The 72089-nt window shown below is 41.2% G+C and overlaps 2 protein-coding genes across 2 annotated transcripts; both read right to left on the reverse strand.

Annotated features, from left to right (window-relative positions):
• Nucleotides 1-10716: 10716 nt before the first annotated feature.
• Nucleotides 10717-46315, reverse strand: LOC140127611 (baculoviral IAP repeat-containing protein 1-like). The gene is made up of 11 exons (XM_072148919.1): nt 45749-46315; nt 43450-43549; nt 36952-37033; nt 28342-28393; nt 23648-25762; nt 22499-22576; nt 21522-21692; nt 19550-19711; nt 16978-17064; nt 15140-15304; nt 10717-11102 (listed from the first exon to the last, which is right to left on the reverse strand). Exons 1-11 carry the CDS (start codon nt 46290-46292, stop codon nt 10738-10740), a joined length of 3921 nt encoding a protein of 1306 aa, XP_072005020.1. The 5' UTR covers nt 46293-46315; the 3' UTR covers nt 10717-10737.
• A 13584-nt stretch (nt 46316-59899) lies between these two features.
• Nucleotides 59900-62923, reverse strand: LOC140128226 (baculoviral IAP repeat-containing protein 1-like). The gene is made up of 2 exons (XM_072150165.1): nt 62453-62923; nt 59900-60301 (listed from the first exon to the last, which is right to left on the reverse strand). The coding sequence occupies exons 1-2, from the start codon at nt 62613-62615 to the stop codon at nt 59937-59939; spliced, it is 528 nt and encodes a 175-aa protein (XP_072006266.1). The 5' UTR covers nt 62616-62923; the 3' UTR covers nt 59900-59936.
• Between the last annotated feature and the right edge of the window lie 9166 nt (nt 62924-72089).

A 72089-nucleotide genomic window follows, 5' to 3' on the forward strand; every position in this document is an offset into this window, starting at 1 on the left:
TATTGTAGTAGATAAATATGAAATATAATAGAGATTTCCAGATGCAGAACTACATCCAGTTTTCCTACCCATAACCCCAGCCCTGCCTAGATCTCTGAACCAGCTGTTAAAGCAGCAGCCAGTTCAGTGAAAAGCAAAGCCAAACCTGCTTTTTGCGATTTGGGCGGCCATGCGACTGCCTAAATCAGGGGTCCCCAAACTTTTTACATAGGGGGCCGTTCACTGTCCCTCTCAGACCGTTGGAGGGCCGGACTAAAGTTTAAAAATAAATAGCGGTACATGTGACCGCATCCATAATACACTGATACCCCCCTCAATTAATTATTTAATAAACTGCACCCCCTTGTGAACTATTTTATATATTGGCCAAATTAATGAATTAATTGGGCCAATTAATTATTAAATATACTGGGACCCCTCTCCATTAATTATTGAATATGCCTCGCCCCATTAATTACTAGACTGCCCCTCATAATTAATTATTTCCTATACCCCCACCATTAATTATTTCCTATGCTGCCCCCACCATTATTTCCTATGCTGCCCCCACCATTAGTTATTTCCTATGCTGCCCCTCACCATTAATTATTTCCTATGCTGCCCCCACCATTAATTATTTCCTATGCTGCCCCCACCATTAATTATTTCCTATGCTGCCCCTCATAATTAATTATTTCCTATGCTGCCCCTCATAATTAAATATTTCCTAAACTGCCCCTCATAATTAATTATTTCCTATGCTGCCCCTCCACCATTAATTATTTCCTATGCTGCCCCCCACCATTAATTATTCCCTATGCTGCCCCCCACCATTAATTATTTCCTATGCTGCCCCTCATAATTAATTATTTCCTATGCTGCCCCATATAATTAATTATTTCCTATGCTGCCCCATATAATTAATTATTTCCTATGCTGCCCCTCATAATTAATTATTTCCTATGCTGCCCCCTACCATTAATTATTTCCTGTGCTGCCCCCACCATTAATTATTTCCTAAACTGCCCCTCATAATTAATTATTTCCTATGCTGCCCCCTACCATTAATTATTTCCTGTGCTGCCCCCACCATTAATTATTTCCTATCCTGCCCCTCATAATTAATTATTTCCTATGCTGCCCCTCATAATTAATTATTTCCTAAACTGCCCCTCATAATTAATTATTTTCTATGCTGCCCCTCCACCATTAATTATTTTCTATGCTGCCCCTCACCATTAATTATTTCCTATGCTGCCCCCCCACCATTAATTATTTCCTATGCTGCCCCTCATAATTAATTATTTCCTATGCTGCCCCATATAATTAATTATTTCCTATGCTGCCCCATATAATTAATTATTTCCTATGCTGCCCCATATAATTAATTATTTCCTATGCTGCCCCTCATAATTAATTATTTCCTATGCTGCCCCTCACCATTAATTATTTCCTGTGCTGCCCCTCACCATTAATTATTTCCTATGTTGCCCCCCCCACCATTAATTATTTCCCATGCTGCCCCTCATACCGTAATTAATTATTTCCTATGCTGCCCCTCATAATTAATTATTTCCTATGCTGCCCCCTACCATTAATTATTTCCTGTGCTGCCCCTCACCATTAATTATTTCCTATGTTGCCCCCCCACCATTATTTCCCATGCTGCCCCTCATAATTAATTATTTCCTATGCTGCCCCATATAATTAATTATTTCCTATGCTGCCCCATATAATTAATTATTTCCTATGCTGCCCCATATAATTAATTATTTCATATGCTGCCCCATACAATTAATTATTTTCTATGCTGCCCCTCATAATAATTTATTATTTCCTATTCTACCCCTCATAATTAATTATTTCCTATTCTACCCCTCATAATTAATTATTTCCTATTCTGCCCCTCATAATTAATTATTTCCTATGCTGTCCCATATAATTAATTATTCCCTATACTGCCCCTCATAACTAACTATTGGCCCCCGCCCACCACAATCTTTTTACTGCCCTTTTTTAATAAAAAAATAAAAACCCTGCACTAACCTAAGTCTCCCGCAGCGCGTCTTCTTTCTTCTTGCCGCGTCCGGGCAGGAAATGGTGCGCGGACGCGTGATGACGTCATCGCGCGGCCCCGCAGCCTAGTTCATGGAGCAACGTGCGCCGGGGTTGTCTTCCGGCCACATCGCTCCAGTAATAGTGCTCGAGCGGCCGTTTTGCGGAACCCCGCGGGCCGTAGTTTGGGGAACCCTGGCCTAAATCATCCACATTTGGTGGGGGCCAAAATTATAAGCACACATATACATTAATAGAAAACACAGGCAGTCCCCTACTTAAGAACACCTGACTTACATACGACCCATAGTTACAAACGGACCTCTGGTAAAAGGTAATTTGATGTACTTTAATCCTAGGCTACAATAAACAGCTATAACAGTTATCACAGGTGTCTGTAATGAAGCTTTATTATTAATCCTGGTTCTTATGACAATCCAACATTTTTAAAATCCAATTGTCACAGAGACCAAAAAAATTCTGCCTGGGATTACAATTAGAAAATATACAGTTCCGACTTACATACAAATTCATCTTAAGAACAAACCTACAGAACCTATCTTGTACGTAACCAGGGGACTGCCTGTAGCATAAAAAAACTTACATCTTTATTCACTTCCATTCTTTCGAAACACTTGAAACTTTCTGAAAGGTCAAAAACAGGGAGACTCTTACTAGGCAGTGCCAGAAAAGTATATTTTGAATAAACCAAGGTGTTTTTTTGCATTTTTGCACTTTCTTTTTGCATTTCCTGAAAAACTGGATTTCTGGTTCATTTTAAAGTAGAAGTTTTGCTCTTGGAATGACAGACATGAGGTGGAAAAACATAAAGAATTCCTTGTGACACTATTCATATTTGTATACTCCATGCTGAGCCTTCTATTAACTCTTTGCTTTATTGTAAGCTTCTATTGTTTTTTTTATATACTCTTCAGATATATCTGATTCTGCATAGAAAATTGTAAAGATAAAATTTTACCCACTTTTGTTAAAATGCTGAAAATAATTGCATAGAGCCACATACATTTATTATTATTTATACATAAATATGTATATACCGTACCATAGCTAAATATAGTAACACAGCTATAACCAATGTGGCTTTGGCAGGTTCATCCATACCTGAAACTTTACTGCTCTGTGAGAAATCTTTTTACCGGCCTTTTATTCAGTTTCTCCTCCTTTGGCCTCATGCACACAATTGCAAATGATTCTATTATTATTATTATTATTCTATTTATTATTTTATAAACTGCTGTGAGAAAATGAAAAGCTGAACTCTGATTGGTCGCCACAAGCAACTAGAACAGTTCTGCTCTCAAACACTTGGCAAGCTCACTGCCCCATCGCTTTCTATTGGGCATGTTTGTGGTGCGTGTGCCGTGCCTCATCTCACCGTGAACTGCACCGTGATGGGCAGTCTCTTTCAATTGATATGGGTGAAGTGAGTGGTGCTTGAGGCTGCACACTTAATGGCCCAGATTTATCATAAGTAGTGCAAACTGCACCCCCCTGGAAGTGTGATCCATCCTTTTTTTGGGGAAGCTTTTGATATTTGGAGTGCAACACAATTCTGTCAAGCTGCTGTAATAAATGTGTCGCACAGGCCAAATCGGCCCCCGGAACACCCCTTTAGGTGCAGATTTTTGTGGTGCGACGGACACAGTGCAGGTGGCGCAAACACTTCATAAGTACATGTGCAAGCAGTTTGCATGTTCTTATAAGTGAAAAGTCAGACAGAAATGTGGCCCACTGTGTGTCATTTTGAGATTATCTAACGTACCTCTTCGATGTTATTGGTTTATAGACATGCCCCCTACAGCATCTTTCCATTCTATGGGAAAGGTCATAGTAGAACTTTTGTTCTACACTAACCTCTGATTGCTGTACAGTTGTTACTTTGGTTGTGTAGCTAGATGGCATCTAAATAAGGTTTATACTGGCAACTTTACATGGCATCATATATGTACCTCTCTACCTTGGGGCATATGCTGTGGCTACCTATCTACTGGGGGCATTTACTATAACTACCTATCTAATGGGGGGCATTTACTATAACTGCTACTGGGGGGCATGAGGTATGGTTAACTATATTCTTGGGGGCATATTCTGTGGTGGCTACCTATCTATTGGGGCATATGCTTTGGTTACATATATATTCTGGGGGGCATGTGCTCCATTGACAATGTACCTACTGGGAGGGTTTGCAGAGACTACATACAGTAAATACCATAAATGCATTATAAATGCACTTTGCGCTTTATGTTATATGAATACACCCTTAATTAATGAGTTAGGGTGTGCAGTACATATAATACTTTAGGGGTGCTGTACTTGCTATAATACATTCTACAATCTTGTCAGTAAGGGACCCAAAAATCCCTATTGGCAGCTATGCGGGCAGAGCAATCTAATACTTTGGCTGCAGGTAATTACAAGCATTCTGCCACTGTTTGTCCACATATACTGATATTGCATACCTCATCTTGACGGTCTGGTGGCCTCTCAATAAGGAAGGAGATACAAATCGGGGGGTGTGGACGTCGGGCAACCTGACTGATTCGTTCCAACCGCGGAATTTAAAAAACCAAATTGTGTCGCAAGATCAGCACTCACATGCACCGGGAAGAAGAAGGTGAGCTCCGGCGGACCTCAGCAGGGAAGCGACACATGCAGGAAATTGGAAGCACGATCTTAGTGAATCACAGCAGACCCGAATCCTCGTCGGACATTGCGGATCGGCGGCGTCAACGGGACGGGTAAGTAAATGTGCCCCAGTACTTTTGTTCACATGTTTGATTGTTTTCTTGTTTCTTTGAATTTAAATATGTATTTCTGATTTTGCACCTCCATTGATATCTTGTTTTGACTGTGGACTGACTGATATCTCTTTGTGCGCAACATTATTTACCTGTCCACTCCATCTACCAGCACCTGCCAGGCAAAATCAAGTTTTTTCTTCCACTTGGAGGGTCAATTTATTAGTTAACAGATCACAGTCTGCAGGGACATGCAGGGAAGTTTGGTATCCCATAGGTAGTAGAACACCTAATGCCAAGTCTGGTTGTGGATGTGCCTTTTGCTGGACTGGTTCTGTAACCATAACAGCTGGTTACTGTAAAGAACTATAAAGCAGTGTGTTTAATGGAAGTACAAGTGCATATTTATCAAAAGTTTCTACAAGTAAGACAGTGTAAAGGTAGATGGTCAGTCCTATACTGCATCAACTGTATCAAAATGTCTGGTCTTACTTTGCAGGTCCCATGAATTGGCTAGGGTATGAGTGAAAAGTGTGCCAAAATGTTGTTGTATTTTTTAGAACTCGCTAAATTTCTCTGAATGGGATCAAGGTTCTGGTTTGTGTGCATGGAAACCACAACCAGGGCTGCTTCAGTTCCATCAGTGGGTGCTGTTTAATTCTAAGTCTTCTCACAGTTTCTTTGCTATTGCTACTGCTATTCCTAGTTTTTTTTTATATAGGCCACAACCTCAACTATTCTCTTTGATTTTGTGCTTTACTTGCTATCTTATAGTGACTAGGATTGTCAACCTTCCTTTTGGGTAATTTGTTTTGTCTGTCTTTTTATGTGTCTATACTTTGGCACAGAGAGGGAACAACATCCAGTTATTGGCCACTGTTTAGGATGGACCCAGTAAGCAGGCAGGGACAGTCTGAGGGGCTCAGACTTAGGGGCTCTTTGTCCTTGTCAGAGTCTTTCCCTTACAGCATTTTCCTTATTTGAGATGTATGCTCCTTTCCCCATCAAACCCTTTGATTAGATAATACACCTTTTGTCTAACTGTTTGTTAAAGTTAAAGTATTGGTAAAAATTCAGACAGGTTTCTGTCATTAACAGATTGATCAAATTTAGTATCAATCAGTGAACAGTAAATGTGGTGCAGTTTCAGATTATCTAGTCTAACTTTGCACCTCCTATCAGTTCTCTGTTTGGCTAAGGCCATTCCCCTTTGCTGTATCACTCACAAAAGCAAATATAAACCTCCTAAAACCCTTTGATAAATGTGGTGCATTGCATTTAAACTGTTTTTGGGGGAAATTAAAGAAGAATTCTGTTTTAAACATGTTAATCTGCTGCATTGAATTCAGCTACACATATTTTGTAATGATAGATATGGGTATTTGTAAATAGAGAGAGCTGTTTTGATTTTTTTTTTTTTACTATATTTGGGTAAACACCAAATAATTATATACAGATTAATGGTACATTTAGACAGCCGTCTGTGGGGAGATATGCGATATGCGGTTGCATATACATCCCCATAGATGGCAATGGTGGCCCAGCTGCGGTATGGTACATGTGTGGCACCAATCCTCTATTTTACCACGTGTGTGCGGGCCGTGTGCCGCTTTTCTCTATAGAGGGGGGAGGGGTCACCTCTTCCTCCTCTCCAGTTCACAGCGGTATGCCCGCCGGGTTGCATCCGCACAGGCATACGGCTGTGTGTATGTACCCTAACACATTGGGGCACATTTACTTCCTGGTCCCTGCGCGATCCCCGAGGTGCGTTATCCGCAGGAATCCACATCTGCCGCAATTCCGGAAGATCGTGCGCCCAAGTTCCTGCATCTGTCGCTTCCCCGCCGAGATCCGTCGGAGTTCACCTTCTTCTTCCTGGTGATTGTAAGTGCGTGTCTTGCGACCCAATTTGAAATGTTAAATCCCGCACGTAGTCCGAATCCATCGGATCGTCCAACGGCCTGCGCCCTGATGCGGCGTGGATTGGAAAACGTCAGAATATCCAACCAAAGTGCGGATGCAGGACTCTTAGTAAATGAGCCCCATTGTTGTACTGATTGTCAGAAGTGCTGACAAAAATTGTTCCTTTAAGAAAACTGCTATACATGAGAGATTGTGACCAATGAGTCTAAAAGAAATGGAGTCACAAGAAATTTAACATGAAATTCAGAGTTTGGAGTAATGACATTCCAGAAGATGATCACATGACTGCCTTTAAATTAAAAATCTTACCTTTTGTTCCATAAATACCAGGATCTGTAAATGCACCATAGATTATTCACAAGAAATTCTTGATGGAATTCAGAGTTTGGCTGGTTATGCTGATGTATGTCATGGCATGACTACAGTATATGAATGAATGTACTGTATATACTTGAGTATAAGCCAACAAGAGTATAAGCCAAGTACCTCATTTTAAGACAAAAAACTTGGGAAACGTATTTACTCGAGTATAAGCCTAGGGTGAGAAATGCAGCTGCTACTCTCTAATAAAATATCCAGTAGTCTTCCCTCATGAAGGTCCAGCAGAGTGCCCCCATTAATATAATGTCCAGCAGAGTGCCCCCATACATGTAATATAAAGCAGAGTGCCTTATTAACGGAATGTACACTAGCAGAGTACCCCCATAGATGTAATGTACAGGAGAGTGCCCCCATTAATGTAATGTCCAGAAAAGTACCCCCCTTTAAATATAATGTCCAGCAGAGAGCCCCTATTAAAAATAGTGCCCCTTTAAAAAATGAAGTAAGTACTCACCCTCCGGCGCTGACCCCCATTGTCCTCCTCTCTCCACAGCACCTCTTCGGGGTTCCGGCCGTGCAGGCAGATGAACTTCTATGCGATTTGCTGGCACACAAACTATGATGTCAGACACTGCCACGTCATAGTTTCTGTGCTGGCAGATCGCATGCAAGTGCATCTACCGGCTTGACCAGGAACTGGATCACGTGCGCTGAGGGGTGAGCGCCGGAGGGTGAGGACTCATTTTCTTATATATTCCGAGTGGGGCTTTTTGTGCTGAAAAACTGGGCATATAATTAAGTATATGCAGCAGATTTTTTTTTTGTTCAACAATAAATGTGACAAAAGGCAGTACAAGATAGGTTCCATAGGTTTGTTCTTAAGTTGAGTTTGTATGTAGGTCGAAACCATATACTTTATAATTGTAACCCCAGCTAAATCATTTTTGCTCTCTGTGACTCTGTGAATTGGATTTTAAAAATGTTGGATTGTCATAAGAATCAGGATTAACAATAAAGCCTCATTACAGACACATTTGATAACTGTTATAGCTGTTTATTGTAGCCTAGGACTAAAGTACAGTAAATTACCATTTACCAGAGGACCGTTTGTAACTAGGGGTCATCTGTACGTCGGGTGTTCTTAAGTAGGGGACCGCCTCTATTCGAAAAAAAAGACATCCCCTGAAAATAAGACCTAGTGCATCTGTCTTATTTTCAGGGAAACATTGTACATCTGTGTATTGGGAACTTAAATATGTATAGTTGGTAAGATATACACCAAGACCACGGACAGGCACTGCCAATATAGAATCATGTTTAGAGAGTGTCCACGCATCCCAAATACAGCAAGTGTTAAACCAAAAAGAAGAATGGATGCGTACTAGGACAAAGGTTATGCAAAATACTTTATTTAGTCAAGACAAGAAAGACAGGACATAAAGAAGTATAAAATCACTTAAAAAACACACAATGAATGTGTGTTGAACTCTCCTGGGTCAGAATGTGGCCCAGTCCTACCCGGCTAACAAAGTCCACGACAGTGTACACAATATGACAATCCAAAATGTGAAGGAGGGCAAAAAAACAATATAAATGTCAAGTGAATTGCTAATGAACTGCCCCACTCATACAATACCCTAAATGTTATCCTCAGAGGACCAGTGGAACCAGGTCATATGTCTGGACGAGAAGCCGGGGAGGGAGAGAACCCTCCCTCCCTCCCCGGCTTCTCGTCCAGACATATTGGGGGTCATTTACTAAGGGCCCGATTCGCGTTTTCCCGACGTGTTACCCGAATATTTCCGATTTGCGCCGCTTGTACATGAATTGCCCCGGTTTTTTGGCGCACGCGATCGGATTGTGGCGCATCGGGGCCGGCATGCGCGCGACAGAAATGGGGGGGGCGTGGCCGAACGAAAACCCGACGTATTCGGAAAAACCGCCGCATTTAAAAACCGAAAATGTGTCGCTTGGGGAGCGCTCACCTTCACCTTCTATGGGATGGTGCATTCCGGGGCGTTAAGATTATTTTCGGCGCAGCAGCGCCACCTGGTGGACGGCGGAGGAACTACCATCTTAAATCCCAGCCGGACCCGAATCCTGTGCAGAGAACGCGCCGCTGGATCGCGAATGGGCCGAGTAAGTAAATGTGCCCCATTGTGTACACTGTCGTGGACTTTGTTAGCCGGGTAGGACTGGGCCACATTCTGACCCAGGAGAGTTCAACACACATTCATTGTGTGTTTTTTAAGTGATTTTATACTTCTTTATGTCCTGTCTTTCTTGTCTTGACTAAATAAAGTATTTTGCATAACCTTTGTCCTAGTACGCATCCATTCTTCTTTTTGGTTTAACACTAGTTGGTAAGATATATAATGGCTGTAATGAAGGGGATGATAATGGCAAGGAAGGTTGTTTTATACAACTGGAAAAATCAACAGCCACCTACCCTTCAGGAGTAGGGCGCAAGACTGAATCTTTTATTGATAGCGGAATATCAAGAGACAAGTATCAGTAGGGAAACAAGTCAGGTTTATAGGGATGATACAAGCCTTCGGCAGAATTTTTTTTTTAAAAAAAACCTCCATTCCTGGGGAGATGTGAGGGGAATTGTATAATAATTATATGGAAATGTTTTAGAAATATATTACACATATATACATATTTATATACATAAACAAAAAACATAGCAGCATTACAAAAAACCCTTATTGTAAACCAAGCACACTTTCATACTGGTGCTTGACCCCTCTGGTAGGAGCTTCTCTTCTTTTAGCTTCTTATGCCCTAGTTTTTAGAAAAAAAGCCTTTAAAAGTATGCAAATGAACCTAAGGGGCTCCAGGCTCCATAGGTGTTAGAACCTGGAGCCGCTAAAGATAATTTGCATAATTTTAAAACAAAGGACATAAGAATAGTGGATCCCTGCCAGAGGGGGCACAAACCAGTATCTCATGGTTAATGGTTTATGATCCTTGATCCTGGTGGTAGATAATGATAATAATAATTTCTTTATTTATACAGCGCACACAGATTACGCAGCACTGCACAGAGCTTTAAGGGCAAATATCACTGGATGTTCTCTGATGGATAGCCCTGCATATTACACCATTATATCATATAGAGGTCTACTTAACCTAGGTCAGCATTACATTGTTAGCGATAGCCCGATTGGATACATTGTATACAGGGATAAAGATGGCGGGTAGTAGCATCTGCCGCATATACGCATGAGGCACTCCAACGTAATGCATGGCTCTTCTCATTACAATTTACTATGGTGATATACATTCCCTCAGCCCTGATCATGTGTTTGTAGTTCCGGCCTCCGCAGTAGTCAGCTCGAGTCGTAGGATGGTTCTGTGCAGTTTTTGTTTAATGACTGCTATAGTCAGACTTTATGTATCGATCTGCAGGGGGTGAGTCACAAGGTCTAAGTCTCTACACTTTGTATATTATCCACTGTGCTATTATTTATATTGATGCATGTAATTCATATCCAAATTTGACGTGTTATACCCTCTCTTTGGTAACCTGCTGTGTGCTGGTGTACATATAGTAATTCTGATTTATATGGATGAAAATTACAATATATTGCTAATATTTTCCAATAAAGAAGATTTAAAAAACAAACGAAAAAAATTATGTTAGTGACATTAGACTGGCACATACACGATATATTGTATCTAATTCTTTAGGCTGTTAATCTTCAATGATTGGGGGAGTGGGCAAAATCTGTCTCCATTCAACACACAAATTTTTGGATTGAGGGTGCTTGACTTTCATAGCGTTGAATACATCCAAATCAACTTCATCAAACAGCCATCCTGTCATCACTATCTTCACTAAACTGGGAAGTCTGGACACAAATCTGACAAAGGATATCATGGTGGTAGGGTGACACTTTATATCTTCAGCATTTCCTCGAGGGATTTTTAGATAGCTTAACTCTGGCATGTGTTTTGCCTCATCAAAAAATTTGGTCCAGCCAGATTCAGTGACATTGACATGAAAATCCAGGTGAAGTTTTTGAAGTTTTTTGAGGTTTCCAGATGTTGCTTCCCCAGCTGTGAAATACAAACACATTTTGTGGACATTCATAACCAAGGTTAAGGAGTGTTGCATACTAATGTTACAGTAGTTCCCTTTTTGTTTCATTACAGCCAATTGGTAAGATCAAAAAAGTTGTTGTTTTTTTTAAGTATATTCTGTACCCCATCTTAACAGAAAAAAAACAGAAATGTAGATATTTTTGCAAATTCATTAAACAAGAAAAACAGAAATATCACATGGTCATAAGTATTCAGCCCCTGTGCTCAGTATTGAATAAAAACGCCCTTTGGTCTGGTACAGCCATGAGTCTTCTTGCAACAAGTTTTTCACACCTGGATTTGGGGATCCTCTGCCTCTTCCCTGCAGATCCTTTGCCAGTTCCATCAGGTTGGATGGTGAACGTTGGTGGAAGCCATTTTCAAGTCTCTCCAGAGATGTTCAATAGGGTTTAGGTCTGGGCTCTGGCTGGGCCAGTCAGGAATGGTCACAGAGTTGTTCTGAAGCCTCTGCTTTGTTATTTTAGCTGTGTGCTTAGGGTCATTGTCTCGTTGGAAGTTGAACCTTCGACCTAGTGTGACCGCAGTTATTTTTCATTCAGTTGCAACCAGTCGTCCTGTCCCTGCCCCCATAGAATGATGCTGCCCCCACCATGTGTCACTGCTGGGTTTGTATTTCAGGCTGGGTTGGTAGGAATGAACAGAGTCCTCATGTGGAGCTCTGTTCTGGGCCTAGTCTCCTGACTTGGGCAAGGTGTCAGGCAACTTGCCTGAGACACCTCTGCTTCCTGGACTGGAACACTGTAGCTCTAACTGAGCTGCACACTGGACTATATTCTGAAATACTCCAAACATGTGCTCCCACCCACAAGAGGCTTTATAACCTCCCCTTATGAGGTAGCAAGCACTTGTCCAACCAGCTTACTCCTTTGTTACAGCAAGTACAAAGCATTTAATTGGACAGTAGGGATAACACTTAGCCTCCGAGGCAGAATCTAATAGCTGCAATTACCAAGTTTCCCATGCTAGAGACGTCCTAGTGAAGTGATCAGTCTCACCAGGCAGCTACTGACATGGAGAAGGATAAGTTCGCAACACCTATTAAACCTTTGCATTGGCAGGGGTGTTGCAATTGCTTGTTAGGGATAGGTTCAGAGCCCACACATATGATGACATAATAAACTGGCAAAGGCTTCTGAAGTTACTTTGTCGTTATTCAAGGTGGGCTTATATCTGTATCGCAGCCCCTAAATGTGTGTTTTAACCCCTTCACACTCTGTGCCGCAGAGCTATGAAAGATGTATGAAGAGGGCTCACAGGCTGAGAGATAGGCTTTGCTGCATATTGCATAAACCATTCAAAGAAATTAGATGACACTAGGTGCAGTTTGCCCATGGAGTGTTCAGAGGACGATAGATTCATGAAATGTGCCATAGGTTTGTCAACAGATGATACCGATCTTCTCTGAAAATAGTGCATGCAACAATTTTGCCACTGATTTTACTTGCAGACAGAAGCCCTTTAGCAACATCTGTTCTGAGCTATTCCGAAAGAACTGGAAATTTTAACTCTTTTACTGACCCGTTTACTGACCCATTAGTTCACCACAACACTGTCAGCACCGCAACGGCACCCCTAGTGTAATATCCCCTATACATGTCTGTCTAGTCTGTCTGTGTGTTATTGTGACTGGTATATTTTTTGTACCGTAATTGCTTCCCCATATGTAATGTAATGTGTCATGTAGCCTGTATTGTGCTGTATCGCAACGTCCTGTAACTATGTTTTTATGCAACCAAGGAACTAGCAACATGTAAGAACGAGCCTCTCAAAGTATTTATGTATTTGTATTGTTAAACCTGTGTCTAACTGTGTAACAATTGCCGGAACACGATGTACAAAATAATTTTTCCCTAGGGCAGTGATGACGAACCTTTCAGAGCCCAAACTTCAACCAAACGCCACTAACTTCAACCAAACGCCACTTATTTATTGCAAAGTGCCAGCACAGCAACTTAAGCAGTAATTTATTTCTCCTTGTTCTTTGACAACTTTCAATCGTTCAGCCTCCTAAAGACACCAACACAGTTGAAAGGAGGAGGGCAAGGAGTCCTGTCTGGTGAGCTTCATGCTGGGGTGAAGGCCTGGGTGCCCACAGAGAGGGCTCTGAGTGCCGCCTCTGGCACCAGTACCATAGGTTCGCCACCACTGCCCTAGGGGATAAATAAAGTTGTATTGTATTGTATTGTTTCCTCTCTAGACCTTACCCCTACTTTTGAAAAACAAAGACAATAGAGCCCTTAACAAGTTGTTCCTCAAATTCATATGGCAAAGTAAAAGGCCTTGAATTTCTGTGCAGCGCTTAATATCTCAAAAGACACTAGGTGGGCTGAATTTCCATGATGTGAAAAGATATAATCTAGCGTGCCTGATGAGGCATGAAATAGATTTTCTCCAATACACGTCTGGAACAGACCTTCTTCTCCCCAATTTAGTAGCAATCCTACACACAAAATTTGTGGTTAACGGTTAAGCGGTCACTAACCCGGCAAGATATGGTGGCCATGTGAAAAATACTTAGTAAGGGTCCATGCACACTAACGTATGGGGGACGTATATACGACACATTAGTGTGCATATGTCCTAAACAAAATAAGCTCTCCTTCAAGATCTTGAAAGCATCTTCCACTGTGTTAACATCCTGACTTCCCAGCAGGAAGAACAAGTCGTTGCAGCCAGAACTAAGGTTCTCATACTGGGAAAGATGTCTAGCAACAAACAAGGTATCCAAACAGCTAATACAGGGTCTACTAAAGGTCTGAAAGCACATAATAAGTGAAAAATGACGTAAACCTTCTTTAAACTCCTTGACACAGCTATTTATTTAACATACCAGCGTCAGACTCAGATAGAATAATGTAGTGTCCTAAATTTCACCTGCCATTAGTTGATCTGTACCATGCCATTTGGACTTGCCCGTTGGTACAAAAATACTGGCAGAATATCCAAGCTATGTTGTCACAGTCCTTTAACATCGTAGTCCCTCTGCAACCATTAGCTATACTGTTTCACTCTGTCGCACTGATCTCACCTGAGACAGAGGGGGAAACCAATTTGCCGCCCATAGGTCATATGCTTTTGCTAATAGCCAAGAAGCATCCGGAATCACTGGCTAGAGAGCATTTTGCCCACTATCCATGAGGTTTTGGCCCAAGCTAAAACATATCTGGAAAACGACAGCCTGGGAGCTGGACATAGCAGAAATGTAGCCACAAAAGCCAAAAATCGAAAAAATTTGAAAATGCCGTCTCACACAACTATGAGACACTCAATTGCAGACATACATGTCAAGATTTTGCAATATGGTCTGGTGCCAATCTGAAAATCTGAGGGTAACTTTGGGGAGACTATGGGGTACATTTACTTACCCGGTCCGGAGGAGATCGTGCAACGATTTCCTTAATGTGTCGCTTCCCATTTCAAGTCTGCCGGAGTTCACCTTCTTCTTCCCGGTGTAAGTCAGTGCATGGCTTGCGACAATTTTTAAGTTAAATCCTGCGGTTTGTCCGAATCAGTCAGATCGTCCGACGACCTGCCCCTCCGATTTGTGTCGTATGAAAGCCAGCTCGATTGTGCCATAATCCGATCACATGCGACACAATCGCCTGCTAAATGTCCCAGCGACGTGTTTTCGGGTTTTCCCCGAAAGCGTCGCAAAACCCGACGGAAATGCGGCCACAATACCCTCACAATAGCCCCCATATGTCGGAACCTAGTAGATATGGCAAGAATATTCCTATTCTCGCGTCATTGACCAGTATGCCTTTGTTTGCACCTTCCATTAACACAATAGATGTATTTTTCCTGCCAATAGTTGTTTTTGGTTATGATACTTACATCTCTATACCATTCCTGATTTAGTCAAAATTTGAGGTTGTAATTCTATTGGGTGGGAATACCGCCCTCATTCGGGTTAAAGGAAGAAAATTTTAGAAACTTACGTGGGCCTATTCAAGAAAGTACAGTATTAAGAAACCTTCAAGTCAGAGACTTACCTAATAATGCAATACTCTCATCATCCAATATTTGCATCATGCTGAGGAACTGCAGATTTGGAAGATTTTGTAGCTGTTTTATAATGAGTTTGGCAGCGGGAGCCATCCCAAATCCATATGGAAGCCACAATTTCTCCAAGTGACAGAGAGAGCCCAGTGCTACAGCTGTCAGAGAATATGGGTGTTATGCGTGGTAACAGTAAAATAAAACATGGCATTTCTTCTTGTAGATGGAACCATATATACACATATACACATATACACATATACACATATACACATATACACATATATATACATATATACATATATATATATATATATATATATATATATATATATATATATATATATGAACAGAAGTAAGCTTCCAGAATATAGTACCAGGATACAGTACCAGAACCAAGCTTACAAGTAAATGCTATATTTGAATACAGAGTTACAAAATACAACATACATAGATCATAGGTATTCAAAACAAGGATACTACATCAATTTGTTACCAGAACCATCATAAACATGTCAATAGAACTAGGTTGAATAACAAAATATATTATTAAAACCAAACTTACCGTTTAGAGGTGCAGTGGTGTCAAGAGTGGAAGGCGCACAACAAGACCGGGTAATGGTTCCAAAGGGTTTTCTTTTTATTTAAATCATAGAAGGTACATGGAAGAAACACAACGCGTTTCGGGGATCTGTGGTCCCCTTTTTCAAGTGGATAAGGGATCGAGCGCTGGAGAAGCGTGAGGATCGCTCCAGTGCATGTGGCAAATATCTGGTAAATATTACCAGAACCAAGCTTACTACATAGATACATCCCTTCCAGCATTGATCATTTATGGTTAGTATTATGAGTGCAGTACAGACAGTCCTGACTTAAAGAGCATCCATCATCCGGTGGTAGATGCTGATACTCACCTAAGCCTGCCATCCCCATCACCAATAACCTTGTTTTTTAATCTTTTATAAGTGCCAGATTTCTTAGGAATAAGACTTTATAGACTCTGCCTACAAAATGCTAGCTGCTCCAGCCCTCCCTCTGCTATTCTCACGCTATGCGCATAGCACGAGAATGCAACGTCACCGGCTCTGTTAGCATTGTGGGGGTGAAGCCAGTCAGCCGAGGGGCATCAATAAATTACTTATCAGTGAAGCCATGAGGAGCTCAGTAGAGTGCCTAAAGAGTTTATAAAACGCTATTTCTATGAAATCCAGCACGTCTAAAAAATGAAAAAAGGCTATTGGCGATGAGGAAGGCATGGGGAGGTGAGTATAAACATCTACCATCAGGTAATCTAATGGTAGATGTCCGTTAAGTTCACCCGACTTACAGACAACCAACTAGTTAGAAACAGACTTCTTTGCACAAGTCTGACCTCTGGTGAAGCTCTTTGGATGCTGGTAATTTACTGAAATTTATCAGAGGCGTCTGTATTGAAGCTTTATAGTGAATCCTTGTTCTCAAGGTTACCCAAGATTTGAAAAATACTATTGTCATATAGATGGGAAAAAAGTTTGCAGAGAGTTTGCACCTTTTCCAACTTACATATTTAACTTATATTTATCTTTTAACAGAGACTATCTTGGATGTAGCCCAGGGACTACATGTATTTGTTTTGGGGGAGGATCCTGTGTTGACAATCTGTTTTACCAGGTATCTGAATGAAATTTGCTGATGGGGACTATTAATACTGTGTCTCTATCACCCCTTATCTATCTACATGTACAAGAATGATCAAGAGGAAGATATATAAGTATTTGTTCCAATTACGTCAATATGACATTCCATGTAAAAACTCTACTGTAACAATAAAGAAGTATTCTGCACACTTTACCAAATATCTCTGAAACATCTCTGGTGTGTATTGTTTGCAGCATCAAGTTTAGAATTTTCAGACTTGTAAAATTTTTCATTGCAGAAGCTGAAAGGAAATAGGTCAGTAATCAGTAATTGAAAATTCACATTATTATTCATATAATTCTGTGTTACATAAGTTTACAGGGTTTGCCCTACATTTATCCACTATCCACAGGATTAAACGAAACCTACCACGGCCGATCTACCTATTAAGGTAAATCCGGTGGCAGGTTCCTCTAATGTAGAATAGTATAGCCCTTTTTCTTTCGTGGCCCATAACTTTTATACATTTTAATTCCCCCAATACAGGCGGTCCCCTACTTAAGAATACCTGACTTACATACAACCCCTACAAACGGACCTCTGGATGTTGGTAAGTTACTGTACTTTAGCCTTAGGCTACAATAAACAGCTATAACAGTTATAACTGGTGTCTGTAATTAAGATTTATTGTTAATCCTGGTTCTTATGACAATGCAACATTTTTAAAATCCAATTGTCAAAGAGACCAAAAATAATTTGGCTGGGGGTTGATAAAGTATACAGTTCCGACCTTAAGAACAAACCTACAGACCCTATCTTGTATGTAACCTGGGGACTGCCTGTATTCAAATTTCCTTTGCGCAGAACCCAGCTTCGTAGATAAGTGCACACAGCTCCCAGGAGTTGTGCGCTGAAGTTGCATTGGTAGGCGGAAGGCAGGATGTTACTGGGAGCAGTGGCAAGGAGCAGTTGCGCCGTGTAGCCTCAGCTCTGGCTACACCACACCACAATAGCCTCTTTAGGAAATTTGAATATTGGGGGAATTAAAATTTATAAAACTTATAATGGCACCATTTATTGTTCAATGCAAATTACTGGAAAGCAGGAAATAAGTTCTAAACTAAGTGAAATTAAAAAAAAACACAGCTGTGCCATTTTCTTAAAGGGATTGGGCACTTTACCATTATTGATAAGTAAAGTGAAGCCTCCTGTATTTTTGCTCATCAGCCCAGAGATTCCTGTCCATGAAATAGCTGCAGATGGAGGGTCATGTGATCTCTATCTGTCCATGAGCAATCGCCCTGCCAGGACTTTAGTCTTATATTCATAAATACTATGATAAGGTTCTCGCACAGCGATTGTTCATGGACAGTTAGAGATCACATGACCCTCCATCTGTGGCCATTTTATTGACAGGAATCTCTGGCTGATGAGGTAAAAAAAACCCAGGAGGCTTCACTTTACATATCAAGAAAGCAGAGCAGAACTTTTAAAAGATGTATATTGGTAAATTATCTAATGGCCAACCTCTTTAATATGTGTTTTTACTGTGAAATCAAAGGTACATTTCTACTTTCATTAGGCCAGTATAATCAAAGACAACCCAAACTGATATAGTTTTAATTATGTTTTAATACCTTGTTTAAAAAATATGTTTTAAAATCTTTTTATTGCTATATTCTGACACCCTCTTATAACATTTTTATACTTTATATTGTATGGAGCTGGATAAAGTGTTTTTTGCAGGACCAGCTTCCATTGTCATTGATACAATTATGAGAACTGTACAACCGTTTAATAATTTTTTATTAACATTTGTTTGGGTGGTTAAATAGCATTGGTTATTTGGCAATTCCTTCTCAAATTATTTTGTTTATTTTTGCATATTAGTAAAAGGGGACGTGTTGAGTTTTGGCACCTTGATCGAACTGATCACTCCTATTGCAATACAAAGGGAGCTCAGGACAAAGGATCAGATGGATTAACATTGGCGTTTTGGAGCTTGGAAGGTGACCCATGCCAGTCCAGACGCTCTACTGTTAGTGTAGATGGGTGTAAGACGAGGCTTAAGTCTGAGCCAGAAGACGATGTAAGGCGTTTTTGGCTGCGAGATGAGGAACTGCTCAAGACAGATAGAGCCATTACAGTGACCCAAAGATGAAACTGGGGAATTTAAAATCCATACCTTAGTACAAGGGTGGCGAACCTATGGCACGCGTGCCAGACAGGGCACGCAGAGCCCTTTCTGCTGGCAGGCACGCCATCATCCTCCACCATGTGCAGTGGAGTGCACTTGCGACCGGGCCCTTGAGAGAGAGAGGCACGCAGGTCCTCAGTTTAGAAGAACAGCATCTGCCCATTGCGCTCAGATACAGAGCAGACAGGTCACACTGCACGGGGTAGATGCAGCTCTTCTAAACTGAGGACCTGCGGGCCCCTCTGATGCAGCACACAGCTGGGTGCAGGACATTTAGAGCCGCTGCTCTAAATGTTTATAAGAAGTTCCCAGTGCAGCGCTGGGAGCAGGAAGCAGCACCTCCCCCTCCTACTATGTGTAAGAGATACATTTATGAGTAGTGATTTCTTTAGAGAATGGAGGTGTAAGCTACCAACAGTGAGCAGCCAGTAAACTACAGTCCAGTCTTATGGTGCTCCCCATAAAGGACTTTTACATGGAAGGGGCTGAGGTTGTAACAGGAGAGCCGTTTCTCATTATATGTGTGTTTCTTATTGGATGACAGTAAGCAGAGCTCTTGAAACCACAGGGAATTTTTTTTTGTTCTTACCAAGAGCAGCCATTTTATCTTCCTGAAGAGAGGATCCCAAGAAGCTCAGTTCTTTCAGCTTCTTACATAGAGAGAGTGAAGTGATCAGACCACTGAAATCTTCATAATGATGTAATGATAAGTGCAGGATCTCCAGATCAGCAAAGCTTTTAATGATTGGTACTGTGAATAAAAAGAAAATATATAGCAGTTGATATCCATACACCTAGAATGACATACACCCAGTGTATGTGTATCTTTACATAAATATTTCCATGGACAAGAAAGGCATGAAAGTTAGATGGGTGCACCAACAGGCACAGCCACATCTTAGATGTACATGCATGCGCATTTGCATAAAAATAACTTTTTTTCCCCCAGGTGGAGGGGAAGTGCTTGGAAAACTCAGGGCATTCTACACTTTTGTTTATTACTATAATTATTATTAAAAATTGTTATTTATAGAGCAGCTTTAATGTGATGTTGCTTTACATTTGGAAAAAAATTCCGATGGTCTAAGGGACCAAGACACCACTCACCTACTGAATCATCAAAAGTACATGCATCTTAAAGATGCAGATATATTTTGATCTGGAAAGCGGTGGTGCATAGTTACACCTGTGCATGCCATCTCCTATGATGCAGGCACAATCATGCACCACACAGCCAGCATCCATACACAGGAGAGTGGAGAGCTGCAAAATACCGAAGAGGCTATCTTTTACTACTGGTTACTGAACTGTGACTGCTGGCTACTGGTGGCATTACTGTGACTGCTGGCTACGAGGGGGATCATTGTGACTGCTGGCTACTGGGGCAGCCCAGTGACTGCTTGCTACTGGGGGCATCCCAGTGACTGCTGAATATTCGTGGTATCACAATGACTGCTATCTACTGGGGGCATAATTAAGACTGTTGGCTACTGGGGACATTGCTGTGACTACTTGCAAATGACGACATCATTGTGATTACTGTCTACTGGGTGTATTATGCCTGTGACTACTGGGGGGTATCACTGTTACTGCAAGGTAGCGGAGACAGCCGCTGTGACTACTGGGGGGATCACTGTGACTACAAGCTACGAGGGGGGTCATTGTGACTACTATTATGAGCAATAACAGTAGCAAAATTACTGGTACGTAGTAGAAACAAAACTAACTTTGAACTAATTTTGATATATGAGAAACTGTATAGAAGTGTTGCAGCATTAAGAAGGTTTAGAACCAGTGTGCTGCAATTTCTAACATATCCTGAGACAGTGGGATCATCAGAAACACGTGGACTATTGACTTGGAGGCAATAAAATTTTCACAAGGTTTCTCAGGTTCTTTTTTTTTACTTTTTTTGCACAATCTCTCTGAACCTTAGTGTATAGAAACTGTGTTACTTCAGAAAGCCTGTTATATCAGTCTAAGGGATATTAAGGGATCTTAGCAATCATGAAAGATTGCTTGTTACATCTTCTATTTCAGTTAGCCAATAAAAGGTACTACAATCTCAAGAAGTTTATTTTATTTGAGCTTTTAAAATCTGCATCAAATACATGCCTCTCTAGGTAGTTTATGTGTGCAACTGATTTTGTTGTAGATACCTAAGGGCAGTGGTGGCGAACCTATGGCACGGGTGCCAGAGGTGGCACTCAGAGCCCTCTCTATGGGCACCCACGCCATCATCCCAGTGTAAAGCTCACCAAGCACGACTCAAGGCCTCTTGCACTCCCAAACAGCCCAGCAACCTGGAAGGAAGCTACAATGATAATCCGAACTTCTCCTTCTTTCTACTGTTTTGGTGTCCTCAGGTGCCTATATGATTTAAACTTGTGACAGAGGAGGGAGTAATAAGTTACTGCCTAAATTGTCATATAGGCACTTTGTGGGTTCTGGCTATAGTTTGGGCACTCGGTGTCTAGAAGGTTTGCCATCACTGCCTTCGGGGTTGCTCCTGTATATGTTGCAGATTTTGTGTTGTTTTAATCCATATTCAAGGTTCTTACCAAGTTTGTTTGAACTGATGCCAAGACCTTTAAAACCAAAGACAATTTTTTTCATTCGGTTCAGTTTTCCAAATTCATCAGGCAGGTGGTTGAGTACCTCAAGGTTTTTCTGCAGATCTATTGTCACCTCAGTTAAGTGGGGAAAGTTGTGTATGCCACGAATCAGATGTTCTAAAACAAAAATATTATAAAATGGTTGACGTAATTGGAGGGGCCCAAGTAAATGTGGATCCTGGTTGTTTTAATGAAAATTATTTATTTGTATTTTTATCCTAATAACTTGTAATGAATGAAAAAATATAAATCCGCACAGAATAAACCAAACTATGTGGTATATTAAACCGAGTATTTGTTATGTGTTATAGAAAACCTGTCATTAGGATTTCACATTTTCATCTAATGACAGGCTCCCATAGTCCGTTGAATGCTAATTCCTTATCTGCTTTTATAATTAACTTTACTGGTTCCACTCATTGTTATACAGGGCTTCCTGCCAACAAACAGGATCGAGTCATGGAGTCATCATCATTATCTGCACACTGCTCTCCCAACTCTGCTTCCCCTCCTTCATTTCCCCTCCCCTGAAAACATGAGTTAAACCTGGGCTGCAAGCAAATCTCTGTTATGGTCATGTCTGCAGAAGGGAGGGAGGGGGAGGAAGTAGAGCCGTTACAGCAGTGTGCAGATAATAATGATGATTCCATGACTCAAGTTTGCTTGAGCCAGGTAAACTTTTACCAACTTTTAGTTGAGTGGAAGGAGTAATGTTTATTATAGCAGCAGCTTGTGAGTTAGTATTAAACAGACTAATGGAACCTGTCATTAGGTGAAAATGTTAAATACTGATGACAGGTTTGCTTTACGTATGAATATTTTTCTAAATTAGAATGAACAGGCATAAGGTTAATAGATCCTAATCCTACATGTATGCATAAAGTAATCACATACAATTTAATAAACACTCTTTCTGTAATTACCTGGGTAGTTTTCATTATAGTTACGTCCAAACTCTGAGGATAGAGAATAGATCTTGATCATCGCATCTCGTATCTCTTCTGTCAAATAGAAATTACACATCAATTATATCCAGAAAAAGCTTGAATTCAAAAAGGACCTTAATCCCATCACATCTCCTACATACACATCCTAACTGCAAACGCCCCATGCAGGTAGCACTGGCATAGACGTCATGACACTGGCATACTTAAAACGACTATAACTTTTGAACCGTACAATGACTGGGCGCCATAGGTTTTGTGGGGACCAATATCCGGCTGCAAATTGGGCATCTTCTGATGTGAAATTGAGCCGCGCATCTGTGATATTTCTGGTCCTTTTTTGCTCCTACTCACAATTTTAAATTACAGGCGGTCCCCGACTTAAAGCATAACCGTCATTTGAAATAATTCATTATATTGTATGTGGGAGGATGTAATGTACATTTTTCTAATACACTTTATTAACAAATTTTGCTATGTTTGTAAAACAAATCAAGCTACTCCCTGCCATAGAGATGCGTATTCCATCTTATACAGTGTGTGTCTATGGAGGTTGCATGAGATCACATCTAATCTCCCTGTGTTTGTTTAAACAATTCTGGTAGTGAGGATTAACCCCTTTACTTTTACCTTGGTGTTTGAAAATTATGCTCAAAGCATACTACAGCCAGAAAGCAGAAGGGGTTAACACTCACAGCTGTGGAGAAAACAGGAGAGAAGAGAGAGATCTGTTACTTTACAAACTAAGAAGAATTTGGTAAGGAAGGATATTAGAAAAATGTTCACAACTGCCCCCTCCACACAATATCAAAATCATCTGCAATGACGGTTACTCTTTAAGAACACCTGATTTACAGACGACCCCTAGTTACAAACGGAACTCTGGATGTTGGTAATGTAATGTACTTTAGCCCTAGGATACAATAAACAGCTATAATAGTTATTAAAGGTGTCTGTAATTAAGTTTTATTGTTAATCATGGTTCTTATGACAACCCAACAAACCTACAAATTTGATTTGCTCCTATGAAAAGGGTTGGCATGAAGCAAGTGCATGAAGCATGAAACTATCCTATGCATACAGCTAAATGGCCCCCAAAGAAGTTAATGCAAAAAAATGGTTTTTTACCAATTAGGATGTTTATACCATAGTTACATCGGATCTCCAGGGATTCTAGAGAAGACATCTTGAGAATCAAGTCTTGTTCCTCTGCTGTCAAATGGGAATCAGAAATATATAATCTCCTGAAAGAATGTAAGTGCTGCTGAATAGCTGGTGCAAGGTGATTCACAAAATCCGAACAGTCATTCAATTCCAGCTCAATTCTATTAGATATTGAGAAAAGAATATTGAAGCTTTCACAATCTACGTGAGAGAAATTATCACAATTTAGTTCATTGACTTGAATTTTGAAAACGTGAGCTTTATGTTGCCCTATCGACTTAAATGGTTCAATAACTGAGTCCAATAATACAATATGGTTGGAGAACAACGAGGTGACTTCATAGCAACTAGATTTGCATGTTTCATTACTTTGTTCTATATCGTCCTGTGAATCATAACCATGTGCATAATCCCTTTCTACTATAGGAACACATGTATTAATTACGTCGGTTTTTAAATAAACTGTTGGCTTTCGATATATTTCTCCATTTATTTTAAACTTGATGCTGTTCAATAAACTGAGGCATTCTGGATATTGTTTTATAAAAGCGAGCATGTTTTCTGCAGAATTGTTGGTGGTCAGACTAACACCAAACTCAAATGATTTCCCTGTAAGAAACTGCATTATATTAGGAGCACAGTCTGGTAGACATTGACTTTCAATGGCTGATCCAATGGCAAGGCTTGTCAACACATTCATAAAAAACCTGTCACTGTCCAGTGGGGTATATAATTCTGTAAAAGTTAGGCCTAGTTCATCATTTTTTAGTTCTGTGTGCTCAAGCAACTGTCCTGTCCTTTCTAGATGACAATCCATAGCTTCAGGGTTTCCATAAAGACTAAACAAATATGAGACAATTCTGAGAGTTGCTCTTGTAGAAATCCTGGTTGCACATTTCAGGAAATACCAGTAAGGTCCAATAATTTTGAGAAAAGTATTAACATGGTGAAGGTAATGGAAACCTCTGTCCAGATCTTCAGGTTTTTCAGACTCTAATAATTCACTGAGTCTTTTTCCAGCAAGAAACTCCTGGAATAAAGGATTATGGAACATGTATATTGGATGGAACCTCTGTGCTGTAAGTTTACTCAGAAGTCCATATCTGACGGCTTTGTCCCCATCCACACCGGCTGCTCTTAGGTCATTCTTAGAAAATTTAAATTGTGACTCAAACAATCCCTGTAGGGCAAGTTCTCCACAAGAAGATATGTGATAATTCACTGCTTGGGTCTCATTAGGAAACTTTGATATGTTGTATTTCACATATTCCTTAAACACATGGATGTCACCAGTTGTATTGTCATCGGGATATTGAATCCAACAGGAACACTGAGCCAGAATCATCAGAGGAGTCGTCAGTAGGGCTTTATATTCTTTAGAGGAATTTATAAATGCATCCATCTGTTTACTGTCACGTGCAAAAAAGATTTTGACTATGTAAGTTGAACTATATAAAGGGAATTTCTGGATGCTCATTATGGTCCTTGCGTATTGTCGTAGCTTCCTCCCCTTATCAGTGCTCACGGTGACTGCCAGATTCAGTCTATTCCAAGGATTCTTCAGGATTAGCTCTTCTACTGGTTTTGGAGTTGAGTCCTGAACACCATAGTCATCCAGGAGGAAGAGGACTTTATCCTTTAGTTTCCCTGTGATTTCCCCCAGACTCTCTTCTGTCAGAGATGTTGAGGGTCCGATCAGTTGTTGGCAGATGATGTCACTGAGAGTTTGATGGCTCTCGGCAGAAGCAAGAGAAATATAAAACACAAGACTGAACCTGCTGAGTATAGGACAGGATCCTGAGGCCCACAGAATGGCAATCTTTCTGAGAAGAGCGGTCTTCCCACTATTTGCTTCCCCTTCTATCATGGTGATGTCATTCAGCTCAGACAAGATATCCGGTAATATCAGATGCCGCACTGCTTGATATTTTCTGTCCTTCAACATCACACAGATATCTGCAAACTGAGAGTCCAGATCTACAGAAATGGTATCCCCAAAAGGAGAAACATGCTGGAAACTGCGATCATGGTACCTTTCTATGAGATGTCTATTCAAAGAATCCAGACACATTGCATGCTCTGAAAATAAAAACAATAAGAGGAAATAATAAAATAAATCATTTCTAGAGGTGAAACAAACTTACAAACTTTTCATTGCTAGTAAAAGAAAAAAATAAGATGATGGGAGCCATTACATTTATTAGTCAAATTGATTATATCTTCATGGATTGTCTCAAATCTGTGCTTTAAATAAATATGTATATGTAAAGCTTTTAATTAATCGCTACTATTCTCTCTGTGATGAACTGTTGAAACACTCTCCTGATGAGTCCAACTAAGTGCTGGGGGAAAGGCATTGAGAGATTTTGAATCAGAGATAAGATATGCAAAATATGAGACATGCTTGGGCATTAGCATCATTATGTAGGTACGTAATGTCACCATCTCCCGCCACCCTCCCTTCCTCGCTCACGAAAGCTAGTGACATCACCAAGCCCTCGGCAGAACTAGCGCACGCACATTTCAGACTCGCATCGTGCAGTGGCCAGCTTGCAAGACTGCTTGAGTGCTGCTCGTCTGTTCAATTTATTGGATTCCTGGGGTCGTGAGCCGGATCCCCATGATGCTGCACCAATGTGGATCTTAATCCTTTACTTCACTTTGCCGCTCTTCACTTTCACTATTGTGTATATATATATATATACACATACCACGTGTGTATATATATATATAACATCGGTGTCAGGGGTATGTGTGTGTGTATATATATATAATATAACATGCAAGCCTGTGATGCGCATGCGCTAGTGCTCCCAAGGACTTGGTGACGTCACTAGCTCTCAGGAGCGAGGAAGGGAGGTTGAGGGGAGGCGGGGAAGTCATGCTACGTGCTTGCATAATAATGCTAATGCACAAGCAAGGTGTGTCTGTGCGACACACAGAAGTGCAGAGTGAGTAATTAGCATAATATAAGTAATTAGCATAATATAAGACTCGATTTTATTTTTTAACGGCCAGTTTATGTGCTTAATGAAGAAATGTTCCTGCATCATCTCAGCTACACCTACTGTATGTGCAGGTATGTGTGGGCAGAATGTCCATTTCCAAATGTTAGGTTTCCTTTAAGTGTAGTTGGGAGCTATTAATCCAGCCTCATAGTGAACCCATAGGCTGGAGTGACTGTGTCTATTCTTTGGACATCTTTGTCATGATTAAGATGTTTTTATAAAAATACGTAGGCTAGAGATAGTCTTTCGCACTTGTTCTTTCTGTATTTGCCTTTTTGCAATGATGCATGCGTTTTAAAATGAAGAATAAAGCTTGAAGATTAGCATTTGTATCTATTGTTGGAGCTGAAGTTTACCTTTCATTTTCCTAGGACATCCTAGTCCTCCGCATGCGCTCTAGTCTCCTGAACACTGAGCAAACATAGTTGTCGTGCTTTATTACATAACATACATGACATTGAGTGCTGCACTGTGTTCAGATGACTTGGTGTTTGAGTCTCATATTGAGGGTTTATTGTCATTAACATTGACAGTCACTGACACTGAGTTGTCCCTCCTTTTAATAGATGCTCATAAAAATGACATTTTCTCCGTTATTGTCAGTGATTTGTTAGCTTTTCTATAACAGAATTTAATACCAATTTTTTTTCAGTGAATGGTATTTGCTACTATTTCTCTGGTTATTTTTCCGCACTTCATCCTTACTGAAAATACTAATACAAAGTCATAGAAAATGTATTTGCATAAAAATCATGTAAAAGTATTTAGATAGATAACACTTAAAGGAAACCTACCATTTGATGCATTATGAAGCAAACTTGGTTAATCCCTGAGTTGAATGGTTTTGCTGAAAAAACTATTATAACATTCAGGACCTTTGGAAAGCTGGGTCAGGCTGGCTGCCTTACATAAACACATTACACACAGAGCTTGGCATTAGACATGGAGGTTAGTCAGGACATGACTAATCAACCTGAGCTGGATCTCTCATGCACAGCAACTGGGGAATGGTGCAGCAATTGATTATTCTACCTTCAGGCACACCCGAGGGATTACATCATCCTCTCCTGCAGTGAAAAACTAATGTGCTAGGAGATGAACCAGCCATAGAAGCCACAGAGCTTCATTATCATAATTTTATAATTGTTTTATCAGCAAAACCACTCAGCACAAGGATTAACCAAGATATGCTTCTGCATCAGTGTAACTACAGCATTCTTAAGGTATGTTTGCTTCATAATGCATCAAATCAAATGGTAGGTTTCCTTTAAAAGGTTTTATATTGTTAACCAGCATGTACATAATAAAAAACTAAAATAGTCTTCCAAAGCAAACCCCTATGCTTATGGTGTATTTATAATATATGGATTTCATAAAGAGTTTTTAGCTTTACAGTATATAGTGGTCTAGCTTCTGCCTTCGCCTGTAGATATTGACATGTATTTATCCTTTGGAGCTCCAGACTGGCTCCATTTCATTTATTATTATTTGTCAATACCTATTTGTTTCTAGTTACTAAAGAAGGATCCAGTATTTCATAACTACTTAATGCAAAACACTGTACAGGTTCATTTATCATTTACGTTAACAAATTAAATAGTTTTCTGAAAGAATATAGCCTAAAATTACTTAAATACTCCAAAAAGTTACCTGTTGATAATCCAAGCTCACTGTTCTGAATATTTCTGAATATAAATGAACCCTACAAATAAAAAAAGTACCAGTGAACAGTAAGGATTGCACAGGTGAAAAAGGTTAATGATTTCAGTATTATTTGGTTATTATAGAACAGCAAATTGGTGACCACAGTGTTTAGACATAAAACAAATAGGAAAACTTGGGGAAGAGGAAGGGGTTTCAGACTGGTGTTTTAAACGCCAGTCTTAAAATTCCCTCCGGCATATTAAGAGGCTCCAGCCTATTAGTAAATGCGGATGCAATCTCAGGCAGCTCCTGGTCTGTCCTGCTGCAGGTTTCAACTACAGTCTCTGATGGTTTTCTGGTCGAGACTACAGCCAGTCCCCGGGTTACGTACAAGATAGGTTCAGTAGATTTGATCTTAAGTTGAATTTGGATGTAAGTCGGAACTGTATATTTTATATTTGTAACACCACTATAAAAATATTTTGGTTTCTGTGACAATTGAATTTTAAAAATGTTGGATTGTCATAAGAACCAGGATTAACAATAAAGCAAATTTAGTGGTTCCCCTCACCGGTCCCGTTCTCCTCCCCATCACGTCACGACCAAAGTGAAACAGGCATAATAAATCTCACCCATTGTTTCTTGACTACCCAAATATTTTCCTTATTCCTTCCTGTAAAACATATTTGTATATTTTAAATTTCACACAAATATGTTACACTATACTGGCTCATGGGTACATGAGGGGCTCTACATTCTGTAGGGGGGGGGGCACGATATAAAATAGGCAGCAATGTGATGGTGCCACAATATGAGGAGGGCAACAATGTGATGGGGAAGCTAGGGGAGGCACGGAATACTTTTAAAACAAGGTCCTGCCTAATACTGGACCCAAAGGCTGTGTTCATATGATACGCGTGAATTGCATTTTTAAACACATTTCAAGTGCATCTGAAATAATTCCTCCCTGAACACTGATTTTTTTTTTTTAGATATACATGCTTGCATCTGATAAGTAGCAATGAGTGGGCACCTTTAGGCCTCCCAGTCTGACACCTTAGGACTCTTCTGCTTAGTACTTGTATTTCTCTTACTTCTGTACTTCTCTTCTGTAACTTTACATTTTCTGTCCTATACATGTTCCCACTGATGAGTGTTTACACATAAGAACCAGCAGCACTTTAAACTGTGACTTTTTTAGTGACACATTGATATAGTATAAGTAAAATGTGCTGCAGTTTTTTTTATCAATGAAACTACCCAATTTTTAATGGAATATTAATTCCTCTCCCAACAAAGAAAAAAAAATAGTGAAAATATAAAATTATTATTCATTAGGGGCCATAATGAAACTTAATTTATAATATTCACATAAAAAACGGAACAATTCATATTTACTTACAGTAAAATGAGATCCCCCATCATGAATAATAGTCTAAATTGTCCACCCATCATAAATTCTTGTCCCCTTCATACAAAATAATAATAATTACCCCCCCCCCTCCCCCACCCATGATAAATTTAAGTGCTTCCTTAGAAAAATAATATAGGGATGCTAAATAATTGTGGCCCAACATAATAATAAATGAATTACATACAACATTTTTCAAACTATGAGATGCACCTTACTAAACGACACACCACATATTAGGTCATCCAAAAAAGTAAAAATATATTTGACACCATTTTTAAAAAAAAACCTTTCGGTCAACAGTCCATACACTCACACCCAGCTCTGCTACATCTACACCCCAACACCCAGCTTAGCTACTTCTATACACTCACACCAAGCTAAGCTACAGATTTACACTCACACACAGCACATCGACCGCGTTTTATACCCAGTCCCTTGCTCCTTTTTTTGTCTTCTCTAGCCTCATCCCTGCCAGCATGAAAGGGTTACAGGACCTTGCAGTGATGCGGGAAGCATGTGATCATGCTTCTGACATCACTCCAGGTCCTGTAGTATTTCTCATGGCAGGAAAATAGGGAGAGGAGAGCAGTGCAGAGGCTCCGGTCTTTCAAACATATGGTGAAATGCTTTGTTAGCCCTTCAACGGACCTCGTTAGGGTCTTGAAGTGTTGGATCCTCCAAGAAGCCCCATTTCCCAAAACATCACAACACACACTTTTTCTTATTCTTACTTCTGCTTGCATTTATATTCAATGATTTTCAGTAACACAACGGGCAGATTTACTTACCCGGTCCGTTCGCGATCCAGCGGCGCGTTCTCTGCGCTGGATTCGGGTCCGGACGGGATTTATGATGGTAGTTCCTCCGCCGTCCACCAGGTGGCGCTGCTGCGCTGAAGTCCGCTGGAATGCCTCGAAATACACCGGCCTATCCTGGATGAAGGTGAGTGAAATTTTCGCGACACAATGGGGCAGATTTACTTACCCGGTCCATTCGCGATCCAGCGGCGCGTTCTCTGCGCTGGATTCGGTCCGGACGGGATTTATTAAGGGAGTTCCTCCGCCGTCCACCAGGTGGCGCTGCTGCGCTGAAGACCTTCAGAACGCACTTCAATACACCGAGGCCGGCTGAGTGAAGGTAAGCGCAAGCTCCACGACACAATTTCCTTTTTTAACCCCTTAAGGACGCAGGGTATTTTCGCTAATTTCTCGCTCTCCATCTTCAAAAATCCATAACTTTTTCATTTTTCCGTGTACAGAGCTGTCTGAGGGCTTATTTTGTGCGTAACAAATTTTACTTTCCCATGATGTTATTTATTATTCCATGCCATGTAGTGGGAAGCCGCAAAAAAATTCCAAATGTGGAAAAATTGAAAAAAAATGCATGTGCGTCATGTTCTTGTGGGCTCAGTTTTTACGACTTTCACTCTGCGCTCCAAATAACACCTCTACTTTATTCTTTGGTTCGGTGCGATCGCGGTGATACCAAATTTATATAGGTTTTATTGCGTTTTAATACATTTTCAAAAATTAAACGAATGTGTACAAAAAAGAAAAAAATTTTTTTGCCATCTTCTGACGCGAATAACTTTTTCATACTTTGGCGCATGGAGCTGTGTGAGGTGTCATTTTTTGCGAAATGAGCCAACGTTCTCATTGCTACTGTTTTGAGGACTGTGCGACATTTTGATCATTTTTAATTACATTTTTTATGTCATCTAAAAAGGTGTAAAAGTCTCGTTTTGGACATTTGGGCGCCATTTGCCGTTCCGGAGGTCACCGCCGCCAATAACCGTTTTTATATTTTGATAGATTGGGCATTTTGGGACGCGGCGATACCTAATGTGTCTGTGATTTTTACTATTTATTATATTTTATATCAGTTCTAGGGAAAGGGGGGTGATTTGAACTTTTAATATTTTATTATTTTTTTACATTTTTTAAACTTTTTTTTTTCTTTTTTTTCCCACTATTTCTTAGACCCTCTAGGGTACATTAACCCTAGATGGTCTGATCGCTCCTGCCATATACTGCAATACTGCTGTATCGCAGTATATGGCATTTCTGCACACTATACATTACAATGAGCCACAGGCTCATTGTAATGCATATGCAGAAGCCATGTATCCTCGGGTCAAACGAAGACCCGAGGCTACCATGGCAACCGATCGCCGCCCCCCGATGACGTTCGGGGGAGCGGCGATCGGAGGTAAGATGGCGGCGCCCATGCGCCGCCAAATTTAAAGTGCCGCCGGCGACTTTGCCGGCGGCAAAGAAAAGGTTAACACCCGCGATCGGTGCAAGCACCGACCGCGGGTGATAGCGATGGGTCTTTGCTGCGATATGCAGCAAAGCCCATCTCTGTATCAAGAAGGCTCAGCCCGTGAGCCTTCTTCATACAACCTTCACAGCTCCGTGGCGGATATATCCGTCACGGAGCGTGAAGGGGTTAAATGCGGCGGTTTTTCCAAATACGTCGGGTTTTCGTTCGGCCACGCCCCCCGATTTCCGTCGCGCACATGCCAGCGCCGATGCGCCACAATCCGATCGCGTGCGCCAAAAACCCGGGGCAATACAGGGGAAATTGGCGCAAATCGGAAATATTCGGGTAACACGTCGGGAAAACGCGAATCAGGCCCTTAGTAAATGACCCCCAATGTTTTTTTTAAATGCTGCGGTTTTTCCGAATCCGTCGGGTTTTCTTTCGGCCACTTTTGCGCCAAAATCCCGGGGCAATTCAGGTACAATTGGCGCAAATCGGAAATATTCGGGTAACACAGGTCGGGAAAACGCGAATCGGGCCCTTAGTAAATGACCCCCAACATGTTTTTGTATTACCTTGATCTTTCTTGAGTAAGGAATTACTTAAGAAGGGAATTCTAGAAAGGACATTTCATAACCTACCTGAGGGGGGGCTAGGAGTTTGATAAGATGAAAACATGGTGACAAAGTCCCTTTAACCCCTTCACGCTCCGTGGCGGATATATCCGCCACGGAGCGCAGTGACTTAGCGCTCAGTGGCGGATATATCCGCCACGGCACTTATGCCGGCTCGGCTCTGGATCAGAGCCGAACCAGCATCGGGAAACACGGGGTGCCGGCTGTAACTAATAGCCGGCACCCCAGTGTAACACCCGCGATCGGAGTTGTCTCCGATCGCGGGTGCTTAACCCGTTAAATGCATCTAACAAGCATCTGGGGGGTCTTTCCCCCACGATCGGCCCCCCCGAACCGTTTTCGGGGGGGGGGCGATCGTTGCTATAGCAACTCTGGGGTCCGATCTGGACCCCAGAGTTACTTGCAAGAATTGCCAGTAAGATGGCGTCTGTGACGTCATCTTACTGGCACAGTGCCAGCCTATGCAAGTGTATAGGCTGACACTGATAATACTCTGCAATACATCAGTATTGCAGAATATTATCATGAAGAAGCAATCAGATGATTGCTTGGTCATTTCCCATGGTATAAAAGTGAAAAAGTAAAAAAAAAAAAGTTATTCAATAAAAAAATAAAGTCATAAATCACTAAAAATGACCCAAACCCCCAAAACATATAAAGAGACATATAACTCAAAAAAAAGTCTAAATCATAACACAAACCCCACATATATAGTATCACCGCGTCCGTAACAACCCGTAGAATAAAAGTAAATCATTATTGAACCCCCACGATAAACGCCGTAAAAAAAACTGTTATAAACCCTCCAAAAATTATGATTTTTACCTTTTCAATCCCACAAAAAATGCTATAAAATGCGATCAAAAAACCATATGTACTCAGACATGATACTGGTGCAAAGTACAACATGTCCCGCAAAAAATAAGCCATCAACCAGCTCCGTAGCCAAAAAAGTAACAATGTTATGCCACTTGGAAGACGGCAATGCAAAAATGATAGATTTTTCCCCACATTAGGGTTTTGTTTGACAAATTTAGTAAAACGTAAGAAAATATATTCAAGTCTGGTATCCCCGTAATCGTATCAACCCATAGAATAAAGATAACAGGATTATTAGTCTGTACGGTGAACACCAAAAAAAAAAAAGTAAAAAATCCAGTACAGAATTGATGCTTTTCTACTCCTGCCCTCAAAAAAAGTTCCTAAATTTTCAACAATAGGTGATACCAACCCCAAAATGGTAACAATGGAAAAAGCATCTCATCCCGCAAAAAAAATGCCGCCACATGGCCCCAATAACGCAAAAGCAAAAATTTTATAGCCTTCAAAAGGGGCCAATGAGGAAACTAAAATCCTGGCAGCTGCAGCGCCCTCCTTCCCTTCTGCACCTCGCTGTGCGCCCATAAAACAAGTAACGGCCACATGTGGGGGGTCTCTGTACTCAGGAGAAATTGCAGAACAAATTGTATGGTGGGTTTTCTCTTTTTATATTTTGGAAATGTGTAAATTTTAGTGCTAAATGAACGTATAAGGGAACAATATGACCATTCTAAATTTCACCTCCATTTTGATTCAATTACTATGAAGATCTCAAGGGGTTAACAATCTTCGTAAAAGCTGTTTCTGATAGCTTGAGGGGTGCAGATTTGAAAATGGGTAGATTATATAGGGGGGTTTGATGCTAAATATGTAAAATTTCATTCAAAACTGTATTTATCCCCAAAATAGTCAATTCTGAAAATCCGGAAAAGCGATATTCTATTTGTAAGCCGCGTGACCTCAAAATAAATTATCCAGACATTTCAGAAATTATGAAAATGTAAAGTAGACAAATGGGAAATGTTATTCAGCAAGTTATATAGGTGGTAAATCTATCTGCCTGAAAACGCAATGATTTTGAATTTCGAAAAGGGCAAATTTTTCAAAAAATTTATCAGATTTTCTTTTTTTTGTAAATAAACGCAAAACTTATCAGCCAAAATTTACCACTAAAATGAAGTACAACATGTGGGGAAAAAACAATCTCAGAATCGTTTTGATAAGTAACAGTGTTGAAAAGTTATAACCATATAAAGCGAAGCAAGTCAGAATCCAAAAAATCGGGCTGAGCCTTAAGCTACAAAATGGCTGCGTCCTTAAGGGGTTAAATGCCACCTCAGAAAATGTAGTTATACATCACAGTCAAGACCACAGATACTCCTGAATCTAGTCTTAAATTGGTTTGCTGAAATCCTAACTAAGCAGTAACTAACTGCTAACTCCAACCACCCAGGTGACAAGCACATACTGACTGCACATACTGGACTCACTGGATGAACTTCCTCTGTTACCCTTCCCTCCGTGCCGTTCCTTAGTGACTTGCTCCATTTATTGCCGGTTTATTGCCGGTATTAGATATACCCACTGCTTTCCCCTCCCTTTGTTTTCCCTCTGATTATCTCTCTCCTCTGCCCTCCACTCCTCTAAATTATTTGATTATCCCATTTGTCTTCATCTTTACATTGATGTGAGCTAATTTAAAGGGAACTTGTCAGCAGAAATCGAATTGACCTAATAAACCACTACCATTATGTAGTCAAGCAGCTGAAAACCTTCCTGATCATGTCTCTTTCATGGTCCAGTGTGGTGGCATCATCCAAAAAATCTACTTTGAAGTGAGATGTAAACTGGTTGTATAAAGTCAAGCTCTCTCTTCCCTGTAAGCCCCTTTCAATGTAATTGATGGTCCAGCATCCAGAGACATCACTAACCAGATCTCCTGAAGTCCGATGCATGATGTCAATCACAGAGAAGGAGCCGTTCAGAGCTCCCCACCTTGACTCCAGTGTTAAATTTTCCTCTTCCTTGACTTTATACAACCAATTTACATCTTACTTCAAAGTAGATTTTCTGGATAATGCCACCACCCTGGACCATGAAAGAAACTCTGCTTGACAATATTCTGTTAGGCCCGTTCCCCACTTGCAAGTGTGATGTGACGGCCCGAACGCTGCAAAACGGGACTGAACTGACATGCTGAGTTTAGTTTGCAATGTTCGGACCGGGAGATCCCGGCAGCACGCGTTGCGAGTGTGATGCGAGTTCATTGCATCACACTCGCAAGTGGGGAAAGGGCCTTAGTGGTTTATTAGTCCAATTGCTGATGACAGATTCCCTATAACACTGTTTTGTGGAACAGTGCTTTTGATTTCCTACTATTTACTTTTATAAGTGTGATAAAAGAAAGAATGATAAAAAACACCACAGTCTAGTTAAAACAATTGTCACTTGTGTTGTGAATTATTGATGTGTGGTGTATTATTATACACCACGAGTTGCAGACTGAACTAGATGGAGAAGAATGGGTATTCAGTATCACATAGAACACAAAATAATTATTTTATCTCATTCTCAATAATTGAAAAATAACTCCCATTGGGGCTCATTTACTTACCCGGTCCAGTCGCGATCTAGAGGCGCGTTCTCTGCCGTGGATTCGGTTCTGCCGGGATTCACTAGGGTCGTGCACCCGATATCCAGCAGGTGTCGCTGCTGCGCGAGGTCCGCCGGAGTTCACCTTCTTCGTCCCGGTGCATGTAAGTGCTGATCTTGCAACAAAGTTTTTTTTTAAATGCCGTGGTTTTTCCAAATCCATCAGGTTTTCTGACGGCTACGCCCCCTGTTTTCCGTTGCATGCAAGACAAACGCGGCACCGATGCGACACAATCTGATCGCCCGCGCCAAAAACCTGGGGTAATTAAGGGACAAACGGAGCAAAACGGTAATATTCGGGAAACCCGGCAATTCGGCCCCTTAGTAAATGAGCCCCATTGTGTCAATTATATGTTTACTAATGTTCTATTACATTGGGGGTCATTTACTAAGGGCCCGATTCGCGTTTTCCCAACGTGTTACCCAAATATTTCCGATTTGCGCCGATTTTTCCTGAATTGCCCCGGGATTTTGGCGCCCGCGATCGGATTGTGGCGCATCGGCGCCGGCATGCACACAACAGAAATCTGGGGCGTGGCCGAACAAAAACCAGACGGATTCGGAAAAACCGGCACATTTTTTTAAAAAAAAGTGTTGCTCGACACGCGCTTACCTTCACCAGGAATTGCTTGGTGAACTTCAGTGCATTCCGATGGTCTTCAGCGCAGCAGCGACACCTCGTGGACGTCGGAGGAACTGCCTTAGTGCATCCCAGCCGGACCCGAATCCACCGCAGAGAACGCGCCACTGGATCGTGAATGGACCGGGTAAGTAAATCTGCCCCATTGAGTTCAACCAACATCTAAAGTCTGATGACAAGATTTTAAGATTTACCATTATTCCTCTAAATCCTTCATAATTGTCAGTGTACTGCTGTATTTCATCTTTAGATTTTTTCACCTGAAGAAATTGACACCTTAAAAAAAACATTTAATGTGGTCATTACGTGATTTAAATGGTGAGTTCATTTAGCTATATAGTCTACTACTTGCAAAAAAGAGAACAACAGATGGGGGCACTGCACTTAGGCGACCTTTAGCCACTAGTAGCAATGATGCACATTGTACAAAATATCATAGGGGTGCCGACTGGTTGAATGCTGGGGCGGAGCTCTAGCTTAAAAAATCCATAGGAGTGTAGATAAACATTCAAATAAGAAAAAAAGTGAAGCTGGCACTCACCAATTAAAAGTCCAAAACTTTATTCCAACACAGTTAAAACTACATAGTTGCCACAGTATGTAGAGCGCCAGCCTGGATGCAAGGGCAGGCTGGGAGGTAGCTGTGTCCTAGTAGGATGCTTTAGCTTGTCCTGGGTTGCTTCAGATATCACCCTTAAAGGTAGGATGATACCCCTTTCCTCACTAACTCTTAGCTATTTGCTCCACTCTTCAGGCAGGGGCTAGGCTCTTCCTGCTCTGGTCTGGTATGCTAGCTGTATAGAGTTTAGACTGGAGTTATTCCAGTCTGCTTCTGCAGACTCCTAGGTCTGGCTAGAACTGGTCTCTAGAACATTCCTGGCCAGGGGTTTGGTTACTCCCCACTGGTCAGGTGGTGGCTGCCCCTCCAATTACATCTCAGCTTACAGAAGACAGAGTGTAATACATGTGATTGGATGGCACATCTTACATCACACAAAACACTTAACCCCTGCCTTACCAGGCAGGATCTACCACTGCAATGTTCCCCTGTGTCCTATAAGGACTATGTAGTGTGATGTAGTGACATGCTGTGGGGCTGACTAGACCCTACACAGGCGGCAAGCTACATGAAGGGACGTATTCGCAACCACTCCTCCGCCTTGCATCGGCGAGGGTGTTGCATACCCCCGGGGCAATTGAAAGAGCCGCCCTTGGCTCGACTACGGATGGTTTGGGGCGCAGAGGTAGATAAGGGCACTTATGTGAAGTGCAGGCGACATGATATGTAGGGACAAACCGCCCATGGTCCTGGAGACAGGCACCTGGGTTGGTGTCGGACTAAGACAAGGACATGTAAATGTGAAATATGACAGTTGGTCGCTAACGCCATTAAACCGAACTGTACAGTAGGAAAGGTGTGGTGTCATGTACTGTAATCCACTCCTTGCACCAAGGCCTGTATATTTGTTATGTAAACACTTCTTCCCTGGCGACAAATATATAGTGTGTTTATATGCATTACATTGGCATATGTGACACAATTAAGCATTATACAAATGTATAAGTACCTGCCGACTGACATTCTTACCCTTGTATGAATGGCATCCAGGTACTATCTCTGTAACACCCCCGGTCCCCTAAAGACCCGCAGTTTACGGACTACCCCCACGTGCAAACCTCGGTTTGAGGGATAAGGTAGCGGTCAGGGTTTTATATAGAGACGGTCCGACACAGTCACACTACAATCTGAAAAGCCTATCAAAGGTTAGTGCAAACTACTGACACAAATTGACAGTGTGCAAACATTTTGTAAACTCACATTGGCTTAGGAGCCCAATGGGTACACATCTTAAATGTTACAAACGTTACAGAGGTAGGCTACTCAGGGTAGCAGGATAAAATGTCTCTTTACCTGGAAAGGAAAAGGCATAAAAGTGCAAGCATAATGTCCATACCTAAAAGGAAGGCATTAAGTGCAATATAAGAAGTCAATAGCAACTTTTCCCTGGTAGTATCTGGCAAAAGTCTCACAGAAGGTCTTTAAGAGCAAAGTCCATCTTCTGGGTACAGCCCTTGATGTGGGGAAAAGTTCCATAGAATATGCAAAGGGTCTCCTCTTTGTTTAGAGGGACAGAGTCCTTTGAAGGAATCTCTGCTGTGGCAGAGGAAGGGTGCTATCATAGCACATGACAGTGGGCAGTTCAAGGAGAGTCTCTTGACTGAGATAAATAAGGGTGAGAGTCTCAGGACAGTTTCTGGCTCTATAGGGGTAGGGGCGCTCAGCCCAAATGGGATAGCAGTAATAAATATACATATGTACAATATTCACAGTACCTGAAGTGGGCTACAGCCCTTCAGGGGTTAATCTTGCTGCTCAAGAGCAATGGCTGCAGGCATGGGAGCAGGAACTGCAGCAGGGACATCATCAGCCTGGGTGAAAAAAGCAGTGTTGAGATCTGTCACCTGAAGACATCTGGTGGTAGACACTGGAACTGCTGACATGGAACACCCAGAAGCTGGAGCTGGAACAGCAGGGAGGTCACCTACGGCGGCAGGCATCTCAGCAAAAAATGGAGACAGGCACTTCTCTGGCTGACCTTCTGTAGCTGGGGGCGCTGTGGAGCGCATGATGACGACCGCAGGAGCTGTAACTTCTTCACTGCTGACAGCTGAAGGATTGTTGTTCCTGGACTGACCTGCAGCTCTTGGGGGCGCTGTTGCGCTGGCGGTGGTAACCTCTGTAGCTGGCAGGGCGTTCTCACCGGACAGCCTGGGCCTCATAGCAGGTGGTCCTGGATACTCCGCAGGACGATCAGCAGCATTAGATAAGGGGTCAGGCCCCTTTAAGAGAGTCCCTTTTGTAGCTGGGCCTCCTATGGGAAGATGTTGGCCCTCTGCAGGGAGGCCGGACTGTACCCCAGCCGGGGCTAAGGGAGATATAGTAACAATCACTGTGATATAGGCCCTGGGGGCCATGGTACTCACATCCGCGGTGGTCCTCAGGAGGTCCAGAATCGGAGAAGGCCGCCGCTGTGGAGAATCCACCATTGAAGACTGCGTACGGGAGACAGCAGTAAGCGGTGCAGCAGAGGAAGGTGCCCGAGGCTCATGGGCAAGCCATGCGACACTTGGTTCTTCATCTCGGAGGCTGTGCGGCATGTCGGAAGGACAGGAGACAGCTCGTGGAGAAATCCAAGATGGCCGATTAACCTCTTTGATGCTGGATGGTGGCTGCGCTGACTCTGAGGTACCTCGTGGGCTCTCACTGGCATTGCAGCACGGGAGAGTTTCGCGCCAGAGGGCGGAGCTTGAGTCTTTCCCGCCAGGAGCTGTGGCGGGCTGAATTTTCTGCTGCGCCACAGCGCGCTGAGGCAGGATTGTCGCCATATGCGCAGGGGGCGGAGCTTAGCGATGCCTCTGGGTTTTCCCGCCAGTGAAGGTTTTGGCAGGCTGGAATTACTTGCTGTGCCACAGTTTCGTGAGGTAAAATGCTTCAGGCACGGCAGCGCCGGATGTAGCAGAGCTGACAAAGTTCTTTGCAGGGTTTAATCTCTTGAGTGCTGGAGCAGAGCTCGACAGCACGTGGCAGCAGTAATACAGTTCAATGCAGAAACGCACAATCACTTGGGCCTAAACCCGGATGGCAGCAGGGTTAGGCAGCACAGTCTTTTCAATAAAGGATAGTCTATAGTGCCAGAATAAGGCACAGAAGTATAAATCCTGTTCGTGACGCCACTTGCAACATCCCCCACCGGGGCCTAGCCTTTTCTTGGGGCCTGGAGTCAGCCGGGGCCCGCAGTACCTGAGTGGCTGGCGGTTGCGGCCTAGGCACGCTATTGTCACGGTGCTTGGTATGGGGAACCGGAGGGCTGTCCTACAGCCTGGCAGGTCTCCAGCAGGGTGGTGTTGGCAAGAAATGATGAGGGAGAGGCTGCTACAGCGGATCTCCCTGGGGCAACCCTTTGGGGTCTGGAGTATGAGTCTCTGTGTGGTGGACAGGGTGCCTGTGATGATGGCAGCTATGGTAGCAGGGACCAGACGGAGGCAGAGGTTGAACAAAAACAACTTACAGTTCTTTATTGGAACCGACAGGAACCGCAGCAACGTGCCTTTAACAGAATGGTGGAGTGCTGAGATGCAGTTGGAGGGAGCCACAGGATGTAGAGCGCCAGCCTGGATGCAGAGGGCATGCTGGGAGGTAGCTGTGTCCTAGTAGGATGCTTCAGCTTGTCCTGGGTTGCTTCAGATATCACCCTTAAAGGTAGGATGATACCCCTTTCCTCACTAACTCTTAGCTATTTGCTCCACTCTTCAGGCAGGGGCTAGGCTCTTCCTGCTCTGGTCTGGTATGCTAGCTGTATAGAGTTTAGACTGGAGTTATTCCAGTCTGCTTCTGCAGACTCCTAGGTCTGGCTAGAACTGGTCTCTAGAACATTCCTGACCAGGGGTTTGGTTACTCCCCACTGGTCAGGTGGTGGCTGCTCCTCCAATTACATCTCAGCTTACAGAAGACAGAGTGTAATACATGTGATTGGATGACACATCTTACATCACACAAAACACTTAACCCCTGCCTTACCAGGCAGGATCTACCACTGCAATGTTCCCCTGTGTCCTATAAGGACTATGTAGTGTGATGTAGTGACATGCTGTGGGGCTGACTAGACCCTACACAGGCGGCAAGCTACATGAGGGGACGTATTCGCAACCACTCCTCCGCCTTGCATTGGCGAGGGTGTTGCACATGCATAATGCCATTGTAATCGCTGGTTTATTTGTGACACTGCGCATATATAGGCTACGTAGTATTCACTTAACTAGCTTTATTTAGCAGTTGTTATATTTTTGCTTACTGTTACATATTTACCTTGTATATTCAAGGCTGACATTTGGGCTGTGCGGTTCTCCGTCGACGGAATCACTTGCTTCCATCAGCGAACCACTCGCAGCATTTGTTTCTTTAGTTGCAATGATACCATGTCCTGCGCCCGTAATTTAAAGTACAGGTGAGGACGCCGGATTGTCAGGCAGGATTAAGCGCTTCTGAAGCGTGAAACAGACCATCGCCTTCTGTGGGCTCCTGCAGCTTTTTACTTCTCTCCCGCAACAATGTCATTTTAACTGTGTTGGAATAAAGTTTTGGACTTTTAAGTTGTGAGTGCCAGCTTCACTTTTTTTCTTATTTGAATATAGTCTACTATTACAGTGCCCAGCCTGTGTATAGTGTAGTATAAAGGTCCTCATGTAATCTAATTCCATAAAGATTTACTTACAGATGAAGTAACCTTTAACTTAAACTGGATAACTTACAAACACTATTGAAAAGCCTTTCAAAGAGTCAGGTTAATACATCATTACAAAGGTCAATCATTTGTGGACAATAAGCATGATAGACTTCAATAGTAAATCGATTGGCTTTCTTGGAAAACCACACTGTGGTATGTCATCTATTGGAGGACCTGGTATGTCATCAATTGAAGTCACTGCATTTATATATGATTTTGGGGAACTGAATTTATATATGATTTGGAGGTGCTATATGAAGTTCCCTTGAGCACCATCCAGCCTCTACTAGGTTACATCCCCACATCTTGCACTCCTTGCAATCCTCTGCGATTAACTCTACACACACTAGGAACCAAAGCTAAAATTCTAACAAGGATCCAAGCATAAGAAATTATAGTCTTGGTGCAATATTTCTTTAAAGATATCTTCTCTCGACTGTGTGATTTGGGTTAGTTTCCAATTGGACCCAGTATATGAAAGTCGATTAAAAAATAAATTGGCACTCAGCTTTAAAAAACTTGTACTGCATCCTGTTAAAACCTGTAGTATTTTATAGAGTAAAGAGACTATGTACAGGCAGTCCCCAGGTTACATACAAGATAGGGTCTGAAGGTTTGTTCTTAAGTTGAATTTGTATGTAAGTCGGAACTGTATATTTTATCATTGTAATTCCAGCCAGAACTTTTTTGGTCTCTGTGACAATTGGATTTTAAAAATGTTGTGTTGTCATAAGAACCAGGATTAACACTGAAGCTTCATTACAGACACATTTGATAACTGTTACAGCTGATTATTGTAGCCTAGGACTAAAGTACAATAAATTACCAATATCCAGAGGTCCGTTTGTAACTAGGGGTCGTATGTATAAAAATAGGATTCACCTCCACTATAAATAGTAAAAGGTAACAAAAAATAAAGCCGGCTCACCCAACCTTCAGACCGTCTTGGCCGTACTCTCACTGTGGCAATGTCCTGGTGCTCGGAAAAGGCGAACCATAGCCATGTAGCATAAGTGAAACAACGTGGAACCGGCACGGCAACGAAACACTCCACAGGGGTAATATGCCAAATTCTTCTTCTTTATTGAATAAAATTCAAACAACATGAGGAGACAACAACGGTTGACGCGTTTCGACGGTTACCCGTCTTAATCTTAACCTGTCTGCTGTATGGAAATACGCTCACCTTTATAGTACTCTGTTGGGGTCGTATGTAAGTCGAGTGTTCTTAAGTAGGGGACCGCCTGTACTGTCTTTAATGACTCCAAGCATTCTATATTACATTTATAATGTGTTGTCTTATGACAGGTTTGACAGCACCTTATTACCTTCATAATATGTGTTTGTTTTACTGTACTATTATATATTTTGTAGTACAATTTAATATAAATGTTTTATAAAACTTACTCAGGAAACCATTTTGCATGTTCTTTCCATGGATCATCATTTTCTTCCCAATTCCCCAAACATCCACCACAGGAGAAGCAGTGGACATGGTCTCTTGTCCCTGTGGGCATTTATAGAACATTGTTTTCAATAAAGGATGAAATAGTGTCTGTTTGGACAGTATCCCAGAGCACAAGCTTTCTAGGGGATCCTGAGCCACCGAAACAACCCACCAAATTTTATACTCAGAAGGACTATCATCCATGAAATCCTTGGTTATCTGTTCCTGAATCTGGTGCCCCCTGCACTGCTCTGGAAGTGTACACCATTATATTTTGGTGCACTTTGTTCTATTTATTCTTTGTTTATTCAGATGGTCAGCTCGGATAGCCGATATCAGACTCCTTTCACACACGTGCAATCTGTCGGGAGAGAGGGGAGCCGGACCGTCTGTCTTCAGAGGTATACAAATAAGTTTTCCATGACGGGATAAGGAAAACCACGCCTCTTTTAGCTACCATGTAAGTCATCTCCCTTGATATGAAGCATGACCAACAAGAGGCCTTATTCCATGATGTGGGATTAAAACCAAACAAGTATACATTCACCGGCCACTTTATTAGGTACACCTGTCCAACTGCTCGTTAACACTTAATTTCTAATCAGCCAATCACATGGCGGCAACTCAGTGCATTTAGGCATGTAGACATGGACAAGACAATCTCCTGCAGTTCAAACCGAGCATCAGTATGCGGAAGAAAGGTGATTTGAGTGCCTTTGAACGTGGCATGGTTGTTGGTGCCAGAAGGGCTGGTCTGAGTATTTCAGAAACTGCTGATCTACTGGGATTTTCACGCACAACCATCTCTAGGGTTTACAGAGAATGGTCCGAAAAAGAAAAAACATCCAGTGAGTGGCAGTTCTGTGGGCGGAAATGCCTTGTTGAAGCCAGAGGTCAGAGGAGAATGGGCAGACTGGTTCGAGCTGATAGAAAGGCAACAGTGACTCAAATCGCCACCCGTTACAACCAAGGTAGGCAGAAGAGCATCTCTGAACGCACAGTACGTCGAACTTTGAGGCAGATGGGCTACAGCAGCAGAAGACCACACCGGGTGCCACTCCTTTCAGCTAAGAACAGGAAACTGAGGCTACAATTTGCACAAGCTCATCGAAATTGGACAGTAGAAGATTGGAAAAACGTTGCCTGCTCTGATGAGTCTCGATTTCTGCTGCGACATTCGGATGGTAGGGTCAGAATTTGGCATCAACAACATGAAAGCATGGATCCATCCTGCCTTGTATCAACGGTTCAGGCTGGTGGTGGTGGTGTGGTGGTGGGGGGAATATTTTCTTGGCACTCTTTGGGCCCCTTGGTTGAGCATCGTTGCAACGCCACAGCCTACCTGAGTATTGTTGCTGACCATGTCCATCCCTTTATGACCACAATGTACCCAACATCTGATGGCTACTTTCAGCAGGATAATGCGCCATGTCATAAAGCTGGAATCATCTCAGACTGGTTTCTTGAACATGACAATGAGGTCACTGTACTCAAATGGCCTCCACAGTCACCAGATCTCAATCCAATAGAGCATCTTTGGGATGTGGTGGAATGGGAGATTCGCATCATGGATGTGCAGCAACTGTGTGATGCCATCATGTCAATATGGACCAAAATCTCTGAGGAATGATTCCAGCACCTTGTTGAATCTATGCCACAAAGAATTGAGGCAGTTCTGAAGGCAAAAGGGGGTCCAACCTGTGTACTAGCATGGTGTACCTAATAAAGTGGCCGGTGAGTGTATCTATTCAAGAAGGAACAGATTCCACAGTTGGAAATCTGTTCCTTCTGGAATAGATATACTGGTTTGGCTTTAATCCCACATCATGTCATAAGGCCTCTTGTAGGTCATGCTTCATATCAAGGGAGCTGCCTTACAAGGTAGCTAAAAGAGGCATGGTTTTTACATTATCCCATCCTGGAAAACTTATTTGCATATTTTCCCAGAATCTCATAGTGGAGCATCAATGGCTATAAGACTCCACACACCTACACAGCAGCCTTAACTGGCAGTCTTCGTAAGGAGAACTCTTACTTTCCAACCCTGCCTTCGGAGGGAAACTCCAGATTTACAGTGACATTTTATTCACTGACACAGTAACAGTATTGGAAGTAGCACTTTATTTTTAGGTGTTAAGGTATATAGAGTTCCATCTCTGAACACTGATCTATTTCTGATCTATGTAATACTGATGACCTATAACTGGCTGTAAATAAAAATGACTACCTGTGATGGTAACATAATACAAAACAAAATACCTGTGAAAAAAAATCCTGCCCGTGCAAGGACGTCCGGCTCCATTAATGTATACGGAGGCCAACAGGAGAATGTCTGTAGTCTGGCCTGTTCATCCTGCATCCAGTGATCACTGGGACTGATCTCTATGGATTGTGGACGGATATCATACTTTGATATATTCCCTACATCAATTCCTTGAATAAATGCGCAATCAGGATTGAATTGTTTATGCATTTCTATTGGTCTGGTCCTTACAGACTGGCTACATAATACTAGTCCACAGCAGAAGCACTGACAGCTGTCCTCCACACCAGTACTGAAGAATCCGGCGGAAGCCAGCTCGTTTGGTGGCCAAGTATTTTGCGAAACCAGATTTAAGAGACTTCTTAACCTCTTTGCTTCACTTCTCATAGAAAAGTTGGGTCCTTTAGGAAGCTGTTCACGTATTTTTCTATGCTTCTCATTTAGATCATCAAGTAGGTAGTTTACGTTGAGATGTAAAAACTGTGTTGGGAATACTAGTCTTTTAGGCCCATCAAACTCGTTTATATTTATAAGATCCATTATTCTCTAAGGCAATTGGCATAACCTTTCTGTAAAAGAAAAATAATACTTTATAAGTAAAAAAAAGTAATACTTTATCATTAATACATACATATAATTGTGTTACTTGGAGTTTGCATCAGCATTGCCCCTCATATTTGATAATATATACTGTAAATAATTATACTCTGAATAATTCAGTTATGCAATGAACTAGTCAACAATAGCTAATGTCTAACACTCTCTCTTCACATGATGACTACACAAATACCACCAATAATATCTCCAAACACTAAATATGCAAAACCTATGGATAAATTAGACTATTATGGTAGAATCATAATTTCCAGTTTTCACATGTGTAGTGTGTGAAGAAAAAACCCAAAGAGAATAGTTCTGTCTTGTTACTCCATATATGTTAATCTTAATTTATAGATGTTGCTGAAGGTAACATAAACTTTGATTAAAACAAAAAAGCCTCATGTTTTCATCTAGAAAATGGAAACTTTTTCACCAAGACCAGATTTCCAGTTTATATTATTAGTAATAGAATTGATGTTAACAGAATGTTTTCACCAGTGCACTAGACTCACACCAAGTTACGGTATGCCAATTTGTTTATGGCCTATTGGTATTTTGTCAAGACCAACCCGAACCTTGAAGCAAATCTGGTGTTCTAACATAGCTATGTGGATCATATTTTCTTGATATGGAAGGGACCATTTAAAATATTAATTATAGGTTTTGTCCAAAGGTTTTAAGTTAGATCCACATCCACAGAAGACCAAGTTTCTCAGTGAGGGTCCAAGTGTCAGGACCCTCACCAATTACAAGCACAGGACCCCGCAATCCGGAATAACTGGGATCATATGATGACTAATTAGTGGAATGGCCAGTCAAATATTCCCTTCCATTTTATGGGAGTGCCGTTGCTAGCTGAGCTTGTCTCTGATACTCACATGTGGCAGAATTTATAAATTAAAACACCAGCTTGTACCGCAAAAAAATGACACCATACACAGGTCCGTACACCAAAGTGTGAAAAGTTATTGGGCTCAGAATTTGGCAAAATGGAAAATATTTTTTATGTTCAAACGATTTAAATTTTTTTTAAATATATTAAAACAGAATAAAACCTATTTAAATTTGATATCCCTGTGATCGCACCATCCCAAAGAATAAGGTGGAAGTGTCATTTGGAGCTCAGAATAAAACCTGTAAAAACAGAGCCCACAAGAAAACGCCACAGTGGGGGTCATTTACTAAGGGCCCGATTCACGTTTTCCCGACGTGTTACCCGAATATTTCCGATTTGCGCCGATTGTACCTGAATTGCCCCGGGTTTTTGGCGCATCAGCGCCGGTATGCACGCGACGGAAATCGGGGGGCGTGGCCGAACGAAAACCCGACGTATTTGGAAAAACCGCCGCATTTAAAAAAAAAATTGTGTCGCGAAAATTTCACTCACCTGCATCCTGGATAGGCCGGTGTATTTCGAGGCATTCCAGCGGACTTCAGCGCAGCAGCGCCACCTGGTGGACGGCGGAGGAACTGCTTTGATGAATCCCGGCTGCACCCGAATCCAGTTCAGAGAACCCGCCGCTGGATCGCGAACGGACCGGGTAAGTAAATCTGCCCCAATGTGTTTTTTGCGGCCCAGTCTCACCCAGACTCTACCTCCAGCGGCCTCCGGGGAAATTGAGTTTGAGACTCCTTTCAATTTATTGTAACTGGTTTTCATCTAACCAACAGCTCAAATATATACAGTACAACATATAACTGTAATAGCAGTTCTCAACCGACATATTCCCTATTAGAAAGTAAAAGTTGTGCACAAGTGAATTCCTTCAGACATGTACAATATTTTTGTCCCACTGAGGAAGACATATATTTATGACCCTTATTTGGTCAATTTTATCTTTATTTACTTGATTATATGACCTGAGACCAATTTGATGGAGATATTGCAATGCCCGTGGGTGTGAAAGAAACTGCTCTCTACAGGACAATACTTCAGAGACAAAGCTTCATTACCCCCTAAGAACCAATAGGAAAAATATATATCTGTGGAACCACTGCTCCTAGTCCACACATTAGAGACACGGAGCACATGCAGACCAAGAACCAGAACCCTTCTGCTCACTCAAGAAAGATACAAAACATTACTTTTTAAATAATTATAAGCATTAACCCTTAGCTTATCATCTAGAGACATAGAAAATACATGAAGATGCCTATTGCCATCAATAAGAGTTGCTGTTGTACAATAATACCACCATGTAGACCAATAGAAGGGTAATAATACTGTATCTGTATCTGTAGGAAGATTAGTTAGGGCCTGTAACTAGCCAAGCACCTGGTCTGTGAAGTCCAGTAGGGTGATTAGTCCTACAGGGTCCATTAAGCAAGAACTCCAGGCTTACATTCCGTAATGGCCCAACTCCAGGACGCAAGAAATGGAGAGCATGCCACAGAATGCATCCCATACTGTGTATATCTTAGATCACTGAATATATCTTAGCCTGCATAACCACAAGCACTGCAAACCTAATTATCAAATTATAAGCTCATGTATTGATCAAAAGAAAAAATATAAAAAATAACAGGAAAACCAGCACTCACTACTCACAATGATTCAACTCCGGGGCAAAGGTGGTCAACAGGAGGTCTAAATTCACAAGCTGAAAGCAGCTTTCTTCTCTTTTTTAAAGGACTTCTAACATTCTGAAATGTTAAAGAAACTCCTACCAAGCAGAAGGAGGAAAGAAGGAAAGAGAAATAATTTTTCAAATATACAATACTGTTAAACGTTGTATTTCTTGAAAAACTGGTTCACTCTTTTTGCTTGGGGATATTGTAGTGGCACTTATCAATTTCCAACCTTTCCAGTTCTATGTGCTACCATCAAGACCTTTTCACCAAAAAAGGAACAAATATACACAGATTTTTGCAAAGAATGTGGGCACTAAAATAGAAACTGTCTCAGATTGTTAACAAGAATTTGTAAACAACGTGTCAACAAACCCAATCTGAAAACAACCTGTTAACACAGACCCAATCTGTAAACAATTTGTTACACAAACCCAATCTGTAAACAATTTGTAAACAATAAATTGTAAACAACCTGTTAACAAAAAACAATTTAATTCAATTTGCTTGTCTCGATATAATATTCAATTACAATAGTTGAAGACCAATGTTTAAGACTTTTAAAAACATATTCATGCATAAAAAAATAGCGATTATGTAGACAAAAGACGCAATTATACATAGACAAAGAAGTAAAACATGAAATCCTTTTTTAAGGTACTTTCATAAAGTTCCCAAAAGGTAAAGAAAAAAAAAAGGTTCGCAGATATTTGATAGATGAAATCTATATTTGTTGATTAACATATATGTGTTGAGGTTTACGACCAAGGGGTAAGTATTCCAGGAGGTTTGTGTTTTCAGGTCATAGGGCCCTATGCCTGTAATACACGTTTTTGTATAAAAAGAAAATAAATGAAAATTAAAAATAAAAAATAGACAATAAAATTTGTTTCTTTGAGCAGCTTTCAATCTTTTACGACAATTGTAGCCTTCATGTGGTACCTTTATGGTTTGTAATATGCGACTGTTTGTTATATTATTTGGCACTCACGGTTAGTTGATATTCAGCTGGGCTGATAGTGTTTCTTAGCGGGACCGTGTTGCCTTTTTCCGCGGGTTCTGATCACCAGCTATGTCTATTTTGCCGCTTAGTCGTCCCAGGGGGCGTTATGTAGAGTGTCTCTGGGCTGTGCAAGCTGGATGCTTTCTTTGTTCTGTAGTGGCGTTCAGAGCGCTGTTGAAGGCGCCTTTGACCGGCTTGTGGATCGTGGGTTTTCACCTCCTGCAGCCCAAACTAGCTGATCTTGATATCATGTGTTGTCAGCTTTTGTAGTACACACGGCGTTGAAGCTCCGGAGCAAGGTTATGTTGTATTTTCAAATAAATAGTCCACCAATGTGAATCATAGATGTTGTAAGGTATGAAGCTGCTCAATTCTTATGACATATGCTAGACGCGTTTCGAAGCGTGAAGCTTCTTCTTCAGTAGCTTTAAAAAATATGCTAGACGCGTTTCGAAGCGTGAAGCTTCTTCTTCAGTAGCTTTAAAAAATGTTTTTAAAGCTACTGAAGAAGAAGCTTCACGCTTCGAAACGGGTTTCGTTAACAAATTGTTTGCATTTTGTTAACAGATTGTTTACAAATTCTTGTTAACAATCTGAGACAGTTTCTATTTTAGTGCCCACATTCTTTGCAAAAAATCTGGTTCACTCTTTTATTTCTGTATTTCTGGTACATTTTCTGTTTTGCTCTTGACAAGGTATTTGGGGGAAAAAAATAAAGAATTCCTTGTGAGACTATTCATATTTGTATAGTTCCAAGGTTGGTAGAGATGAGCGAATTTGTTAAAAATTCAGTTCGACATGATTTGGTGAATTTTTCGAAAAAATTTGATTTGACCCCAAACGAATCATGGCGAATCACATTAAAAATTGGTATTTCCTGGCTGCAGAGAGCCTGTAGGGTGTTGTAGAACGTTGTGCCATGCTCAAATATGCATAGGGAGCATGGTTTGGTCTTCAAACAATGCTGTCTTTTAGTATGACACGCCAAGACAGCCGAATCTCTGATCTGATCTGGAATCCGGACTGATCTGAGGACCAAGATCCCACTATAACATCAAAGAGTGCATTCTTTTTCCATTGACATCAGATGATTCCATAGATTTCGACATAATCTATTCTGCTAAATCTGTTCTGCGGATACATGTAGAAATCCCCCAAAGAAGTGGAGAGGGTGACGGCAGTAATTTTGCATTGACGTCACTGATCATTTTGGAGCAGAAATCACTACAGAAACTATGTGGATTTTGCACACAATTCTTCCTATTCACTTCAGCAACAAAAAAACCCTGCTATTTGGGGTATACAGATCCCCCAAAATGGACACCCTGGGATTGGAGCAGAAATCAGTGGATTTTACAGATTTCTTCCTATATACTTCAGCAAGACAAAAACCTGCTATTTGGGGTATACAGATCCACCAAACGGACACCCTGGGATTGGAGAAGAAAGCACTACAGAAACTATGTGGATTTTTCACACAATTCTTCCTATTCACTTCAGCAACAAAAAAAACCCTGCTATTTGGGGTACACAGATCCCCCAAAACGGACACCCTGGGATTGGAGCAGAAATCACTACTGAAACAATGTGGATTTTACACAGATTTCTTCCTATGCTCTTCAGCAAAAAAAAAATGCTATTTGGGGTACACAGATCCACCAAACGGACACCCTGGGATTGGAGCAGAAAGCACTACAGAAACCATGTGGATTTTTCACACAATTCTTCCTATTCACTTCAGCAACAAAAAAAACCTGCTATTTGGGGTACACAGATCCCCCAAAACGGACACCCTGGGATTGGAGCAGAAATCACTACTGAAACAATGTGGATTTTACACAGATTTTTTCCTATTCACTTCAGCAACAAAAAAAAACCTGCTATTTGGGGTACACAGATCCCCCAAACAGACACCCTGGGATTGGAGCAGAAAGCACTACAGAAACTATGTGGATTTTTCACACACCATGACGTCATGATGGAGCCGGAGCATCAAAAGAAAGAAGGGGACCTGCAACCTGCCTCAGAAATGAGAGAACAGGGTTTGCTTTTTTCATAGACTCAAGAATAAGCCGAGGTGTTTTATTTTTGCAAATTTTTTGTGTATATAAGTAAGATGTCAGTAATCTAGAAATGCAGAAAAGGTGTCAGGGAGAAAAAGATGTGGCCTAATTGAGAGACTAATTCATTAAAAGTCGTGAGAGTTGGAAATTTGTGGTGCCAACAAACAAGGTCGCAGGAGGCACACCAAAAAATAATGGCAGCCCATGCCAAAAAAAGGTCACAAACTCATAAGCACATACTAGTTACTAGGTGCTTATATTCTAGGTACTAAGTACAAATGTGACTGCAGAGAAGCCTGAAGTTTGCATGTATCTGGTTTTTGACGGATAACAGACAGGAGGAGGACATATTAAGAATAAGTGAAGAGAGAGTTGACATTGTAAGCAGTTAGCAAGTAAGATAGACCTGCCTAAAAATATGCGTTTTAAGAGCACGTTTAAAACTTTGAAGGTTGGGTATCAGTCTGATATTCTGACTAAGGTCACTCCAGAGAATTGGTGCAGCTCTGGAGAAGTCCTGGAAATTTGCATTAGATGTTCGAATTAATGTAGAGATTTAAAATCACTGGCCGATCGAAGAACATGGGTTGGTGGATAAAATGACATAAGAGCAGGTGCAGCATTATACAGAGCTTTGCGAATGAGGGTTATTATTTTAAACAGAATTTGATAAGAGACAGGCAGCCAGTGCAGTGATTGGTACAAAATGGAGGCATATGTGTAGTGTTTGATTTTTAACCCCTTCACGCTCCGTGACGGATATATCCGCCACGGAGCTGTGAAGGTTGTATGAAGAAGGCTCACGGGCTGAGCCTTCTTCATACAGTGATGGGCTTTGCTGCATATCGCAGCAAAGACCCATCGCTATCACCCGCGGTCGGTGCTTGCACCGATCGCGGGTGTTAATCTCTTCTTTGCCGCCGGCAAAGTCGCCGGCGGCACTTTAAATTTGGCGGCGCGTGGGCGCCGCCATCTTACCTCCGATCGCTGCTCCCCCGAACGTCATCGGGGGGCGGCGATCGGTTGCCATGGTAGCCTCGGGTCTTCGTTTGACCCGAGGATACATGGCTTCTGCACATGCATTACAATGAGCCTGTGGCTCATTGTAATGTATAGTGTGCAGAAATGCCATATACTGCGATACAGTAGTATTGCAGTATATGGCAGGAGCGATCAGACCATCTAGGGTTAATGTACCCTAGAGGGTCTAAGAAACAGTGGAAAAAAAGAGAAAAAAAAAAGTTTAAAAAATGTAAAAAAATAATAAAATATTAAAAGTTCAAATCACCCCCCTTTCCCTAGAACTGATATAAAATATAATAAATAGTAAAAATCACAGACACATTAGGTATTGCCGCGTCCCAAAATGCCCGATCTATCAAAATATTAAAACGGTTACAGGCGGCGGTGACCTCCGGAACGGCAAATGGCGCCCAAATGTCCAAAATGCGACTTTTACACCTTTTTAGATGACATAAAAAATTTAATAAAAAATGATCCAAATGTCGCACAGTCCTCAAAATGGTAGCAATGAGAACGTCGGCTCATTTCGCAAAAAATGACCCCTCACACATCTCCATGCGCCAAAGTATGAAAAAGTTATTAGCGTCAGAAGATGGCAAAAAATTTTTTTTCTTTTTTGTACACATTCGTTTAATTTTTGAAAATTTATTAAAACGCAATAAAACCTATATAAATTTGGTATCACCGCGATCGTACCGAACCAAAGAATAAAGTAGGCATGTTATTTGGAGCGCAGAGTGAAAGTCGTAAAAACTGAGCCCACAAGAACATGACGCACATGCAGTTTTTTTCAATTTTTCCACATTTGGAATTTTTTTGCGGCTTCCCACTACATGGCATGGAATAATAAATAACATCATGGGAAAGTAAAATTTGTTACGCACAAAATAAGCCCTCACACAGCTCTGTACACGGAAAAATGAAAAAGTTATGGATTTTTGAAGATGGAGAGCGAGAAATCAGCGTCCTTAAGGGGTTAAAGATGAGCCTGGCTTCTACATTTAGTTATTCTGCCGCTAATGGCTTTTTCATACTTCATTGTATGGAGCTATGGGTGGTGTCATTTTGAGCGACTTTTAATGATGTTTTCAGTGCTACTATTTTAAGGACGGTAAGACCTTTTGATCCCTTTTTATTGAATTTTTTATGTTTTTCCAAACGGCAAAAAAGAGCCATTTTCAACTTTGGGCGCTATTTTCCGTTACAGGGTAAACGCAGTGAAAAACTGCTATTATATTTTGATCGGGCATTTTCAGACACGACGATACATAATGGGGGTCATTTACTAAGGGCCCGATTTGCGTTTTCCCAACATGTTACTCGAATATTTCCGATTTGCAACGATTTTCCCTGAATTGCCCTGGGTTTTTGGCGCACGCGATCGGATTGTGGCGCATCGGCGCTGGCATGCACGCAACGGAAATGGGGGGCGTGGTCGAACGAAAACCCAACGGATTAGGAAAAACCACCGCATTTTTTTTTAAAAAATTGGTCGCACGCGCCATACTTACATGCACCAGGAAGAGATCAGTGAACTCTGACGCAACTCGGCAGACCTTGGCGCAGCAGCAACACCTGGTGGACATCGGGCGCAGGACCTTCATGAATCACCGGAAGACCCGAACACTCGTCCTAGAAGCCGCTGCTGGAACGCGAATGGACCGGGTAAGTAAATGTGCCCCAATGTGTTTATGATTTTTACTGTTTATTTATATTTACATCACTTCTAGTGAAAGAGGGGGTTAGAATTTTTCGGGCTTTTATTATTATTTTTTTTTCCTTTTTTATTTTTACTATTTTTCAGACCACCTAGGGTACTTTAACCATAGGTTGTCTGATCGATCTTACATTCATTAAGCGCAAATCACACGTTGTAATGAACGGGTTAAAACAAGACAATATCGGGTCTTCGGAAGACTTGAGGCTGTCATGGCAACCAATCGCTGCTCCCCGATGATGGCTAGGGGGAGCGATTATCGTCAACAAGATGTTACTATTACGGCGCGTGTCGGGAAGGGGTTAAAAAGACCAGTTTCAGTGGAATCTATAGTATGAAAACCAGATTGTAGGCGGAAAAGGAGGGAGTTAGCTAAGAGATAGCGGGTTATAAAGAATAGACCAGGCGTTCCAGGAGTTTGGAGATGAAAGGGAGATGAGCAACTGGTTGGTAGTTAGTAGCACTGGATGGGTCCATGGAAAATGTCTTTAGTAATGTAATAACAGTTGCATGCTTGAAAGAAGAGGGAACAACACTAGAAGAGAGAAAGATTTTAGTGAGGTGAGAAGTGACTGCTGGGGAGAGAGACTGCATGAGATGTGAGGGGCTGGGGTCACTGATGCAGGTAGTGGGGAGAGCAGAAGAATGGAGCCTGGTGAATATCAGTGGCACATGGGTTCCGGTATGAGCAATGGGTGGAAGAATTCTGAGAAGGTGAAAAATTATTGAAAGTAAAAAAAAAAGAAGGTTATGGTCTGTAAGTGAAAATGAAGAATTGGTAAAATTAGATATAGAAGAAAGTCAGTAGAAAAGTCTAGGATGTTTCCCTTATCATGAGTGGGGGAATCGAAGAGTTGTGAAAGACCTAGAGAAGAAGTTAGTGCTAAGAGCTGAGAAGAAGGAGGGAAAATAGTTAATTGCACCAGTTTTTCGTCTAAACACCAAACTAGCCAAGCATCAAAAATAACACCTACTAATTAATCATCATTAGAGACTTTTTCATTTAGGCACAATTTAAGCACAAAACACTCCAGCCTGAAGGTGGCATAGACTGAGAAGCAAAACCCTGAGCGCTTCTGCAGAGCAGTGAAGCAACTGTATATTCCAGCATGAGCTCAGCCAGACACTACATGCACCCACTGTGTATAATTCATGATCTTCTATTTACCAATAATCTGCAAAAGCAGAGCAGGATAGAAGAAACGTGTGTGGTTGACTGCAGACAGTACAGAGAAGCGCAAGTGCACAAAAATAACAATAAAAATAACACAAAGTGATAGAAGTAGTAGAGCTGCTCTTCAGAAGGGATTTAAATTGAACAAATGCAGAGAACCTCCTAGGAGGCATTGTGAGGAAATATGTGCAGTATGTGGTGTGACATCTGACTTTTTTCTATTCCTGAAAAACTCGAATGCTTTGTGGCTGCTACTACATTTTTGTGAAGAATGACTGTCATGGAAACAAAAACAATATAAAGAATTTTTTGTGACATAGTTGTGTATCTGTTCTATGTTTAACCTAGGAGCTTCATTTCCCCTGTACTAGGTGTTTAATGTTTTTTTTATACCCACTTATTATCAGAAGCACATTCTTAACCCCTTAAGGACGCAGCCATTTTACAGCTTAAGGCTCAGTCCCATTTTTTGGATTCTGACCTGCGTCGCTTTATATGGTGATAACTTTTGAACACTGTTACTTATCAAAGCGATTATGAGATTTTTTCCCCACATGCTGTACTTCATTTTAGTGGTAAATGATGGCTGATAAGTTTTGTGTTTTTTTAAATTTGCCATTTTTGAAATTCGAAATCATTGCGTTTTCAGGCAGATAGATTTACCACCTAAATAAATTGCTGAATAACATTTTCCATATGTCTACTTTACATTTTCATAATTTTGAAATGTCTGGATACTTTATTTTGATGTCGCGCGGCTTACAAATCAAATATTGATTTTACGTATTTTCAGAATTGACTATTTTGTGGATAAATACTGTTTTGAATGAAATTTTACATATTTAGCATCAAAAAGCCCTTATATAATCAACCCATGTTTATATTTGCCCCCCTCAAACTATCAGAAATAGTGTTTAGGAAGATTGTTAACCCATTGAGCTCTTCATAGTAATTGAATCAAAATGAAGGTGAAATTTAACCGTCAAATTTTTTCAGTTATACGTTCATTTAGCCCTAAAATTTACACATTTCCAAAAGATAAAAATAAAAAACCCACCATACAATTTGTTATGCAATTTCTCCCGATTACAGAGACCCCCCACATGTGGCCGTGACTTGTTTTATGGGCGCACAGCGAGACACAGAAGGAAAGGAGGGACCTGCAGCTGCTAGGATCTTAGTTTTCTCATTGGCCCCTTTTATAGGCTATAAAGTTCATCGCATTACACTCTTAAGTGTGGAACGGGCCTTAGAGCACATCAATATTGCAGTGAAAGTGAAAGGCAGGATGGGGCCACTGGAGAATGAAAAGATTTATGGTGTGTTGCAAAAAGTATTGAACTTTTCCTCAGTATTAAAGGGTTATTCCCAAAAAGACAATATTATTAAATATAATCAGGATAACAAAATAACACATTCTCTAATTCACTGTTATTAACAAAAATACAGCATTTCACAGATATAAGTCCAACCTGTCTCTGGTGTAAACAATTTTGGTTGTCAGTGCAGAATCTTCTCATGAAAATCTTCTCTGCTCGTTGCTTTGCTTTCTGCTCCCTGCAGTCTCTGCCTCCTGCCCCTGCCGGCAAGCAGCAGAGTGATGACACTAAATCTACAAGTTATAGGCAAGATTCGATCTTTATAGCAGGGGACTTATAGCTCCGATGTAGCAGATATCTAGCAGAGCTGCGAGTGTCATTGAGGCACATGTATCATTCGTTTTCTTTTGCAACTTTTTAAACATGGCTGAAGTCGGCATACTGTCACGATTTAAAAGGAAGCAGTAAACCGTGTAGAGAGAGCAGCAAGAACTAGGGAAACAGGGAAGGGAAAAATGTCCCATACTATATGGCCAAGCTAGTCCCTGCTTGAGGGGGATGGTCAGCTTACCCGGGCTAGTTTCGGATCCGACAACTTTTCTCTCTGAACATGAACACCTATCCAGATAGTAGGGAAAAGGACTAAAGGTTACTAGTGTCTCTAGTACTAAATTTGGGCTCCCCTAACAAAAATATTGCTGCAAGAAAACTTGGCGAACTAGCAATCCCAGCATGCACACAAACACACAACCAAGGCAGAATGCAGGGAGGAGGGTAATAGGAAGGTGCAGAAATAACAGGTAACAACCAGAGCACGTCCACATAACACATACTATTAAGGAAACACAGATAAAAGGGAACAGACAGGAAAGTGGTGAGTGCATACAAGAGAACAGACAAACTTCACAGATTCTCTCCCCACAGACAAAGTAACAAGCTACTAGAAAGTAAAGATGTTCATATAGAACAGAGCCAGGGATAAGCTGCAGATACAACGATACATAGCAAATACTGAATGACAAAACCAGCCTTAAATGGAGCCCGGTCACTCCTTATAGGATAATACAATTGAACACGACTGAGACCTAAAAACACCAGCAGGTAATGCAGAAACACCAATAACAAAAATAACAGGTATAAACTAATCAGGCTACATTGCATAGTAAGAGAGAAACAACCAGAAAGGCCAAAGGAAGGCGGTTCAAATCCCGACATGCTATGTATCTTTCTAAATTTGCTGTTGTGATGCATGTCTGTTTTTTTACCTTTATCTCTGATTTACGGGTTTCATGTATGGAATTAGGCATGGGCATGTACTTCATTTTGCACATAAAAAGTCTCTAAATTTCTGTCTTGGAAAGATACATTTAAGAACACTGCAACAGACAAAACCACCCGATAACTTCTAAAGACCCTGGCACGGTTGCAAAAATGCACCTAAAAAGTCCTAAAAGCATTTTAAAAACCTTAAAAAAGAAGAAAAAATGATCAAAATAAAGATACGTGTCCCCATTGTGTGTTATGTCCATCTCATGGATCTCATCATCTCTCTGCTCTGTCTCATCTCTCTTTTTCTCTGTTTTAGATACAAGCAGAATGTTCAGAAGCTGAATGAAAGTGTAGATAAACCCTGTACCCAGATAATCCAAACACATTGTCATCACACAGCATCTCACAGCACAGAGGCAGCATGAAGCGTCTGCTTAGAGAGGCCCCGCCCACACTCTGGAATTTTACACTGACCACCACTGAGTCATAGGAGCTAAAACAGCAATAAAACAGAGTAAAATTGTAAAGTAAGGGGTTAAAAATGATCTTTATTGTGTTAACATCACTAGGGGATTCAAATTTGAGAACTTTCTTTTATGTGAAAACCCCTTTAAACATTACAGCCCCAAACTTAAAAACATTTTATTGATATATTATGTGATAGAGCAACTCAAGTATTTGTTCAGTGTAAGGCTCCTTTCACACTTGCGTGTTTCACGCACAGAAGACCCAATGGGGCACATTTACTAAGGGCTTAGCACCATTTTTCTGTCTGACTTTGCACATTCTTTTATTTGCAAACTACTTGCACATGTATTTAAGAAGTGTACCCGCCACACATGTGTCGCATGGGATCCTTTTGTCTCACACCTTTAACATGCAAAGTCCAACAGAAGTGTGTTGCACGCCCCATGTTAAACGTGCACCAAAAAAGTGATGCACTCTGCCGGGGCAGTGCAGGGAGTGCTAGATTCATAAAGAACATACATCAGAAATCCTGAATCTGGCGCCCCCTGCACACTACACAGGCAACTGCACATAGCACAGACTGCACTGTTTTTAAAAATGAGGACCTGTGGGTTTTGGGATATCCAAGGCAAATTTTGACCAAAATGTCCTTTAATCCGAGCAGCATCTGCATAGATTCCACCTGGGATATAGGAAATGTTACTTTTTCCCCCAAGAAATGCAGTTACTGGGATCTCTAAATTTTCCACTTTGTGAATGAGTCCAAAGAGCACTGCCCCTGCTTTCTTTATCTGTTGCCCATTGGCACGGATCACAGACCCAGCTTCATATACAATATGGGTGTCTAGTGTAAAATTGTGACATAAAAGGCACAAAGGCCAGAAACATCAGTGTTAATAAAGTACATGACACAATAGCCTAAATGCCTTTTATCTAACCTCAGACATCCATATGCTCTATACTTCTATTAACTGGTGCATTTATTGCTCAATGTTTGGAGAAAAAGGCAAAAACCACTGGCGATAAATATTCAGGCTTTTGGATTGAGGGTGATTCTGTTTCATTGCATTGAACATGTTCAGATCATCTTCATCGAGGAGCCATCCGTACATTTTTACAGATACAAGACTGGGAAGTCTGGACACCAGTCTGACAAAGGATTTCACAGTGGTAGCGTGAGACTTGATCTGCTGAGTGTACATTCGGCTGATGTCCAGAAGGTATAGCTCTGGCATCTGTTCTGCTTCCTCAAAGAAGGTTGTCCACCCAGATTCAGTGATGTTGAAATTAACTAGTAGCTCAAGTTCTCGAAGTTTCTTGAGAGTTCCATTTTTTGCTTCTTCCGCTGTAAAAAACAAAAAGACAGTATATTATTTTAAACCACCTAATCTTTTACCCTAGCCTCACATAAGATCATTTATATATTGTTTTCATGTGTTTTAAAGTGTGGATGTCTGGGTGTCACTGTAGAAGCCATTTGCAAGATAGTCCATTTGCAGGTTCACCTACCATTTGATTTAATGCATTATGAAGCAAACATACCTTGACAATCCTGTAGCTAAACTGATGCAAGATCATATCTTGGTTATTGAAAAAAACTATTTTAACATTGGGACATTGGGACCTTGGGAAAGCTGAGTCAGGCTGGCTGCCCACATAAACACATTACACATGGAGCTTTTCATTAGACATGTAGGCCGTCACAGGCACGGGTGCTTCTGCGACCCATATCCCGGGTCGCGGGTGCACCCGTGTGCCTTACTCTGCGGGAAGGCAGGCTCCGGGGACTAACTCACCTTTCCCTGCTCCAGTGGCGATCCCAGCTAACTGTTGATAATTGGTGCCTCGCCAGCTGCCTTCTCTGTTAAAACCTAGCCCCTTCCTGTGTCCCTTGCCGGATCTTTGTGCTTATGCCATTGAGAAAGTTCCAGTGTGTTCCTGCTCCTGAGTCCTGTGTTCCTGTGTTCCGTCGAGTTACCAGAGTTCCTCCCTGATACTGTGTTCCTGCGTTGCTGTGTTCCCGTCCCGTGTGCCTGTGTTCCCGTTCCCATCTGCCTTAATCTCCCGTTGCTGACCACGGATTGGACTTGACCTTGCATCTCTGCCGCCTGCCCTGACCCTGTGCCTGAACCAGACCACGAGAATGTCTTCTGTTAGGGAACCTCGGCTGCCAGCGCGGGCTAGTCCCATCTGTGGAACGACTTGGTGGTACCCTGCCACAGCAAGACCATCCATGAAAACCAGGTGCCACTTAGATTCCGGTCCCAGGTGTTGGCTAGTACCATCTCCCATGGTGGTCCAGAGGATCCACTCATCTCGAATACTGACAGAGGCTAATCAAGACATGACTAATCAACCTGAGCTGGATCACTCATATACTTATATACATATAATTATATAATCATATAATTGATTATTCTGCCTTCAGGCATCATCCTCTCCTGCAGAGAAGAACTAATGTGCTAGGAGAAGCACTGAACCAGCTATAGAAGCCAGACAGATTCATTATCATAATTTTATAATTGTTATATCAGCAAAACCACTCACCTCAGGGATTAACCAAGATATGATCCTGCACCAGTGTAGCTACAGCATTCTCAAGGTGTGTGTGCTTCATAATGCATCAAATCAAATGGTAGGTTTCCATTAAAAAAGAAAACCTAGTTACACATCCATAACACGAAGATACATTCCCTGCAGCACATTTGGCTCATTGTACTGGGGTCATACATTTTCATAACACTTCCAATACTTAAAATGATTTCAATACCCCAGACACTACCACTTGAATCCACCTATAACACTGGTAGCAAACCTATGGCATTGGTGAAAGTAGTGGCACTCAGCTCCCTCGCTTTGGGCAGCAAAAGTTCAACAGACCGGACTCAAGGCCTCCTCCTGAAGTCCCAGGCAGCCCAGGACCTGCCATCTTCAGCATGTCCTGGGGGACAGTTTTTGGAATAGAAGCCCTGAAATAATTGTAAATACTAATGAACTTCCATTAATTGCAATTATTTCCCCCTTCACACGTTTTCTATGCCATGGGGCGTGGTGGAGCTTGAAATAGGGCTCATTCCTTCCCCAAGCCTGCAACCAGCTATAGCCTGTGAACATTCAGCCATGAAAGTTTGCATGCTATAGCTCAATTCTTTAGTAGCAGTGTAGAGTATGATGGCTTGGGCCATCATACTCTAGCGTAGGCGTCGAATACTCTAACGCAGCAACTCAACCCTGTTGTATCCGGCAGCACCGTAAGCTGTCTTATGGTAAATATCCCCATAGTGTTTATTCCAAACTCGCAGGGCCATTAATCCTGATTGCTGTAAATTCTGTCTAAATGAGACATAGGAAGGAAAATAAAATAGTCAAGTAAAGCAATGAGAAGCCTTAACCAATACTTCAATACTTTAAAAATGCACTCAAAAGAAAACTGTTGCTACAGGCAGTAGACTAGATATAAGACTAATAATTCAGTTTCATAAGGCCTGAGACTTACCTAATAATGCAATGCTCTCATCATCTAATATCTCCATAATGTTGAGGAACTGCAGATTTGGAAGATTACACAATTGTTTAATGACCAGTTTGGCAGCGTGAGCCATCCCATCTCCGACTGGCAGCACCAATTTCTCCAAGTGGCAGAGAGAGCCCAGCGCCATCGCTGTTATAGAATATGGGTACAAAATATCACAACAAATATGGGTTTATTTCCTTGTTTATCTGTAAATCCTATAGGTGATTAGTAGTTATACTGTACAAATAGGAAAATGGCGGCGTATGGCTGGTATTATATGGGTTCTACAGCTGAAGATATTGTGCATCTCCTCTGGGGAGCTGAAATATCCCTTGTATTTACATCATGGGGGAATGTTGCCTTTTGGATTATTAGTGGGCTGCTTCCTCCTGCTATTTCTCTATGAGGTACTTACTATTGCTGATGTAATATCTAGTGTATGACACTGTTCCCAATATAGCCATTCCTCATTTGACTTCATATAAGTGCTATAACCTGGGCTTGATTTACCACAACACATAACCCATACACCCAGAGGTAATATACTGTCCTCCCCGTATATTTTAACGCTATGGGAGACTCCCTGCTTTACAATTTATTACGGAGCCCTCCCCCCCAGACATAACTTTGCTGCAGGCCTCACAATAGCCAAATCTGCCCCAATGAAGGCGCTAGGCCCTGGCCCCAGGTTCCTATGGTCTCCTTACCATGTGATCATCATGGTTATCCTATCTTCATCATTCATGAATGACTAAATGCCACAATGTGTCACCCCTGCCTTGAGGACTTTAACCCCTTATCTTAGCAACTTTTTTGAATCTTAATGCCCAGGTCATTTCTCTGTTTTTATCCATTAATGTCTTCTACAATCTCTAACACTTTTACTTTTCTGTGACAATAGTTGTATGGGGTCTAGTTTTTTTCAGGACAAAATGTAGTTTTTAATAGCAGGATTTCGGCTTTCATGTATCCTGCTGGTGAACCCTTTTTGTGCAGCATATGTAAAAAATTACATCTATTTACATATTTACATTTAAAAACATACATCTGATGTTTTTTCTGCCTTTATCATCAAACCTAAATATCATAAAAATTTCTCTGGGTCAATACCCTTACAGGGATGCCAAAGTTATAGCGTTTAAAAGAAAACTACAAACTTCACCTACTGTGCTCTTCATCCCAATACTGGCAATGTTCTTCTTTAATCTTGACACACTAGGATCTCATGAAAAAAAAACCTTATAATTAGCAGGCCGGAGCATGGGGACAAGATGTCCAGAGCTTTGGGCAGCTAATTATTCACGCCTCTCGCATGACATCACCCACCCACCATCACCCAACATCTCATCCCCGCGCTCCTACCTGCTAATTAAAAGTCTTTTTCCCAGGTGATCCCCGCATGTCAAGATTAATTAAGAACATTGCTGGGATCGGGATGAAGAGGAGAGTAGGTGACTATGTGAAGTTTGTTTTTTGTTCAGCGTACTGGTAGTTTTCCTTTTCTTAATTTGGTTGTCTGAGGGCTCACTTTTTTTCAAAAAGACCTGTAGATTTTATTTGTACACATTATGGGTTCAGAAAGTGTTTTGATCACGATGAATAGCATTTTTTGTGTGATGGATGATTTAAAAATGTGGGGTTTTTAAACGTTTTTTTGTTCTTACGGATAAATACCATTTTATTTTTGTAGCAAGGGTTGGTACACGAATAGAGGCTTAAAATGGGCTTAATTGTAATCTTTTTAAAAAATGGGTGATTTTTTTTGTGTTTATATTTGCATTTTACAAGATTTTATTGTTTTTTTTTTTATTAAACTTTATTTTCTATTTTACTTTGTCCCACAAAAGGACAATGACATCAGATTATTTCATCTCTTAAATACACTGCACTACTTTGGCAGGGCAGTGCATTACAATATTATCTAATACGGCCTGGCCTAATAATCCCAGTGGCTGCTGTGCAATACCATTGCCCCCCTGTGATTGCAGTTGCAGGGTGCCTATTGGTGACTTAGGGAGAGCCATCCCTCTGCAACCACTTAAACACTGCGATCAATGTTCGACCACTGTGTTTAAGGAGTTAAGTACCTGGGATCAAAGCTTTTCCAATCCCCGTGTTAGTGCAGGTTGCTGGGCTGTGATAACACAGCTCAGCACTGGCAGCAGCAGGGCACTGGGTACTGCAAACTTCTTCTGATGCGGTGCCATAGAAAAGTGTTACCTTAGAAGAAGTGTACCCTTGATGGTCGCCATAAAATGTTAATACGACATTAGGGGTTAATAGGGTTACAAAAGGGGACTGTGCTTATATGAGTCAAACTTGTTTGGGATGGGGAATATGAAACACATAATTATTTTGAATAATAAATTGTCGAAAGAGGATTTTATATGCAAATATGTGAAAGTAATAGATACTTATCTATTTTCTAATTTGTGCACATTTGTTTGAATTTTTTGCAACTTATTCATATTTGCAACTTGTGGTACACAGCTTTTTGATTAATTTGCTTTATTTATCTGTACAGCAACTTAAAAAAAAACCTTTAAAAAGAACCTGGCAGCATATTTTTACATTTACAGCTAGTGACAGGTTCCTTAAGAGCCCTATTAACTAACTGACACAAAAAAAATGTTTCCCTTACATCCACATAAATCAACTTTATGTTATACTTGTCCTGCTCAGCCAGCCCCTCCCATGTCATGTGACCAGAGTGACATCATCACAGGTCTTCTAGCCTCCTAACATTAGCAAACTGTACACCATGTAGGTATGTGACCACATGAAATCACAGCAACAGTAATCATGTCAACAGATGCATACATTGGGAAAATGTTGCAGATGTAAGAAGACCTTAGATGATGTAATCCTGGTCACTTGACTTTAAGTGCACAATGAGCTCTCTCTCAATGTCCCATACCGCAGAATATCATAGCCCTAAGACCTGTCAATCAGGAACTAGGAGGCGGTACAATGCAAGTAACGCATGAATATGCGTGACTCACTTAGTGTGATGGACTCACATAAGGTGAGTTGCATATAATTTTACAAACAGATTTGGAAAGGAACCATTTATGGATTAGGGTGTGTTCTTAGACTGTTCTTTGTGCCTTTTTGCATGTTTATCATGTGTTTGTCTGGTTTGAAAGCAGGTTTTCTTTATCGCTGGAAGTGTAAGAAGCTGTAAAAAAAAAGTTAACACACCTTCTTACACTTTCAGATATGAAGAAAAACTGATACAAACCAGCCGCACGCATGGTTAATATGGAAAAAAAACGCACCAAGAACGTTCCAAGAATGCACCGAGTGCTTTTTAAACCTAGTTTTTCATGAAGTCTTTATTTTGGGTGGGTTAATTTGCATGACAGGTTCTCTTTAAGCTTATAAAAGCTATGAAGCCTTTACATTTACAATCTCAGGCCGAGGCTCTGTACAATGTAATCTCCATAAAGACTCCACAATTACCCTGACTAGCTGCCAATTACTGTAACACCTTGTATGGGTAGGGCACAGGGACAGTGTTTTCACATTAGTGATATATTGTTATAATTTAATAAAATCCTAACTTTATGGACTGATGTTTAAAATGATGACATGTAATAAAGAAGTTTACTGCACGCCTTACCAAAGCTTTCAGAAACATCTTTTGTTGTAATTTTTTGCTTCATCAAGTTTAGAATTTTTAGACTTGTAAAATTCCTCATTGCAGAAGCTGTAAGGAAATAGGGACCATATAAATCCATTATAAATTCTCATCCAAATTCTTTTATACAATTCTCCATAACAACAATTGAAATGGAAGAGCTGATTGGCAAACTACAATATCATCATATATACATGGTTGTGCATGCTCCAATCGTTGCCTATTGGACCGACATAAATAGCTGAGTGCAGAACAAGATCATCTCTGTCTATGTGAGGCAAGTTATGTGCATGAAAGCCCATTCTTCCCTTTTAATACGGATTTCAAGGTCCAGTTCTTGTAATTAGTGGGGTTCTTAAAGGGAACTAGTCAGCAGAAATATACTTAATAAACCACTACCAGTATGTTGTCAAGCAGTTAGGCTAAGCACATTCCACAACCTTTATTTTCATAAGAATAAGGTCCTAAGAAGCTAAAAGAAATCCTGCCAGAGGGGGAACACAAGTATGTCAGTATGAATGGTTTACAATCCTTCATCCTGGTGGTAGATGTCTTTTAAAGGCTAAGTTATTAGAGGCAACTTAAAGAAGTACCCACTGAGATTGCAGGGTTAGGTTGGCCATACCTCACCTACATCTTAGGGATACTAGCAGGGACCAAAGTTTGTAAGAAACACACCCATTTGGCCATTACACAAGCATGAATAAATCCCAAAATATATTTTTTGCTTTCCTTTGTATGCATTTTTTTCTTTTGCTCATAACACTGTTTTATGTATTTTTGTATCAATGTATAATCCGTTTTTTGTTCCTTAGTGCTGAATTGATGCACATAGGGGGATATTTACCAAGCTGTCTACAGTTTGACTGCACAACCCTATACCACATCAGATTTATCATACAGCATGATAAATCTTGTGGTCTAAGGGAAGATTCATATCGGTGTGTGTTGCATGACCATTGCGCATCCATTCCGTTTTGCTTCTGTTTTTTCTCTCTGCATCCACAAAAAAACTGAAGGTTTAACATAAACACCTGGTTTCTCAGCCTCAGCAGTGAAAACAAATAAACCTGTCATCAGTTTATTTTTTTGCTGACCCAAAACCTTTTTTTTTGCCTTCCGTGAACCGCACCAGTAAAAAAAACAGACAGGTTTCAACATGGACAACGGAAACAAAAAAGCCGATGTGAAAACACCCATTGAAACCCATGGCTCAGTGAGGCATTTGGGAAAATCACCACGGATGTAAAAACAACGCCAGTGTAAAGTGCACTGGTCCTGCAACTCTTTGTAAATCTCCCCCATTGCGTGTAAAACCATGCAACACAATAAACATAAAAGTAACTTGTAAATCCTATCCCCCCAAAAAACACCTAGCATATGCCATTTGTGATACCAGAGTTTGTTGCTACTACCCTCTGGCTACTCTGTGCTTCTCTGATGGTGCATGTTACAATGAAGATATTACCTAGAAAAGCCATGTCACTCTCCTGTAGTGGCGTATCATGTAGGTCCAAGTCCTTCAGTTTCCTAAAAGTTGTGAGTGAGTTTATTAGGTCATTACAGTCCCGAAGTTTATTTAAATGCAGGTGCAGAACTTCCAGATCTTCAAAGCTTTGGAGACCTTTAACTGCAAAAAATGAACATGTCACTTAATTTCTAAATAGGAGGCCAATAGAACTTTTATTCAATAGTAGAAAAGCCTATTTACACAAACATATATTATGTCCGTACGCTATCAGTGATCCATAAAAACATAGTGGCCCGCATTTATTAAAGTGTTTGCGCTATGTTTGATACATCTGGGCCATTGAATTCAGATTGGACAATTGATCCATATTCACAGACCCGAGTGATGCATTCATGTAAATGTATTTTGTGATAAAAAAAAAAAAGGAAGTCATGCAGGCTGATTCTCTTCCAAGAAAAACACATTCTGTAATCAGTATTTTCGACGAAATATATTGTAAGGTAGTCTTTACTGATAGCATTTAAAGGTACGCTTTGTTGCTTTGTTCTACACATATTTTTAAAAAATTCTGATTTTTAGATGTGGTTTTGCTCCAGACCCTCAGGCTCTAATTATTGCATTGCAGAATAATAAAATCTGCATTTTATATATGTCAGTATTTTTTTTTACACTTACTACAAAATTTAGGTGTGGACACCTCAACCATAATTCTGCAACAAATACGTGATGAGTGAACTTTCTATTTCTATGGCCGCAAAAAGGGGGTCTCCTGGCCTTTTATGCGGGCCATGCGTCAGCTATATTTTAGGAGATTCTGAGTCGTATGTGCTCATAAAGCATATGATTAGCAAGTGACCCATTTTTACGATTCTGCAATAAATGGGATGCTGGCAAATTATGTCACTAGCTTCTTCCAACCCATTGGAGAGTCGCATGACTGTGTTACCTAGTAACTCATCCATAAAAACTGCAGTGACTTTGCCAAACCACAAATACGACCAGCTATGTGTTCTTTCTTAGGGGTTCTAGATTGACAAAATGCAGAGGAAAGCTCAGCCTTCGGCAAAGACCCATATCAATACATATGAAACAGCCACAAAATACATCCACATCACCAAAGGAAAATATGTTCATGTTCTTAAGTTTAGGTCAACAAATAAAGACATTGCAATGTAAGAATAATAAGTCATCTCTTACCAAATGTTGTTGAATCTGAACTCTGCAGTACAATTTTCCTTATTTTTTTAAGTGTGTGGAATTCATCTGACAAACTGCCTATAATCTCTATATTGTTTGGTAGAACAATGGAAACTTCTTCTAAACTGATCAATTTGTGAATGCCACGGACCAGTAATTCTAAAATACAGAAAATATGAAAAATATTTAAAATTGAAAACTCAGGAACCAAATGCAACCACAGCACCAGGACGCAGGCATGACTGGTGCCTAAGCACTAAGTAAAGGTTTTGCCCCTATGTAGAATAGCATTTTAAAAGGCAGTTAATGCATCAGTTATATCAGTTTTTTACATCAGTTATTAGGAACCAAAACCAGCTGTGGTCAAACAAAGAACAGGTACAAATCCAAAATCCATTATACCTTTAAGCTACCAGCACACAAACATTCCAAGAATTCCATGGTTCATTTGCTTCATTCAAGTATATGTTTTTCACAGGTCCACACAAACTACCAACTATGAATGATTCGTAAAAAAAAACTGACTAGTGGTTGTATAACTCTTTAATGGATCGGATACATAGGGGCTTGGTTACTAAGGGTCCGCGGTCACACTTTCGCTGTTTTTTCAGACGTTTTTGGGATTAGTGCGTCGGACGATACTTTCAAATTGTGTCGCAAGATCAAGCATTGACATGCACCAGGAAGAAATAGGTGAACTCCGGCGGACCAGAGCAGGGAAGCGACACATGCAGGATATCGGGCGCACGATCTTAGTGAATCGCGGCAGAGTGCATTCCGGTTGGACAATGCACTTTCGGAGAACTGTGCGGACCAGGTAAGCAGGGGCGGACTGGCCATAAGACCCACCGGGAGAAATCCCGGTGGGCCGATTAGATTAGGGCCGGTCTGGGGCCGGTCTGGTACTGGTGGGGCCAGTGGGAAAATAAAAACACACAAAACTCACCTCTCCGATGCCCCGACACTGCTCCCCTTCTTGGTCCAGTCCGGCCGCGGTGACAACAACGTACGCGCCGGCCCATACGGAGCTGTCACCGCGGCTGGACTGGGATCAAGCAGAGGATCCGTGTCGGGGCATCGGAGAGGTGAGTTTCATTTGTTTTTATTTTTATGTACTGTGCTGGCGCTGTATAGCGGGGGGCAGGGGCTGTATAGCGGGGGCTATGGGCTGTCTAGCAGGGGCTATGGGCTGTCTAGCGGGGGCTATGGGCTGTCTGGCTGTATACTGGGGCTATGGTCTGTATACTGGGGCTATGGTCTGTGTACTGGGGCTATGGTCTGTATACTGGGGCCATGGGCTGTATACTGGGGCTATGGGCTGTCTGGCTGTATACTGGGGCTATGTGCTGTCTGGCTGTATACTGAGGCTATGGGCTGTCTGGCTGTATACTGGGGCTATGGGCTGTCTGGCTGTATACTGGGGCTATGGGCTGTCTGTCTGTATACTGGGGCTATGGGCTGTCTGGCTGTATACTGGGGCTATGGGCTGTCTGTGTCTGTCTGTGCTATCAAGTGTCTGAAAGTCAGAATATTTCCAATTGCCCATGGCAACCAATCACAGCTCCCCTTTAAAATATTCATGAGTACTGGTGAAATGAAAGCTGAGCTGTGATTGGTTGCCATGGGAAACTGGAAATATTCTGACTTTCAGACTGCTTGATAAATCTGCCCCACTGTCTTATTTTCGGGGAAACAGGGTAGTAGTTTTATTCTTGTACATAGGGGGCAGTATTATAGTAGTTATATTCTTGTACATAGGGTGCAGTATTATAGTAGTTATATTCCTGTACATAGGGGGCAGTATTATAGTAGCTATATTCCTGTACATAGGGGGCAGTATTGTAGTAGTTTTATTCTTGTACATGGGGGCAGTATTATAGTAGTTATATTCTTGTACATAGGGTGCAGTATTATACCCTGTTTCCCTGAAAATAAGACAGTGTCTTATATTAAATTTTGCTCCTTAAGAGGCACTAGGTCTTATTTTCAGGGGATGTCTTATTTTTCCATGAACAAGAATTTGCATTTATCGTTGAACAAAAAATTGACTTCTCTGACATCCTTAAGACTCTCCAAACTCTGAATTTCATGCTGTATTTCTTGTGACTCCATTTCTATTAGAATCATTGGCCCCAATCTCTTATGTTTAGTAAAAGCACTTTCCATAAATGACCTCTTCTTATCCTGGTAGCTGCTGGTATCACATTTGCAGCACAACAGCCAGTAATTTACTTCCATGAATTCTTCCCCATGTCACAACCTTCTGCAGCATCTAAAAGATTTCCTAATACTAATGTATGGCGCGGGGGGAGCTGCTGCAATGACTGCCGCTAGGTCTTATTTTCAGGGGAGGTCTTTTATTTCTAAGCCTGAACAAAATTGTACTAGGTCTTATTTTCAGGGGATGTCCTATTTTAGGGGAAACAGGGTAGTAGTTATATTCCTGTACATAGGGGGCAGTATTATAGTAGCTATATTCCTGTACATAGGGGGCAGTATTATAGTAGTTATATTCCTGTACATAGGGGGCAGTATTATAGTAGTTATATTCCTGTACATAGGGGGCAGTATTATAGAAGTTATATTGTTGTACATAGGATGCAGTATTATAGTAGTTATAATTTTGTACATAGGAGGCAGTATAATAGTAGTTATATTCTTATACATAGGGGCAGTTTTAAAGTAGTTATATTCTTGTACATAGGGGGCAGTATTATAGTAGTTATATTCTTGTACATAGGGTGCAGTATTATAGTAGTTATATTCCTGTACATAGGGGGCAGTATTATAGTAGCTATATTCCTGTACATAGGGGGCAGTATTGTAGTAGTTTTATTCTTGTACATGGGGGCAGTATTATAGTAGTTATATTCTTGTACATAGGGTGCAGTATTATAGTAGTTATATTCCTGTACATAGGGGGCAGTATTATAGTAGCTATATTCCTGTACATAGGGGGCAGTATTATAGTAGTTATATTCCTGTACATAGGGGGCAGTATTATAGTAGTTATATTCCTGTACATAGGGGGCAGTATTATAGAAGTTATATTGTTGTACATAGGATGCAGTATTATAGTAGTTATAATTTTGTACATAGGAGGCAGTATAATAGTAGTTATATTCTTATACATAGGGGCAGTTTTAAAGTAGTTATATTCTTGTACATAGGGGGCAGTTTTATAGTAGTTATATTCTTGTACATAGGGGGCAGTATTATAGTAGTTATATTCTTGTACATAGGGGTCAGTATTATAGTAGTTATATTCCTGTACATAGGGGGCAGTATTATAGTAGTTATAATTTTGTACA

This window comes from Engystomops pustulosus, chromosome 1 (assembly GCF_040894005.1).
Source record: "Engystomops pustulosus chromosome 1, aEngPut4.maternal, whole genome shotgun sequence".
In the NCBI taxonomy this organism is placed as follows: domain Eukaryota; kingdom Metazoa; phylum Chordata; class Amphibia; order Anura; family Leptodactylidae; genus Engystomops; species Engystomops pustulosus.

Coding starts and splice junctions, on each gene's coding strand:
- LOC140128226 (XM_072150165.1), bottom strand. CDS start 62,615: ATGGCGCTGGGCTCTCTCTGCCACTTGGAGAAATTGGTGCTGCCAGTC. Junction 60,302..62,452: donor TGAGAGCATTGCATTATTAG/GTAAGTCTCAGG, acceptor TGTTTTTTACAG/CGGAAGAAGCAAAAAATGGA.
- LOC140127611 (XM_072148919.1), bottom strand. CDS start 46,292: ATGGATCTTATAAATATAAACGAGTTTGATGGGCCTAAAAGACTAGTA. Junction 22,577..23,647: donor TGGTATAAACATCCTAATTG/GTAAAAAACCAT, acceptor TCTATTTGACAG/AAGAGATACGAGATGCGATG. Junction 15,305..16,977: donor AGATGTTTCAGAGATATTTG/GTAAAGTGTGCA, acceptor ATTCTCTGACAG/CTGTAGCACTGGGCTCTCTC.